Here is a 72,089-nt window from a genome sequence, read left to right as displayed (position 1 = left end):
TTTTTTTATATAAATTATTTATTTATTTATTTATTTTTAAATAATTATACTATATTTATATATTCACGACTGACTGTATTTTTTCTTTACAAATACGACTCTCTCTCTCTTTCCGTTGAAAAATCTACAATACTGTACGCAGAGTACAGACTTCAGAGGCCCCCAGATGTGTTGTAAAACCGACAAATGCAAATATGTCGGTGTTTTGGACTCGACGACGACAATCAGAGGGCGTACTGCAGAGAACCAGCAAATACGTACACTATCTTGTTTTTCTTTGCTAGTTTCACGAGTTCCAGTACAGCAACACATCGCTGAATTTCATTTTAACTAAATAGAAATAGATCTTTACGAAGGATGAAGTATTGAGATGATAAAAGTGTTTAAATTATTTTTTAAAAAAAATTAGATGATTTAAGCATGATATTAGAATTTTAAAAATAAAAGTGCTTTAAATTTTTTTTTATATAACATTTTTTTAAAAATTTTAAAGTCTTTTTTTTTTAAAATTCGGATATCTGCTTACAATCCGATTATCCAATTATAATTTAAGTATGATATCATGCTATAATCTAGATATTTGGTTATAATCTGATTATTCATTTGGATTATATTCGAATTAATCCGAATATATAACCGTCTCATTTTTAAGATCTGAATATGATTACACACTTCTATTTTCAAATATAAACACTATCTGACATGTTCATCTTTAAAATTTTGGCATATTTCAGAATTTCAACGAAATGAATATGACAAAATCATGGGTAGATTATGTTTCTTAATTTTAAGCATGTTTGTTATACTCATGTCATTATAAAATGAGCTTTGCTATACAATCTCCACCACACTCTACACTTTTTTTAAATTTTTTAAATTTTTAATATTTTTTTTAAATTTTTTTTTGAATTTATTCTTTTTAAATTATTTCAAATTTTTTATTCATTATTCATATAATAAATATTTAATAAAAGAAAAAAATAATAAAAATTAAAAATAATGTGGAGTGTGGAGATTGTGTGAATAATAAGAGGTTGAATAGATTTTTTTGTTTTAAAATACTTTATGAGAAATATTTTTTACTGTTTAAAGCACGTGATGTACTTTTAATGTATAAACATTTCACATCATGACTTGATATCTCAAAACAAAAAACATGGCTTCAAACGTCTATGATTGTAGCCAAGTCAAACCTTTTGCTAAACCCAATAACTTAATAAAAAAAGCTTGTGAAGTGACACTTTGACAAGTGATAAGAGTTCCAACAAAATAGGCAAACCCCATTACTAGTTTACTACTATATGCATGGCAGCAAGCAAGCAAGTAGGCAAATTAATTGTTAAAAGATTGCATGGCACATAGTACTCTCTATAGCAAATCACGTTACTATATAAAATATATATATAGTATTAGCAAGAGAACTAAGATGAAGTTCCCTACACGTTTCTTGCTTTTGGTGCCATAATTTTAAGTTTGTCCTCGAATCACTTTGCTATCAAATAATGTCTCCTAAATGTAATTTTAGTTTTTGATTGGGGGAGGCGGGTTTTAAATTCTAGACTTCCGTATTAAAAGCTGAAGATTATATCAATCAGACCACGTATCTTTGATGTCTCTTAAATGTAATTGATTGGCATGATATGCCACTTGCATGTGTATTCAGGTCTCTTTGTCACCTACTCAACTATCTAATATGATATCACATAATTCTCAACCTTTAAGGTGGCGAATAAATTTATTTGTAAGCGTCATCTTTATTGACATATATATCAAACAAATCATTGATTTAAAATCACATGAAGATATATGAAATAAGATGAGATAATTTATGAATAATAGTAGAATAGTTCATGAACAATAGTAAAATGGTTTGAGTGCTTGAGATGTTTTATGAAATTTTAAGAAATGAGAGAAAAAAATTGAATAAAAATATTATAAAATTAAAATATTGTTAAAATATTATTTGTGAAGATTATTTTTATTTTGAGATTTAAAAAAATTTAATTATTTTTTGTATTTTATTTAAAAATTTGATAAAATTATAATAATTAGGTAATCATTAGATGAACAAATCAAAGATTTGAAATTAAAAAATATTTGTGTTTGGAGTGATATTTGGAGGGTGGGATGAGATACAAAATTCTTATCTCATCTCATCATTACACTTTTTTCAAATCTCTATACAAAATATAATAAACAATTCAATTTTTTTAAATCTCAATTTAACTTTTTCAAATCTCAATATAATAATAATATCAAAATATAATATTTTAAACACTAAAATAAAATATAAAATTTTCATCTCACATTCCAAACTTATCTTGACAAGGGATCATTCTTACCATCCAAAACCATGTCTAAGCTCATGTGTTAATTGTTATGTTGTTTTGAGACTCGAAAATAGCACTTTCAAAAGTAGCATGCAGTACAGTCAGTATTATCTATCTATCGCAATGTTTGATCGGGACAAAGATGGTTTGCTAGCTAGGTATAGTAAAGATTCCATTATTGTAGCCTGTAGGAGAAATATGTATGGGTATTGGCGTGGAGAATGTGATCACGTTGAGGTTGACCACACGCGGCCACTATATTTACCATACATATCTTGCTTTCGATGAAAACCTTCTTTATAATTCTTTGAAGGTACTGAAATAGAAATAAAGAAGTTGATGGATGAGGTAGCTAGCTAGCAACGTACTACGTTTGTCAGTCTGGCTTCTAAAGCTCCAATAGATTAATGGCACTGCAATGAGGCTAATTGGAGCTAGCACAAGGCCTCTAGCTGGACCTTGTTCTTTAATAATAGTGCACATTATTGCTCATGCAATGGCGTGCGGCGACGCGATGAAGTTGCGTCTGCATGCAGCAACCCGGCCCCGGTTATTGACCAGCAAAAACTGCACCACGTTTAATCTGATTTTTCTGAACCTTATCCAAAAAATAAGTACACGTTGAGAACCTTATCCATGTAGAAAATAAAATATAATAAAAAAGGTGGGAGAAATATATATGTGAATGATGTAAACATATGTCTCTATTTATATATATGTGAATGATGTTAGAGAAATAATAAAAATATAATAAATTAGTAATACTGATTGATATTAATTAATTTATATAATACACTGATATGTTTGAATCTTTAATTTATCTCAATTCATCTCAACTTATTATTATAATTTTTTTAAATTTTAACATAAAATATAATAAGCAATTCAACTTTTTTTAAATTTCAGAATAATAATAATAATATTAAAAAATAATATTTTAATAATATTTTATTATTTCAACTCCATTCAATTCAATTTGACTAACTCAGTTCAATATCTAAATATAACCTAAATATGATAGATAATAAATCGTACTACCATACATAATTGAATATTATGAATATATTTTATAGTAAGTGATAATATTCCCATTCTTATGCTAATCTGGCCAATTAAAATGGATGCTTTTGTTGGGTTTAATTACAATTATAAATGGGGAAATAGGGTGACTAATGAGAAATCTCGAGTGCATATATAGTTGGCGAGGAAAGGATAGCAAGCGACTAAAGACGTAGTCACGATGAATCTATGTGAAGTACGACGACTAAAAGATAAAAGTTAGGGTTGGTTTGATAGTAAAATGAGATGAGATAGTTTTAGATAAGTTAAATAAAATATTATTAAAATATTATTTTTTAATATTATTATTATTTTGATATTTGAAAATGTTGAATTGTTTATTATATTTTGTAAGAAAATTTAAAAAAAATTATAATGATGAGATAAGATGATATAAGTTGAGAGTATTTCTGTATCTAAACATGATCTTAATAAAACCCAGTAAGGTGCCAAGGAGTCATGGACAGACCCCAGGAATCGTTCTCAACCCGACTGCAACACCTAATTCTTCTAAAATCGAGATTTGCAAGTTAACCTAGTATATTGCATGCATAGCTGGAAATTGCATTAACAATTTTTATAAGCAATTTTAAAAATTATTGACTTAATTAATGGGGTCTTTTTCAAGGTGTGAGTTGGGAAGAGATTGTCTAAGATAGTGTGTCATTATATAGACCTTGTTATTTGTAACAATATTGCATGGATCATCCTGCTTTGAATGTGTACAACTATGGTCTTGCTCGTCACTTGGCTGCACCCAGAGAAAAGTAAGGGGCATATTAGTCATGAGCATCTTTGATGGGCCCCCGAAAGCCTGGAAAAATGTGGGTAGCCCATTTTTGTCAACTGTTGGTAAGCCCGTTAGTTCGTACAGTGATGGGCTTTCGTCAATTCAGTCAGTATTAGGCCTAACTAGGGAAATACAAGAGTACTTGCAATATCAGCCGCTCACTCATATAGCGCACATATCAACCGCCCGATCCATCCTCACCCTCCCTCTATAAAATCAACCGCCCTAAGAGATGTCTACAGATCAGTTCGCCTCCACTTTCTCCTCTGGTTGATGGGCAATTAGGGTTTCTCCATTTCTTCCGGTTCTGTAAGATCTCTTTTACAATGCCATGCCTCTGCCTCTCTGCTTCTCTAATCTGTTTCCGGAAACAATTTTTTTACTTAGCTCTCTTTCGAAGTCCTTTCCTCTTTTTTGTTTTTTTGGAAACGCTTCATCATCTGGTCAGTGCGGATTAGATCAAATTCCCTCATGACTCGTTCCCTTGAAGCGATATTGATTGTGTTGCTGCGTTTTTTGAGAATCTCTCCCTCAGTTCTTTGCTTCTTTGGGAGAACAATGGAGCAACTAGATTTTTTTTATTATTTAAAATGAATTTTCATTTAATCTTCGTATTTTATGGGGAACTGTGTTTGTTTCAACGATGATGAGCCATACAGACCTGTAATGATTTGCGGTGATGATCGCAACTCTTTATAGAACATCTAAGGGACTGAGTTCCATAACAGATTCAGTACTCCCCGGTATATTTTGTCTTTCTTCTTCTTTTTCTTCTTCGTAATCTGATTTTTCATTTCAATTTCTTGCTTGTGGGCTTCGATTATTCATGCAATTTGCTTGATTATGGCTTACACTAGAAAGCTTTTTTCTGTTTGTGTTTTGGCTATGTGAAACTGAAGCCCAGAATTAAGTTCTCCTCGCTATCCAGTGCTCCATTCATGCTGCATTAGGACGTTGGAGAACTACATTCATCTTTACCTTCAAAAATGATTCAAAATCACTTTAATCCGCTGAAATGATTTGAATTGTAATCGAATGGTTTGCATATGGTTTAAATTATCGAAACTGTTCATTTGCGTTCCAAATAGATTGACAGATTTTTAGTAGCTCGGAATTATCTTCCTACGAAATCAAGGACCAATTTTTTGGAACAGAGTTATCGATATTGCGGATAAATGATTTGCTAATCTCCCCTGAAATAGAACCAGAATGAATATTTGAAACATAAATTAATGGTAACGCGATGTACTTGTTCTGATTTTCACGACTGTATTGCTTGTGATCATAGATCATCCCGGATGATTTGTCAATATGAACCGAAAAGAAATGCAAGAAAAAGAAGAGTAAAAGCATTAATAGTAGACTCAGTTTGACTAAAATTTAATAAGAGAATTCATTTTTTAACAAAACTAAATAACAACTCTATAAACCTATCATTATTTTATTAAAGTATTAATATTCACTTTTTTATTTATTTTAATTCTAATTATAATTTGCACATTTATTTATTATTAAAAGTGTACACATTAATTTTTTAATGTTGATATTAGATTTTAAAAGAAAAAATTGGTATCAGCTAATCATAATATTGTAGAATTAGAATTTAAAACACTATAACAAGATGATACTACGTAATTGAAAAGATAATTGATGGAGATTGGCCGTCTTGAGTTTGAGATTTGATGTGCTTTTGAGACAGGAATTTTCTAGAGATTTGAGCTCGTGCGAAATGAATAGCAACTTGGACTTAACATTTGGTTAGTGAAAATGATCAAAATTAAAAATATTGGAGTTTTGTTGAGTGCACTATAGGAAGTTTTTATGCAATCTAGTTAAACTTTGGTCAAAATATAATTTTGTTGAGTCCATTACTAGTGCTTTAAGGGCTGGATTGGATGTTGAGTAAGGTTGTATTTGGATGTTGAGGTAATTTTAGATGATTTGAGTTGATTTGTGAATAATATATTTTGTAAATTCAATCGAGATTTGTTAAAATGTAAATAGGTTGAGATTTGTATTTGAATGTGTAAAATTAAAAATTGAAAAATCAGTGGGTTTTATCAATTATAGGTTTGAGATGGGTTAAGATGATTTCATCTTTCAAGCACAGGCTAATCTCATTTCATCTCAAGATCTAAATGCTCAAACACAAATATTTTTTAAATTTAAATGTTTAACTTTTTTATCTAATCATTGTAATTTTCTTAAATTTTTAAACAAAACACAAAAAAAAATTAATTTTTTAAATTTTTAAAAAAATTATATTAAAAAAGTTATATTTTAATTTTAATTTAATTTTGTCTCTTATTTTTCAAAATTCTATAAAATATTTTAATTTAAATCATTTTATAACTATTCACATTTTTTTCATTTTATATCTGTTGTGCAAAGAGATACACATACCAATGATGACAAATTAAAGTAAAAGCAAGTACAATAAAGCACATGACACACAATATACGTGGTTTCGCAAATTGTCTAGACAAGGTGTGCTACTGTTCTGGACAAGGTCAGCTGAACAATCTCCATAACTTGTGATCTAACAAGATCCACTTAGCATCATCCATGCTCTCCGGTTTCTTTCCCAACAATAAAAGGTGGAGCCTCTTCCCATAGAGATAGTCTTTGATATGCATCTTTTAGTACCCAAAATTAGTGTTATCGAACTTGTCGATCCCGAGTACTTTCACTTTATCTCTAGTCATCGCTCTCCTTCAGATCCGACCTTTGCTCTTGATACTAGTTGTTGTGCAAAAAGACACACACACTTCAACGATAATAAACTAAAGTAAAAGTAAGCACGATAAAGCACATGACACACAATACTTGGTTCGATAAATTGCCTATCTCCATAGAGTTGTATAAATCTTATTAACAAAAAGAGATTACAATCACTTAATCTCAACTCATAATCTCTGAGACTTTTTGCTCTCTCACACAATATGCACTCACTTAACAATTATTTTCTTTCAAAATATGATGAAAGTCGTAAAAAACAAATCAAACATAACATATATATAGTAAACAGTGCCAGAAACCCTAATCTGGCAAAAAATACGTTCTTCGCTCGAGTGGCATGTCGAGTATGCCTCGCGCGAACATCCAATGAACATTAGCTCGAGCGGTGTGTCGAGGGTGACTTGAGCGAAAGCTAGGGTTTGTGTCTTGTTCGAGCCCACGATTGAGCGCACCTCGAGCGAACTCACTCTTCTTCAATTTTCTACTCACAGACCAGTTTCCACATGCAACTCAACAATGTCAACATTCAAAATTTCAAACAAGACCTAATTGAAATTGTGAGTCTTGAAATTTCTTCTTCTTCGTTGTTTTTTTTTCTCTATTTTAAACTATATAAATGATATTTGTAGTCATAAAGTGTGCAAATGTTGTACATTTTTTTAAAAGTGAGATTCACTTGAAAATTTTAATTTTTTAATAATGAACTCTACATTTTTTTTAAAAAGAGTACGCGATTGTATCTAACATAAACAAATAAGCATATAATAAAATAATAAAAGAACAAAAAGTCGCAAAATTGGATGCCCAAGCGATTAGCGAAGTCCCGAATCGAACCGAACCAGTTGGTTCGATCCTGTTCTGAACTGGTTCGGTCCAGGATCAGTTCCTCTATTTTAAAAATCGGTTCGATTCCGTTTTAGGATTTTCGGGACCGGACCGGTTCGTATATATATATTTTATTAATTTTTAATATTATATAAAATAATTTTTATATTATATATAATTATATATGAAATAATGTTATATTATAATTTATAATATAAAATTTAAATCTTAAACATGAACATTTGTTTGATCATATGTTTTAAATATAAAACATATTATTAATTATATTTTATGGCCTAATACTAATATTATTAGTAATCCACTTGAAGACTATATATAAATTACTATATAAATCATTATTAGTATTATGCTAATACTATATCACTATATGATATTGTAGTGTTATACTAATACTAATACTATTAGTATTAATACTATCAGTGATATAATTATACTAATAGTTATACTATTATATTGTTATGCTAAATTAAAATCACTATAACAAATATTAATATATAATTATACTAATAACTATAACTAATACTAATATTTATACTAATACTAATAGTCTAATATAGTTATATTAAATCACTAAAACTAATACTAATATATAGCTATAATACTAATACTATTATATAGTTATACTAATCACTATAACTAAATCATTATAACTATATATAGTATTAATGTCACTATAACTATGTATAGTATTAATATCACTATTAGGATAGTATATAGTATTAGTATCAATGAATTATTATATTCCATAATGTATAATATATAGTATTAGTATAATATATGTAGTAGTAACACTATAATAGTATAATATATAGTACTAGTATATATTAATATATTATGAGAGTTATATATTAAACCAGAAAATCGGCCTGAATTGGATCAGAATTGGTAAAATTGGAACTACCGGTTTAGGAGAGTAATCTGTGTGGTATCAGTTCTTGAATAAGCAGCTACCATGTCGAAGTTTTATAGAGAAAAAGATACAACCGATCTCACTCAATTAAAATATAACCCCCCAAACCCCCAACTTTAATAAACATGCTAAATGAATCGGAGATACTAACACGAAAAATAATATCGGTTTTGAGTAAGCAGTCTGGTGGTGACTACAATATTAGTTGCATTGGTAAAGACATTTAGAACTATTTGGGCAATCGAATGAGACAACTTCTTGGAAAGGGAGACACACAAAACTTGTACACTTACTTTTTGAAAAGTGAACAAAATAATCCATGCTTTGTGTATACGATCAGAATCATGAACATGGGTCGATGGGGGATTGTTTTTGGGCAGATGCTAGATCATGGGCTACATATCAATAATTTGGGACGTTGTGACTTTTGATGTGACGTACCTCACAAATCACTACAAGATTCATTTTGTTCCGTTAACTGGAGTTAGTCATTGTCATCAATCTATTAAGTTTGGATGTGCCTTACTCATTAATGAGACAGCCGAGTCTTGGTTATTGAAAATGTGGCTAAAACCGATGCTTGCTCGTGCTCTCCCAAGAAGTAATGACTAAGGCTATTACTGAGGAATTGCCCAATACAACTCATAAATTATGCTTATGGCATCTTTTACAGAAAGTGTCTGAAAATTTAGCATATGTCTATAAAAGATATCCACAACTTTAAGGTGATTTCACCATTGTATTCATGAAACATTCACAATTGAGGAGTTTGAGTTGGAATGGACTAAAATGATAGTAAAGTACAAATTGGAACAAAATAATTGGTTGCAAAATATTTATAATAGGAGGACAAAGTGGGTGCCGGTCTACTTGAGGAGCATATTTTGCGCTGAAATGTCCACAAGTCAACAAAGTGAGAGTGTGAAAAGGTTTTTTAAAGACTATGTCCGTTTAAGTACAATGGTTAGTGACTTGGTCCACCAATATGATAAAGCATTAGACATTGTTATCTTAGTGAGAAAGTGAAAGATGCGAAGACAAAACCTACTAATCCAATTATGAGAATATCCTACAAAATTGAAGAGGAAGGCGCCAAGGTCTACACAAGAAAATTATTTTTTATCTTTCAATAAGAGTTATTTAATAGCCAACGGTACAAGGCCTCTAAAACTCGTGAGAAAGATGGAAGAAAAATATATTTAATGACACTTGATAGGAAAGAAAGTCCGACATATAAAGTAACACTTGAGAGGGACATGCATAATGTTTATTGTACTTGCAATAAATTTGAATCTATTAGTTTTTAATACTAGCACAACCTACATATTTTAGCAAAGAATCTATAATGAACAACATATTGCAATCATATATTTTAGAGAGGTGGACATTCAATACAAAGAGTCGCATGGTATATGGGATATATGGCAATGAGGGGCCAATGGAGACAACCCAACTCTATTAGTCATGAAACATTATTTGATGAGGTAGTTTTATGAAATTGTTGAGATGGGGTCACAGTCTGTCTAGAAATAGCAACATGTTTCTAGGGGCATAGAGAATATCCAACAAGAGCTTCTCTTGATGACTGTTGATGAAATAAACATTGAGGGACCTACAGTGAATAGCCAAGTACTCTCAAACTTTTTGTTGAAAGATCCTCCACAGATTTTGTCTAAATGAAGGCCCAAGTTTCCAGGACAAAAAAATCCAAAGGAAAATGTATCAATCAAGAAGCAACGATGCAGTATTTGTAAGAAAGAGGGGCATGTTTGAAGCAATTATTCATCATGTAGAACTTCCTGATTATGTTTCTAATTAACCTAGGCTTTTTACATGTAACTTTCAACTTTATTTGAAGGAGATGATTTTTTTTGTAGGAATATGGGAGATACAAGCAGCTATATTTGACATATCTCCATACCCGGCCACTTTCTCAACTACATTTGACATGTAGTTCTTGAGTCTATTTTATTAAGACGTTTTTTATTCACTTCGTTCTTTTTAAATCATAACCTTTTTTTTTTTTGTTGGAAGGAATATGACAGGAAGTAACACAAATACATTTGACATATCTCAAGACTTAGATGCTTCATGGAATTTTCACATGTCACAGAATCATTAATTATGGGCTGGTGTTGATGAGTCATTCAATATGTTGTTCATTGTAAAAAACATTTGTATGTTAGTTGGTTTTGGAATTGGACTGGTGTAGTCACTACTGATTTTGGAATTGTATTTGAATAGCAGCAGTGCTTTTGAATTTTTTTCTCAAAGCTGATTGTTAGTAAAATACACAATAATATAATAAATATTACAATGAAATTAACATTCAAACGAAAACAGTTTGGACTGAGGTACAGAAATATCGCTATCTTTAAGGAGATTCAAGCCCTCTGTGGTGTACAAAGTCTCAAATTAACCGATGCAGCAGAACTCTTCTTGACTTGACTCCTCCAGGATACAACAGCCCAACTAATCATCGTATAGTCCGAACCAAATCTGCACAAGTGGTTGAGCTCAAAACTCTAACAAAAGAATACCTTTATTTTATCTAGAAATACTCTAAAAAATATATACTCACTAAGCTTATTTTTCTTATCTCACTTTTTCTCAAATATATACCACCCACATACTGAAACACCAAACAAATATATATAAACCGGACAAAGAAAGACTCTAGACGTAATGAACATAACGGGAAAAAGAATAAAAGAGCCAATGTCCAGGATGTAATGAGGCTTAACGGTCAAAAACAATAAAATAAACTAAAAGGTCTTAACAAACGGCTAAATGAAGACAAGCCCGTTAACCAACGACTACTAAAACCAACGGAAAGAAAAATATTATTAAAAATACTAACATTCTCCCTACTATTTTTAATAATAATAAAAAATATATAAAATAGATACTTCTAGACAAAGAAGGATTATTATCCATCGTGAAGGTATGCTTTACGTTGAACCCTCACTTAGTGAAATAAAAACCTTTACTCTAGAGTTAGTAGTAGTGTCAGACTTAAACTATGACTGCTCAAGAGAAATAAAGAATTATTACTCACACATAATAACTTAGGTGTTGACATGAGCTTTATTAGCCAGGACATTACGGCCTTGTGCTAATCCCAATTTCATGAGTGTATTTGAGAATAAACTCAAATCTCATAGAGAGCGGCCCCACTCTCACACTCACATAGGTGAAATCTGTCAATGGTGCTCCTATAATTCTTACACCCTACTCATAAGAGCTATAGAATTTCATTAAGAGTTTCTCTAAAAACTCATCCTCCACAACATTATAGGAAAAATGTACCCACATCATAGGAATGAGAAATAAAATAAATAGTACATTTCTTACGACCATCATATGATTCATTTTTTCCATTGAACTCGGTTCTCAGGATCTCTGGTCCCTAAGTTGGGAATCCTCATACATGGCTCATGAATTTATGAGTTTTAATCTCATTCCCCTCGATGTATTACAGACCCTTTCTCTTGTCAAAACCTTTGTAAGTGGATCTGCAAGATTATCACAAGACTTAACATAATTCACGTTAATAACACCATTAGTCAAATAAGATCTCACAGTACTGTGTTTTCTTCTTATGGATCTGGATATACCATTATAGCAACGATTTTGTACTCTACCAACAGTAGCAGTACTATCACAATGAATTAAAATCGGTGGAACTAGTTTTTCCCATAAGGGAATCTTATGTAATAAATCTCTTAACCAATTTACTTCCTCACTTGCTGAAGCTAAAGCTATAAACTCATCTTCTATAGTTGAGTTAGCAATAATCGTTTGTTTTTTAGACTTCCAACATACAACACCACCACCCAAGGTGAAAATATAACCAGTAGTTGAAAGAGAATCATCTAACAAGGTATTCCAATCAGCATCATTAAAACCTCGAAGTACAGCATGATACCTTTTATAAAACAAGCCATAATATTTCGTACCGGATAAATATTTCATTATCTGGATCCATTGCATACCAATGGTCTCTTCCAGGCTTGGTAGTAAATCTACTAAGTACTCCTACCGCATAACCAATGTCAGGTCTAATACAATCAGTTGCATAACATAAACTCCCAATCATGCTAGCATATTTCTCTTGATTAATCACATCATCATCATTTTCAATAGAAAATAAATGAACACTAGAATCAAAAGGAGTAATTGCATGCTTGCATCCAACATATTATATTTCTCAATAATTTTTTTACGTAATGCGATTGATCAAGAAAAATGTCATCACATGTTTTGGTAATTTTCATACCCAAAATAAAATTAGCCGCACCAAGATCTTTCATAGCAAGATGGTTACAAAACATGCTTTTTGTTTCATCTATAACATGCAAATTAGAACTAAATATCAATAAATCAACATATAGGCTAATAATAACATGTGAATTTTTTCAAGATTTATGAAACACATTTATCACTTTCATTTGACTTATAGCTATTTTCAATCATGCAAGAGTCAAATTTCTCATGCAATTGTTTAGGTGTTTGTCTTAAGTCATATAGAGATTTTGTCAACTTACACACTTTACTTTCTTGGTCAGGCTCTACAAAAGCTTCGGGTTGATCCATATAAATTTCTTCATCTAGGTCTCCATTTAAAAAAGTTGTTTTAACATTCATTTGATAAATCCTTAAATTATAAATTGCTGCAATGATAATCAATAATCTAATGGATGTTATTCTTGTAACTAGAGAAAAAATGTCGAAAAAATCAAGGTCGGCTTTTATTTTTAAACCTTTTGCAACTAGCCTTGCCTTGAATTTTTCAACTATTCCATCTGGTCTAAATTTTTTTCTAAAGATCCATTTACACCTTATGAATTTGCAACCCGGTGGTAATTTAACTAATTTTCAAGTTTATTAGAAATTAGTTAATCCATCTCATCATCCACGGTCTCTTTTCAAAATACAAACTCAGGTGATGTTAAAATTTTTTGTAAATTCTTTGGGTTTTCCTCAATATTGTAAATATAATAGTCGAAACCAAAATCTTTTTCAATTCTAACTCTCTTACTCCTTCTTAATTCAAAATTTCTTCACTTTCTAAAGGAGTAGAAGAATTAACTTCGGAAAAAATATTTTTTTTTAAATACTTGACCCCTAACTATTTTTTTATTTAAAAGGAAATTTTTCTTCATGAAAAATTGCATCGCCTGATTCAAAAATAACTTTATTTTCAATATCAAAAAATCTATAGGCTGTGCTATTTTTTGCATATCCAAGAAAGACACAAGTGGTAGTTTTAACACCTAATTTGGGCATTTTAGGATCAGTTAGCCTTACAAAGGCCAAACAACCCAAAACTTTAAAATATCCCAAATTTGACTTATACCATCTCCATAATTCCAAAGGTGTAGTTTTTAAATTTTTGTAAAGCACCCTATTTAAAACATGACAAACAGTCAAAACTGTTTCACCCCAAAAATTTGAAGGAGCGCCTAAATCAATAAGGATAACATTTGTCAACTCAATCAACGTTCTATTTTTTCTCTTAGCTACACCGTTAGATGCAGGTGAATATGGTGCAGTTGTTTCATGAATAATTCCCAAGGACTAAACAAAAGTATTAAACTCATTTGAATCATACTCTTGGCCTCTATCACTTCTAAATATTTTAATATTTCTACCAAATTGATTTTCAACTTCATGGAGGAATTTTTTGAATTTTTCAAAAGCATCACTTTGATTTTTTAATAAATAAACATACGTATATTTTGAAAAATCATCAATAAAAGTGATAAAATATATATTTCCTACATGAGTTAAAATTCCTTCAAATTCACAAAGATCGGTGTGAATTAAATCTAACAATTTGGTATTTTTTTCAACACTTCTACGAGGCCTTTTTGTAATCTTTGCTTGACTACAAACTTCACATTTTTTAAAATCCTTTGTCAGTTTGGAAATTAATCCTAAAGTACTCATGATAGCAACATATCTACTATTGATATGACATAAACGTGCATGTCAAAAATCTAAAGAAAAAAGCATGTAAATAGAAACATTATGATTTATGCTCAACATTCAATTTAAACATATCCCCACAAACATAGCCATTGCCCACAAAAACTCCATTTTTCGTTATAACAAAATTATCGGATTCAATAGTTTGTTTGAAACCCGTTTTGTTGAGTAAAAAACTTGACATCAAATTCTTCCTCATATACGGTGTATAAAGCACATCTTTAAGCGTCAAAATACACCTAAAGGTAAATTTCAGTTCAACCTCACCACTCCCAACAACCTTGGTTTTACTAGAATCACCAAGTGTAATATCTTTCTTTACTTTAAAAGGAGTCTAATTTTTAAACAAACCTTTATCAAAGCAGATATGCCTATTGGCACCAGCATCTGCCCACCACCCTTTAACAAATTGAAAGGGCTTATTGAGATGTCCACCGCTTTCCGTGCACTTTTCAATTGTAGGCTCCATATGAATTCTCCTTAAAATTGTTAGTAAAATATACAATAATATAATAAATATTACAATGAAATTAACATTCAAACGAAAACAGTTTGGACTGAGGCACGAAAATATCGCTCTCTTTAAAGAGATTCAAGCTCTCTGCGGTGTATACAGTCTCAAATTAACCGATGCAGTAGAATTCTTCTTGACTTGACTCATCCAAGATACTACAGCCCAACTGATCGTCGTATAACCCGAACTAACTTTGCATAAGTGGTTGAGCTCAAAGCTCCACCAAAAAAACACATTTATTTTATATGGAAATACTCTCACTAAACTTATTTTTATTATCTCATTTTTTCTAAAGTATATACCACCCACGTACCGAAAGACCAAACAATTATATATAAACCGGACAAAAAAGGACTCTAGACATAATGGACATAACGGAAAAAAGAATAAAGGAGCCAACGTCTAGGATATAATGAGGGCTTAACGGTAGAAAATAATAAAATAAACTAAAAGGCCATAACAAACGGCTAAATGAAGACAAGCCCGTTAACCAACAACTACTAAAACTAACGGAAAGAAAAATATTATTAAAAATACTAACACTGATGTCAAGAAGAAATACATTCAAAGCTGATTCCTTGTGAATTTGGTTCATTTTAATCCTCCGATATTTGCTTGCTTTGTTGCCTGGGGTTGTATTGTTTGTAGTTACTCTTGTCTATCGTAGCCCTTGTGAATATGATTATAGATCTTTGAGAATGAAATGCCAGTTGCTCAAATATTTGAGAATGAATTTAAGCTAAATGTAATTTTGATCTAATTTTCTCAATAAAATTGCATACGATTTCCCAAACCAAAAAATATAGATGCATATGCATATGGCAATGGCAGCAAATTTACCTATATTTCTATAAGCTGTTTAATATCACTTTATAGCCTTACCTAGTTGGTGGTACTTGTTGGGCTGTCTAGAAATAGAAAAACTATCTTAATCTTAAAAAATATAGAATTTAAAGCTAATGTTCAGAAGAAATAAATTCATATCATAGACTGATTAAGAAGTTACATAAATACATTCATATCATAGATTGATTCAGAAATTAAATACAACTTGTCTTGATAAACCAAATACATCTTAATGTAGCATTAGACGAGTTACATTATCATTGAATTGATAAAATTTCAGACTAATTAATAACCCAATAAATACAATCCAATACGCAATCAAGGCTCCTTAGTACTTCTTATTCATTGTTTAAAATTTTGCGTCTTGAATTCTTGCACATTCAAAATTTATTCTTTCATTTTTTCATTGTGCTAATTCTAATGTTCTCTTAGAACCTCCGTTTGTTCCATTTCAAGATCAACCCATTCGAAAAATTCACATTATTTGTTAATCTTATAATATGGACAATTGAAAAACCACCAACAAAAACTGTTTGGATTACCCGTCGTCCTAAGTTTGGAGGGAATGCCACAATATCATAATGTTTTTTATCCCGAGATCACTTCATCTTCTGCCCTTATAGACTGTGAACTAGATATGTTGTTTGCACCACTAGTTTCCATATTGTTGCAAACAAAAAGAAAATAATTTGTCAACAACCGATTTTAAAAACAAAGAAAGTTTCAATATTCGCCAATGATATCTATAAGGAACAGCGATACAATGGATATTTCATCTGAACATGCCAAACATTGATGGTATCTTTGCAATAATACAAGAAAAATGCTAGATGTAACCGCCAACTCATATTAATGATACGGTGTGTTTCATTGAAGAGAAAATCGACGTCCGGTTTCTCAAATGAGGGAGGTGGGAGTCTGGGACTTAGTGAAACGGTGAGTTTCACCAAGTTTGTCAAAACATACCGTTTTAGTGAGATGAATTCAAGGGGTTATAGCTTCTCCCTTCTCCCTTCTCTGTGTGCCCCCCTTCTCCCTAACCCTAATACCATCAACCTCCCTCTCTTCCTGAAACCAGTGACAGAGACCATCACGAAACGGAAGGAAGCTCACACACACGAAGCTAGCAACACAGAATCAAGGTCTTTAGGTAACATTATGTGATGGAGACATTTTGGTATGTGAGATTTGAGAAGATATCTTGATGGAGGTTTAAATAGTTATATTTTTCTCTTATTATTTTGGTCTGTGAATGGCAAGTTACCTGCATAAATAATAGTCGCAAAGTGAATAAGGAAAAAAAAAAATTATTCAGAAAGTATTGAATACTAGCAAACCAGAATTTAATGCAGTTAAAACTCTGCTTGAAGTTAATTTTCATAACAAGCATTAGAGAGTTGAGAAGCACTGTACTTAGGGAGTGGAACAGGAAGCTCCCAACCACTTAAAAAAGAGAAAAAGTTGACCTTGTGGGTGTTGTCATCTAGATAAAAAAAAAATGAGGGTAGAATGGTAGCAGGATGAACTTCACGGATCCAGAACAATAAAGAATGCTTAAAACTGGTCGAACAATGACAGACACAGAAACGATGCAATGAGGATACGGAGCTATGATTCATGAACGGGAGACCCAAAGACAATGACGACGCAGAGAGCAAATGAGATTGGTTTTCAGTTTTTTATTGCTGTATTGAAAATCTGAATTCTTCCCTCCCATTTCGTCTGCTTTTCTTCTTCTTCTTCTTCTTCTTCTTTAATAAATATATCGGCTGACGTCAGCCGGTTACCCAAGGATTATGCCAGACGGTTATATGTAACATTGTTGAGGGCCTGAATATCTTTCTAGCAGTTACCAATTTATCTGAAGTGAACCACCTCATGCAAAATATTACATTTAATAACACACAAACCTATATGGTCTAAAAAAAAAAATCCATGCATTATTTACATAATTTTCCTAGTTCCACTGCTGCATGACCAGGTTTGCACAACAACTAAATTAAAAGTAAGTGCCACAAAAAGTCTATGTTGACAAAAAGAGCACAAATACACAATATTAACCCCTAAATATATAAAATATACCAGCCCTTATGTAACAACCACGATTTTAAATTAAGGATTTTAAATTGTTTTTAATTTTATTTTATTAGTACCATTATTATTACTAATTTTAATTCTTAATTTATTTCCTTAAAAACCTTCAGATTTTCAGCTGTTGTTACCGTTTCAATTCCTCGGACAATCTCCTTGATTTTGATATGGTTACAATGTAAGAGCCGAATCCTTAAATCTATATTCCATATTCTCAGTGATTTCAACAGAGCGGCAAATACTCATCTTCTTGATTCCCTATTTTCGTTCCATAAAACCAAGCAAATTTTCTTACGGTAAGTTCTGCTACCCTTATATTTTTTAGTGATCTCCATAGCTTTTTCTCTCTTTTCTAAGTCCGTTAGTTTAAACAACACTAAACAATTTCTCACCCCTAATATCTCCTCCACCGTGCCACAAAAAGTCATATGCTTACTCTGTTGCCATTGTAGTCTATCCGGCCACTCAGATTTGTCCGTGCTCGACATTCTTTTTCTACGGCAGTAAGCCTCAGTGACTTACTCTCTCTCTCTCTCTCTCTCTCTCTCTCTCTCTCTCTCTCTCTCTCTATATATATATATATATATGTTCTTTTGATTCTCTATAGTGGGTCCTTTTCTCTCTATGTACTCTACTATAATCAGAGCCCATTTCAGCTGCACTGTCGTTGATCTTCACCGAATTTGTTGCATCTGCCTCCTCTCACAATGAGCTTGATTTCCTTACTATTGCTTGGTATTTTCTTCTCTATTGAAGTATTTTGTTTCTTAAGTTTATTCTTTTGTGCATTGTGAGTCAGACTTCATTTTATTTTTAGCTTGGTACAATAAAATCCCCCGCATGTTTTGCTTATCATAAAATTGCCCTTCAAACAATACAATTTAGGCCGCATTTGGAATTTAGACTGAACTAAGATCAATTAGGCCCCGTTTGGATTGAGAAACTATCTCAACTCATCTCATCATTACAACTTTCTTAAATTTTCATATAAAATATAATAAACAATTAAACTTTTTCAAATTTTTCAAATTTTAAAACAATAATAATATTAAAAAATAATATTATAGTAATATTTTATTCAACTTTTAACTTTTATCTAAAACCATATCATCTCATCTTACTATCCAAACGGGGGCTGAATCTAACATTCAAACACCCAACTCTCAAATTACTAAACTCATCTCAACTCAAACCCTCTTTACACGTGAGACCCACAACCTTTTTACACGTGGGACCCACAAATGTTTTCAACTTCCCTTAAATACATCTAAACTTATCTTAATATCCAAACTCATTTTAGGTGAATCCTACAAAACTCACTCCACCATATCAACTCACAACTATTCATAAAGAACTCAACTCACCTCAACATCTAAACGGGGCCTAACCTTCCGTAGAAAGCCTCTAGAAGCCTCATTGTTGTGTAATTTCAATTCTACCCTTAAACACATGTTGTTAAGTTTCACGTAAAAGTTTTTTTAGATGGGATGCGCTCTGATGTTGGGCCGATTTAGTTGTTCAAACACAACTATTTTTAAGTTGGGTTAATTTGTTTAAAGTCATAACAGAAACATTATTTTAAACAATTAGTCCAGAAATCTTATTTTTTTCAAAAAATACATAGGAGTTAAATTATGTCATTTAGTATTAATATTTTTATAAATAAGATTACAACAGTATTTTATGAGGTTTCAGATTTTATTTCTTAATCATTTTGAACGCAATTAAACCTACATTATAAAGTGAGACTTCTGTGACTTGTCTAAGAAATTTGGATTAAGTTTAAATTATGCTACTAAGTATACTTGGAAGATTAAATATGATATTAGTGTTTAAATAATTATATAATATTAGGAGTACATAACCAAATAATTTAAATTGTTTTCCTTATGGTTAATTTAGTGGAATGCGATGACACGTTTTTCTAGAAAATTAGTGATGACTAGTGCTTCGTATAGGTAACGAACTACAAATTGAGGTTATGAAAGCTGCCTAAAGAGGTAAGTAATTTGATCATAAATTAGGATCATCACAGTTTAACTTATATAAATTATTATTAGAACCAGTTTTTTGACAACCATTTTTATGTACCACTCATGCAAGCATGTCACCCAGCACAACACACAATCATGTCATTCAGCATCATGTTCAGATTCATAAATTTACAGTTATCTATATTATTATGTATATCATGTATTTCTCGTCGCATAAGACACGTAAGTTATCTTAAATTCAAGTGCAAGATAAAACCAGATTAATTAATCAGATGGCCTTTCAATTCAGCTTCAGGGTGGATGTGCAAGCCACAGACTCAAGCGTGGTCCACCGTAGTATGCCAGAATACTACTCAATAGCTCTCCTTGCTGCAACGAGATATGGGGTCGGTGCACAACTTTGCACACAGGTTAAGTTTGTGGGCCAGTTAGATCAGTCAATTAAATTAGATCAAACAATTAATTTAGTTAAATTAAAACAGTCATGCATAGCATGAGCATCAACATGATATGACGTGAATTTTATTCTTTCAGCATGAAAGTTTTATGAAAGCCTTTTATTTATTATATTTATATTGTGATGAATTCTTATTGAGTCTTCGACTCATTTTAGTTTTATTTCATTTTTTTTTACCACCCAAGTGAGGAGAATGAGAATTACGAGCAGGCAGGCCAAGTTTAGGAGTGGACTAATGAACCTTAGACTATATTTATGATTTCTTTTTCATTTAGTTGGTTTGGGAACTTGGATATGATTATGATTTAGACAATGATTTAAATTAAGTTTTCTTTTGGGATGAACAATGTTTTTATTAAATTATGCAAGTCTCTTGCTTCGCTTTGGTTACGCATGTACATGACATTCCTAACCCTAAGGAAGGGGATGTTGCACCCTAAAATACACTAGATTCAATAAATATGAAGTTTAGTTACAGAGAAATCAACCGACTGACAGAGAACGATCGAGAGAGAGCTTTGGGCTTGAGTGTTTTGTCCGCTCAAGGAGAGAGACTGAGGCGGCTTGAAGAGGGAGAGAGAGCATAGACCATTGTTGAAGGTTTGGCTTGAGAGAGAGAGGCCGGAATTTTTCTTTTGATGAGAGAGAGGGAAAGATAGGATAAAGAAAAATTGAGAGTTGGGATAAACAAAAGATCCTAGTACGCGGGGAGTTTAAGGGGAAGGGGATGTATTTTAATTGAGTGAGGCCGGTTATATATTTTTCTCCATGGAACTCTTATGTGGCAGCTACTTATTCAATGGTGCAAAGAGAGTCTTTACACCATCACCTGTTTGAAGTTAAAACTCTGTTGAAAAATAGAGTTTTTGGAGAGTAAGGGTGAAGAGTGAGTCGAAACTCCTCCCTCCACCCTAGTATTGCTCTCCAGCGGAAGGTAAAACAAACTTTGGAGATTTTTAGAGGGGAAGTATTGTCATCCATGTTGTCCATTATCCTTTACAATAATCATTGGCCTTGTAACAATGATTGTTACATCCGGTTAGTCACGACAACAAAGCTAAAATATTTTGTTTAGTCAAACGTGAGATATTTTTTGCTTTAAAATTTGGGTTAAGTATGAAATATGATAAAGATACAACTATTTTATGATTACTGTACAACTCTATTTGAAAGAGAGGCTGATTATGTAAAATTAATAACTTTTTTTTAAAAAGTAGCGCAATTATACTAGTTAGCTGTAAAATAGTTGTAAGATTATTGTAGGCATTTCATCACCCATATGTTGATGTCATGTGGTTTAAAGCATGGATAATGCTAATGATTGTTTTACACTTCCTTTACTACTGCTTTATTACCCAGTTTTTTTCTTTTTGCTCTCTGAATTTGGATTAAAAACTTCAGAACATGACCTTCTTGTATAATTTAAAAGAAAATAAATCATAATCATGTAAATTAATTAAAAATAAATTCAATTTTATAAAAATTGACATTTTTTTTACTCTTTGTGCCAATTTAAAACATCAAAATAAAATGCATGGTTCATTCATTTTTGCTGATAGAGGTTCTAACCATATGTCCGTATGTTCAAACCTAGCTGACTACTATTTTTTCTTGAAAAAAATTGTAAAATATGTGAACATAAAACTAGGGTTGTGCAAAATTCTGAAATTCTCGATTCCGTCCGACATTGCTCCGATTCCAACTCCGACGGAGTCAGAGTGGTCGAAATTCGGAGTCGGAGTTCGGAATAGTTCCGAATAGGGAGTTGGAGTCGGAGTTCGAAGCTTCTTGGAGCTCCAAACTCCGACTTCGAATTTTTTAAAAAAACTCAGATGTAAAACAACGTCGTTTTACATCAGGGTTTTCTTAAAAAAAATTTAAACGACGCCGTTCCACTTAATGTGGAACGACATCGTTTCATCACATGGGGGGTCTGAACCAGTGAAGCGTCTCACGTCTCTCTCGCGTCTCTATTGCCACTGTTCCTTTTTGCTCCTCCATAGTGAGCAACTTCAATCCAAGCTTCAGCGTCCGTTCAGCTTCAGCCTACGGTGAGAGTGAGAGGTTTCGAGCCCTAAAATTAAATCAAGCAATTTTATGTTATGTACACGTCTCTTCTGTTACTCATAGCATGCACATCTGAGTATTTTGTTGTGATTCTTATGAATTAGTTTTGTAAATTTGTAGTAAGGAAATATATTTGATGAAATGTATGATGTGTTTGTAAGTTGTGTTGTATGTATGCAATTTGTTTGATAAAATGTGTAAGAGATGTTACTCCTTCAAAAATCAATGTGTAAATTTGTAAATGGGCTATTTGAATTAAGAAATGAGCTCTATGCATGAATGGCCACTTTGCATCCTGCCTTTATGATAAAACTATGCATGGATTGACGTCGCATGCTACACAAAGCCGTATGGCACGCCACATCAATTGGTCTACTCTGGTAATTGATCAGCCAACAATCAATGCTTACGTAGTGTGCCACACAACACTGTCACGTTAGCACATTGTTATTTTTGTGTTAATGTGGACTGTTAATGTGGAGTGCCATATGTCACGCCATGTCAATATTGACGGTCCATGATCGACATTCAAATATGTCCAAATCAATTCATAAATTTGTGTCTGTGTCCTTAACAATACTTTTAAATAGTGGGCAATTCCATACAACTGAAAAAAAAAAAAAATTTAAACACCAAAAAAAAAAAAAAATCAACCTTTAAAATGTTATAGTCAACTTCCCTCGGACGATGGTAAATATGACCATAGACCATACCATTTTTCATTTCAACCAAAGTGTTATATTGCCCTCTTTTTTTTTTTTTTTACCTCTTCAACTATTAGAATAACAAAACCGCTTTGGAGTGGTCGAGCTGTTTTTTTGGCCTTAACAACCTTCAGTTAGAATTACAACATATCAGCAAGTCTATCAAGCCAACATGAAACTTATTGCACCAGATCGATTGAAGCCCCTTATCACACCCGATGGAATGAATACTTCAGCAACTTCTATCGTTCAAGCTGCCGCAGGAGTGCACTTCAACAGCCTTATCACCATCGTCCGTCACCGCCATCCCCTCAGCCACTTACATGGTAATTCCCAATTTGGGTTTTTTCCTATGGGTACTTCTTGGGTAGGAGAAGTGTTCATATATGCAAAAATCTCCCTCTCCGTCTCTTTCTCACCAGTTGCAATCTGTTATTTTCCTAGTATGAAACCAAACACAAGACCATTAGAATATTAGAGCTCACTGGAATCTGTTCTTTGCCTATCTCTTTCTTGCACTTGGTCGAGGTATTTAAAATTGCCGTCGTTTCAGTTTTCAATCCTTTTTTTTCCTACAAATATTTATTCAACCTTTCACAGCATTTCTTCAAGTTGAATATTTTCTTCAAGCAGTGAATTTGTTGATGCGAATTTTTCTGTTTGGATTCTCTTATGAAATGAATATATATTATTGAGGGTTGATGGTTTGCCGCTTTTGAGACTTTTCGAGTCTTATGCACAAAAAGCATTTGTTGAAAGTTATGTATATCTTAACATATAATTTATATATATATGTATGTATGTGTGTGTGTGTGTGTGAACATTTCAGAGAAGCGATGGTGGTGGAGCCACTGGAATCCATGGACGTAGTAGATGGTCATTTTGTTAGTAAATAGAACGTAGCTACGACAAGACAATCTCTATAATAAAAAAAAGAAAAAGAGAAGGCTCAGGGGTTGTTTTGTTGGAAGCAAGCATTCAAAAATGAAAAGCTGGAAGATTCTGCACGGCCCCTCATAATAATAGCAGGCACTGTGTTGTCGTAGTGTGTTGATGAGTTGTGAGTACTCACTGCTGCCTCATCAGTGATCGAATGAGTTGTGAGTACTCACTACACTGCTTGAAGAAAATATTCAGCTTGAAGAAATGCTGTGAAAGGTTGAAGAAATATTCGCAACGGTCCAATAGTTCAGAGAGATTACCCAACGGTCCAAAGCGAAATTGCAGAGCTCAAAAGTGGCCTTCAATGGTGTGATTCTTGTGTTGTCTTCAATGTGCCATCGATCTACACTGGCTTACGCTTCTGAGAGTTTTGCTAAGAGTTTTCTGAGAGGTGGGCGAGGGGCTGCGACTTATGCGAGGGGGAACTAAGGGGAGTTGGGACTGAGATCTGAAGTGTGAGAGGTGTTTTCTGTTGGGGTGCGGTCACAACGTAGCTAAAACGGAAAGCGTACATGGCACGTTTCTATTGGAAGGCCTTTTTTTTGGGGTGGACAGTCAACCATTTATAAGATTTTCTCTTAGAATAAATACTCCTTATATCTTTAAATTATTAAAAATTGGGTATAGCCCTCTTTAAAAAAATATCTTTAAATTATTAAGAGTTTTAAAATTTTCATTTTAAATTACGAAAAGTGACACATTATTCTCAAACAAAAATTTGCAATGTACAAATTTCATTAAAATCTGACCGTCATCAAGATTTTAATCATCGATTGTGACTTGTATCTTTAGACAATACACTTGTGCATCAGTTTTAAAAGTTAAGGATTCCAATGCCCTAACTCCAAGCGTAGTCCCAAAATTTGGGCTGGACTATTATATATTACCTAGTATTGGGTTGAGTTTTGGACTGCTAACCAACAACGTAAGGAGCCTAAATCATCAATCCCTAGGTTAATGGGTCCAATCTCATCCTCAACTAGCTTGGTCAGTCTCTCTCTCTCTATCTCTCACTTCAGGGGACCCTCTTCTATTCACATAGACTCACTCTCTAGATACATGCCTAACTTACTTCATGGGACCCTCTTCTATTCACATAGACTCACTCTCTAGATACATGTCTAACTTTGCTGCAATATGAGCAGCCTTATTGCCTGTTCTCTTGATCAAATTCAGCTTCCAATGAGCATGCCCATTTAATAAGTATTGTATATCATCAATCAATTGCCCTTGCCAAGAATAATTGTTATTATAACCATTAACACTCTCAACTACTGCCTTGGCATCACCCTTGAAGACCACCTGGTGTAAACACATCTCTTGGCACAATTTAATGCTTCTTAGAAGTGCATAGCATTCTACAGAAAATGCAGAACAAATATGACTTCTTATAGCAGAAACCACAATCAAAACCTCACCCCTACTGTTCCTTACCACAATGCCAATACCCATCAACCTCTTTTTAGAATCAAAAGCAGCATCAAAGTTTAACTTGTAGTAAGGATCTGATGGTGGACTCCATCCCACATCAGCAATCTGTCGAGGTAGTCTATATGCATCAGTAGTTAATCTTAGATATAAATCATAATAAACTTCTATGTCATTCAATGTTGATCTAACTAAAGCAAATGGGCTATTAAATTTGTTATTAAAAACAAAGTAATTCCTTCTAGCCCAGATCTTGTGTAGAATAGCAACCACCTAATCTAGCTGCACAGCATCCAACCAGCTAAGCAAGTCCAACCACAACAATATGAAGTCCTAATAATTAGAACGCCATTTATTGAGAGGGCTATCTCTCTCCCTCCAGACATCCAAAGAAGCAGGAAAAATTTAATGCTTCTTAGAAGTGCATAGCATTCTACAAAAAATGCAGAACAAATATGATTTCTCGGAGCAAAAACCACAATCAAAACCTCACCCTTACTGGTCCTTACCGCAATGCCAATACCCATCAACCTCTTTTCAGAATCAAAAGCAACATCAAAGTTTAACTTGTAGTAAGGATCTGATAGTGGACTCCATCCCATGTCAGCAATCTGTCGAGGTAGTTTATATGCATCAGTAGTTAATCTCATATGTAAATCATGATAAACTTCTATGTTGTTCAATGCTGATCTAACTAAAGCAAATGGGCTATTAAATTTATTATTAAAAACAAAGTAATTCCTTCTAGCCCAGATCTTGTGTAGAATAGCAACCACCTGATCTAGCTGCACAGCATCCAACCTACTAAGCAAGTCCAACCACAACAATCTGAAGTCCTAATAATTAGAATTCTATTTATTGAGAGGACCATCTCTCTCCCCCCATACATCCAAAGAAGCAGGACAACTCTAAAGGACATGGATGATAGTTTCCTCACTTCTTTGACAAACAAGATACAATACATCATCCACAATTTGTTTTTTTTCCTTAACAGTTATTTTGTAGGTAGGATATCAATAAGTGCCTTCCATAAAAATTGTTTAATCTTCCCTGGAACTTGTAACTGCCATAGTTTCCGCCATAATACCTCAACTGCCTCTCCACTCTAAGCTTCACCTATAGACTGTTTTGTCATGAAGCAATCTAGGAAATAAGCACTCTTTACAGAGAAGACACCTTTTGCATTTCTGACCCAAATCAATTTGTCAATGTCATTCCTCAAGCTTATAGGGATACTACAGATAAGTTGTGCCTCTTCAAAGCTAAATACTTCCTCTATTAAATCAGACTTCCACTTGAAATTATTAGCATCAATTAACTCAGCAACTGTTGAGTCTACAGACAACCTATTGATAGGAGTTTGAATTTTATAAGTAGTTGGCTGTGGAAGCTATCTGTCATGCCATACTCGAATGCTATGTCCATTCCCTATTCTCCAAACTGCACCTTCTTTGACCAGTTTAATAGAAGACCAAATGCTCCTCCAAATGTGAGAAGGAGAAGAACTAGGTTTAGAATCCAAAATATCACAATTTTGGAAATATTTCCCTCTAAAAACTTGTGCCACCAAAGAATTGGGTTCTTGAAGTAATCTCCACACTTGTTTAGCCAATAAAGCTCTATTGAAGCTATTTAAATTTCTGAACCCAAGGCCGCCTTTATTTTTAACTTCCCCTAATCTTTCCCTACTATTCCAATGAATACTCTTTTCTTTTTTCTTGTGACTCCACCAGAATCAAGAGAATAAAGCTTCTATTTATTTTAATAAAATAGAGAGCAATCTGAAAACATTCATAGTGGATGTAGGAATAGCTTGCAAAACACTCTTAATGAAAATCTCCTTTCCTACTGATGATAACATTTATGCTTTCCAACTATTAATTCTTCTCCAAACCTTCTCTTTCAAACATCTAAAGGTGTTGTACTTAGACCTACCTACCATAGTAGGTAAGCCCAAATACTTGTTATAATTGCCACATAGCACCCCATTTGTAGACTCAGTGATCAACTCTCTTGTTGCAGGGTCTGTGTTTGAACTAAAGAGTAGAAGTTTTTTGCTTATTCATAGTCTGACCTGAAGCACACTCGTACAACCATAGAATTTGTTCTACATAACCCCACTCTTCTTGTTTTGCTATACAAAAAATGACACAGTCGTTTGCAAATAGAAGATGATTAATGGCATACCACCCCTTGATGCAGCAACACCCTTAATCAGACCATTCCTCTCAACTTGTTGAAATAAGGAATTAAGTCATTCAGCACAAAGAAGAAATAAAGAAAGAGACAAGGGATCACCTTAGGCCTCTAGATGGGAAAATAGTATTGCCAAATACCCCATTTACCTTAACAGAATAAGTAACAGACTTAACACATGTCATAATCAAGCCTGTCTACTTGTCACCAAATCCCAGCTTCAACATCATATATAGCTTCGAAAAAATCTCACTCAACCCTATCATATACTTTGGACATATCAAATTTAATGGTCATACTTCTAGCCTTACTTTTTTGTTGAGATTGCATAGCATGAAAGAGTTCATAGGCCACCATAACATTATCAATGATGAGCCTACCTAGAATAAATGTACTTTGGTTCCATAAAATAACCTTAGACAACACCTTTGTCATTCTATTAGTCAAGACTTTTGAAATTAGCTTATACATTACATTGCATAAGCTAATTGGTAGAAATTCATGCATAGAGGAAGGAGTATTGACTGTGGGCACCAAAGCAATAAGAGTATGATTTAAACCTGTAGGCATTATTCCATTGCTTAAGAAATCCAAGACAGCTTTAGAAATATTTGTACCCACAATTTCCCAGTGATCTAAGAAGAAACCAACACTAAAGCCATCTGGCCCAGGGGGTTTGAATGGAGACATTTGTTTTAAAGCAAACAGTACATCCTCACTTGAGAAATCCTTCTCCAGGTTTAATCTCATGTCGTTAGAAATTCTAGTATCCACCCCAGCTAAACACTGCATAATGCAATCTCTAAAAGAATGACTAGAGAGGAATACCTGAGAAAAGTGCTGCCAAAAGCCATGCATAATATCTCCAGAGTCTGTCAGTAGCACCCCATCAACATTAACAACTTTTTTTTATTGTATTTTTCTTCATTCTTTGATTGACACAAGCATTATAAAACTTAGTATTTCGATCACCCTTCTCTAGCCAATGTCTCTTAGCCCTTTGCTTCCATTTGATATCCTCTTGATCTAGTAGAAACCCAATATCTTTCTGAAGTTGTTTCTGAACAGACATAGAACTCGAGTCTTCATTTTGTTGAAGTTGATCTAACACTTGATTTTTCCTTGTTGCTTTTGTTCTCTCACTGTCCAAATTCTAGCCCTATCTTTTAAGCCCTTTACTGCAATTCTCTAGCTTAGCTTGCACGGCTTCTAAGAGCATCCTCATTGGTTTGACCAAAGTTGAAGAATGGCTAAAATTTAGATAATCTGTGCCAAAAAGACTCCACATTGGGGCATCTCTAAAACAATTTGGATTTATGCTACAATGGTTGGCCAAAGATGGAGAACCATAATTGATTCACCAAACATTAAAATACAAATTTCTCACTCCAACCACTTGTAGGTGTTTATGTAGGTGCATATTTTTTATTGACATTGAAATGAGTATGTTGCTAGATATTTGGTTAGTGAATAAGAAATTTAGATAGAAATTTAGATAAGTTTAATCTCAATTTTTGGTTATTAGCATTAAATGACTTTTGAAAATATGATTTTTTTTAATATTGATTTAATTAGAATATAATTATTATTCATATTAAATTGGTAGAATTATAAAATGTGATACAAATAAATTAAATAAAAAAATATTAATTTAATAATATTTTATTATTATATAGAGAGTGAATGACTAATCCAATGTGGGGATTGAATTTAAATGGAATGGGCAAATGCAAAAAAGTGTGATATTGGCTAAATTTTGAAAATGCATTTGGCCAACCAATGAGGATGCTCTAACATGTTTACCCCAACAGTCCCTTTTTGCCATTCGAATGCTACTAGAGCACTGCAACCAGCTTCTCTACCCCAATTGAGCTCATATTTGAAATTGTTAGGACCACATATCTGTGCACCTCTACTCGAGCCCCATTCTAGTAATAAAGGACAATGATCAGAACAAATGGCAGCAAGAGTTTCAACTTTATAGTGACTGTTACTGTCTATCCAATTTTGATTAGCCAGAACTCTATCTAGTCTCTCCTTGGTATAGGTAATATCTTCATGTCGATTACTCCATGTAAACTTCTCTCATTTCCAGCCCAAATCATATAATTGTCCTTGCTCTAAGACTTGTCTAAACAACTCCATTTGACTCTCACTTCTCACATTGCCTCCCACCTTCTCATCATTGGACATCTCCAATGACACACCAGCCTGATAGAACAGGTTTAAAAGATTTTAATAAGTCCCAAGATCTTCTCCTTTGATTGACTTCTGGGAGACCATGAAAACATGTAAGCATCTATTTATTCTCCCCACAAGCATATGAAATAATGACATTGATATGCCTACTAGAGAAATTGAGCAACTCGATATTTAGATCCTGCTTCCACATAAGCATAAGGCCACCATTTCTGCCAACAGCATCCACCTCGAGACAATTCTCATATCTTGCTTTTGTTGCAATGAATCTTGCATGTTGAACAAATAACTTAGTTTCCATAACGAATACCACCTTGGGCACTTTAGCCTTTACTAAGGAGCAAAGTCTTTGAACTGTTTGGGGATTCCCAAGCTCCCGACAGTTTCAACTTAGTAGTTTCATAATGATTGGTGGGGTTGACACATAGTCTCCGCCAATTCATTTTGTGAAATCCCATCAATTCTACCTTTCTTCGAACTTATTAAGTCTGAAAACAGATCTTCATCCTCATCAATTAATCTTTTCCTACCAAACTGAGAAACAGGAAGTGAAGCAGACTTGCCTTGGAGACGGGCACTTCTCTTCCACTTGCCTCCCCTTGTCTGTCAGGTTTGGCTAATGAGAGTACCTCAAGTACTCTAAAACACTCTCACTACTATTTTTTATTTTATTATTACTTTTCACCTACTTTTTACTACTATTTAATATTCTATTATTACTTTTTCACTACTATTCACAAATATTATTAAACACTTTCACTGTTCCTTCTGCAACCTAGGATAAGTAGTTAACAGAGGAGCCGTTAAGTCCTTTGGGACTTTGGATGCAGGACAGCTGGGCCTTTCCCCTTTTTGTTCTAAGCTGCTAGGTCTCTTTACCAAGTCTGTTGAAACTGATGGTAAAGGCCTGAAAGCCCATCATGGCCCAACACTTTTGTCTTGACTCTCCCACTAACAGAAACTTGCGAATTGAAAGGAGTAGCATTCAAATTTTTACCACTATCACTCATCCACTGCTTATCTATTCTCTCACTTTCATGTTCCTGAATTGAAGTTGGCCCCTTCCCAAAGTTCATGCTTGGAAAATTGCTACTGCCAAAATAGTAGCCATTATCATTCATCACCTGCTTATCCTTTCCCCCACTTTCAAATTCCTGAACTAAAATTGGCCACTTCCTGAGTTTCATGCCTGAAATATTGCTATTGCCAAAACCACCTTCCACCTCAACCTGCAATGACTGCTCCTCCTCCACCCCCGTAGGTTGATGACCATGCTTCTCCTCCACCACACGACCAACTCCCTCATTATTTCCATCCTTTACTGTAGAACTGTTAACAGAAGACAGAGGAATTAATTTGCGGCGGGTACCACCATCAGCACGAAGCCATGCACCAAACTGCATAGATGTGTAATCATTTGTTTTGAACCTTGGTCCACTATTCGAGCAGCCATCATCATCATGAACCATCCACCCACACCTAAAACATATCTTTGGAAGTTCCTCGTATTGAGAAGGCACCCATACCTTCTTACCTGTAGAATGAATGAATCTCTCACAAGCAACATGTTTAAAAAGAGGCAGATCAATTTTCACTCAAAGAAATCTCCCCCACACTATGCCATCGTCTACTACATCCACCTCTAAAACCTTGCCAACAGAGACACATATCTGCTTACCACACTCCTTTGTCATCTTCCCCAAAGGAAGATTATGCAATTGTAACCAGAAAATCTCAGTTTCAAACTTAATTTGAGCAGGTTGTAGCCTACCATCATAAGGACGAAGTGGAAACAACATATTATCAAAGAGCCACGGCCGTCCTTCTAAAATCATGTCCTTATCTGCATGTGTTGCAAAAGTCACTACAAAGACATTCTTATCCACCTCTTGGAACACAGCTCTTTTGCTAATCCTCCAAATTTTGGCCATCGTATTTGATATAAGATCCTTCCCAACAACACGATCACTACATACTTTCCCAATAAGACTACGCCCACCCTTATGTTGCACTTCCTCGTCCTCCCTAGAAGGAAACTCAAGAACCACCTCCTCCTCTGCTGAGAGGCGTAGTTTTTTCTATCAGACTTCCAAATCTTCCATCATACTTACTGGAGAACTTGCACTCAACTCACTGGAAAACTTAGAACACCACCTCTAGAATCGCCCAAGGGTTATACTAGAAAGGAGACTTTTTTTATTTCAACCACAAACAACTTAATTCAAGGGAACCACCTCTATAGATTTATTTTTCTGATATATCTTTATAACTGTAATACTTCTTATAATTTTGTATATGCCAATGAGAAATGGATGTGCATGCCCTTCAAAAAATTAACTATATATATATATTTAATTTACTTTAGATATTATTTGCATATATCATTTTGGCACACAGGTTGTGATAGCGATTTATTATTTATGTGCTTTCACACTCTTCTGTATCTTCTCAGTGCAATTGGATTTGCTTGATTGGTCTTAAAGCTTTCCAATGAAGCAAAATATCTGATTTTGACTCATTAAGAATTTTTGAAAGAGCTGTTTAAAATAAAATTCTCATGTAATTGAAGTAGTGTCAGGTTAGTGATTTCATCGACTTGTTTGGGTAACGAGATATTCTTAGATATTTTTCTATATTCTTAAAACTTTTTATAATTTTCTTTTCAAACATCACTCAAATACAAAAACACTTCTCAATTTCAAAGTTTTAATTTTTTTCATCTAATCATTACCTAATCATTATCCAAATACAAAACCTAATATAAATATTATAAACTTCAAAACAAAATACAAAAAATAATGCAATTTTTTCAAATTAAAAAAATATATATTTAAGTAATTTTTTAATTTTATCATATTTTTATTCAATTTTGTCTCTCTTATTTCTCAAAATCCAATAAAATATCTTAACTCGAATCATTTAATTACTATTCATAAATTATTTTATTAATATTTTTACAAAATTATGAAATATTTCATAGTGTTGAAACTTGCCTTTAGAGGGTTCGATTCGTAAATATACTTTTTTTTTTCAAATACAAATACAAATTCATAGTTAATAGAGAATCTAGAATCTTATTTTTAATAGTTTAATAGCATATCTAAAAAAAAAAAAAAAAACACATTGTGTTGTGTTTCTTTGGCTTTAAAACTTAAATGTGTCCAATGTGTCTGAACTAGAACAATTAAAGAAAAAAATCCTAAGCGTCTCCTTCCTCATTTCTATCGTAAAAAATCAAGGGTTTCAGATTTAATTTTTATCGGAGGACTCATCCCTCCTCCCTCACTCTTATTCTCTCGTTTCTTCATTCACCCACCTTGTCTATCAAGGTTTTTTTTTCTTAATTTTATTTTGCTTTTGTCAAGGTCGAAAATGACAGATCTACATCTTTCTGGCAACTCCCGGGAAACACACGCGCACAAACAGATTCACAAGTCGAAAATTGTTCAAAGAAAAGTTGTGGTTTTGCAAAAATCACCGTGCGTGGTCCTCACACACCATCCCTTTAACAGCTCTTCTCGAAACAAGCACAAGATCACCAAACTCACCACCACTAGACCTTTCAGATATGATATTTGTGACTGAAAAGAGACAAGTGTGTTGAATTCGCAGGCTGTCAAAAATTTCGAAGTCTATCAAAATTGGTCCAAACTGTAATTGAGAAGTGTTGGGTTTGCTCCTTTCCTGAGTCTCACATCAATGGGGAGTGAGGGAAGAGCAAAGGCCCATGACCTATAAATAAGAAGGCTTAGCCTCTAGATAAAACACACCAAGTCATAAGTTTAATTAGTAACTTGTGACTCTAAGAAAATTTCTCTATTAGCCTTTTCTTGTAAAAGGGAAAGAGGTGAGAATTAAAGTTTTGCTAGTGGGGAAGCTTTGTGGGTGTCATTTGGGGTGAGGAAAAAAATTGTGTGATTGTAATAATTTTTCACAGTGTATTTTCTTCTCTGGGTCTGGTGGTTTTTTCTCCTATTTTTGGGAGTTTTCACGTAAATTCTTGTATTGTTATTATTTATCTGTTTTTCTTCATATTTTACTAGAAAGTGGATCCTAGGGGTGAATTTGAGAGGGTTCAAATTCCTCACAAGTGGTATCAGAGCCACTAGGTTCTTTTTTGGTGGGTGGAGCTTTGGTGTGGTAGTGTGGATACGTACAGTCTAAGGAGGTTCTGTCTAGGAGATTGGTATTTAAGTGGTCCAGTGTGACCCTCCAATCTTTCCTGGAAACTTACTTAGTGAATACTATTCATTTCTACGGTAAAATCCATCGAAACAATATCAGGAAGTAATGCTTCAAATCCTATCACATATGAGGTGGATAAATTTGACGGGAGAATCAATTTTGGCTTGTGGCAAGTTCAAGTCAAGGATATTTTGATTCAATCAGGATTACACAAGGCGTTGAAGGGCAGAACAACCCCTAATGTTAGCAGCGATACTAGCGTGACTGATGAAACAAATAGCAGATCTATAATGAGCGATGAAGATTGGGAGGATTTGGATTTGAGAGCAGCAAGTGCGATACGTCTGTGCTTGGCCAAGAATGTTCTTGCAAATGTACATGGAATATCTACGGCAAAGGAACTCTGGGAAAAGTTAGAAGAGTTGTATCAGACAAATGGCGTCTCAAATTGGGTATACCTAAAGGAGCAGTTTCATACACTGCAAATGAGTGAAGGTACGACTATTTCAGATCATTTAAGTGTTCTCAATGGCATTGTCTTTGAGCTAGAATCTATTGGAGTTAAAATTGATGATGATGATCAAGCCTTGAGGCTCATCTGGTCTCTTCCATCTTCCTATGAGCATATGAAGCCTATTTTGCTACATGGGAAGGAGAAAATAATTTTTTCAGAAGTTACCAGTAAACTCTTTTCTGTAGAGAGAAGATTAGGTAGTGGAAGAAATGGTCCACCTGAGAACTTAGCATTGGTAGTAGCTGGTAATGGGAAGAAGAAGAACTCTATGAAGATGAAAGTAGTCTGCTGAGGGTGTGGGCAATCTGGGCACGTCAAGAAAAATTGTCCAGGAGCAGGAGCAAGTTCGGCAAGTGGCTCCAAGTTAGTAAATGGAGATACTGGTAATGAAACTAACGTTGTGTCCCTCTCCATGGAAGACGATGTCTGTTAAAGGGACATGTACATCCTCATGGCATGCCACTAATTTCCAAAGTTGTCATGATAGAGGATGTGTTAATGTTAACAGATCCACAAGTTTGCACACATGCATTGGTTTGGCATTAATGCAGTGTGTGTGGTGGAAATTTATGTCGATGGCTGATGAACTTTCAGGAAAGCCAAACGTGGAAGTTGCACCATAATTTTTTAGCAATGTTATTTTCGACATTGGTCGAAATTGAAATGCTTGGAATTGGTTTATTCTGAGTGGGTATGCTTTTATGGTGGAGCATGATAGCAGAAGTTATGATAATCTTCATTGCGGTGAAGCGTGGCTGTGGGATCAGCCAAAGTCGCAAGGTGGAGATTGTTGGGTTTGCTCCTTTCTTGAGTCTCACATCGATAGGGAGTGAGGGAAGATTAAAGACCCATAACCTATAAATAAGAGGGCTTAGCCTCTAGATAAAACACACCAAGTCATAAGCTTAATTAGTAACTTGTGACTCTAAGAAAATTCTTCTATTAGCCTTTTCTTGTAAAAAGGAAAGATGTAAGAGTTAAAGTTTTGCTAGTGGGGAAGCTTTGTGGGTGTCATTTGGGGTGAGGAGAAAAATTGTGTGATTGTAATAATTTTTCACATAGTATATTTTCTTCTTTAGGTCTGGTAGTTTTTTTCCTATTTTTGAGAGTTTCTACGTAAATTCTTGTATTATTATTATTTCTCTATTTTTTTTCATATTTCACCAGAAAGTGAATCTTAGGGGTGAATTTGAGAGGATTTAAATTCTTAACAAGAAGTATCAGCAATAGTAAGATCAGACTAATCATAAAAAGAAATAGTGTATTAATTGAGATTAAAATTAAAAAATTAAATAAAATGTATGTGTTTAATTATGGTGTTCCATGTAGAAGAATAGTAGCGGCCCTTGACATTGACGATTGAACAATATTTGAATATTTGAATAAAAACCTTCAAAAATAAAAATAAAAATAAAAATGTACAACCTCTTCCTTCATTTCCCAAATTCTCTTCAAGAAATCACGCAGAAAAGCCACTTCCACCGCACGACCCTCCCTCTCCTTCTCCTCCTTCCTAGATCTGCATCTCTCTCTCTCTCTCTCTCTCTCTGTGAGGGTCATTCCCACCGATCTACGCCGCCATGGCTGCCCCCATGCCGGCCGGCAATGCCCCCATCACCATGAAAGAGACCTTAACGGTAAATCCCCTCCGTGCCATCAACTCTCTCTAGATCCTATTATGCTTCCGACTGTGTCTGTGAGTGTGGGATTCGACTGGACTTTTGATTTATTTTTTGTTTTCGTGGTTGTTGCAGTTACCGAGCATTGGGATTAACCCGCAGTTCATCACATTCACGCACGTGACCATGGAGTCGGACAAGTACATCTGCGTGAGGGAGACGGCGCCGCAGAACAGCGTGGTGATCGTCGACATGAACATGCCCATGCAGCCCTTGAGGCGACCCATCACCGCCGACTCCGCATTGATGAACCCCAATTCCCGAATTCTCGCTCTTAAAGGTGCGGAAATATGTACCCCCTGAATTGTGAATTGTGAATTCCGTTTTCTCATTTACAGTTTTCTTTTCTTTATTGTCATTTTAGTGTTCTGGCACTGAAGATTACGTTCCCGCGGTAGAATTTGTAGTATGGAGATAATGCAGAAATTGTAGAGCAAGACTTTGCGTAAAGTTTGCTTGTTTGTTATATGTCAACTTCTAAATTGCAGATCGGAATTGACTCTTGCATTCTTGTTTTTTAGTTGATCAGATCTGCCATTATTCGGCGGGGGATTAAAATCTTATTAATTATTTTAAATTAATGGTTCTAAAGTTGTTCTTTAAATGCAATGGAAAAAATGATGGATCGTTCGATGGTACTTGCTAATAATGGAGAATTTTAACCATAATGTCGTGATGACAAAACTGAACGACTTTAATTTACGAAAAGACTGTTTGAACTTTAAGAACCCCAACGTGGAGTTATCCTAGAAAATCTAGAGGAGCTTATCCTTGTAAAGTTAGAAATATAACATATAGTTTTACCATTCTACTGGAGTTTATTAGACTTTTTGACATTCTGAGTTGTATTAAAATACGATGATGAAAATGAGTGTCCATATAAAAAATTTAAGGCTCATCGAAATGAATAGATTTTATACAAACAACCTATACATAATGAGGCCCTCGAGATTGATGAATCGTAATATTTTTTATTTTACCATTAAAACACTGGTTTTGTTAAACGGAAGGTAACCTGAGTTTTGTCATTAAAGATATGATTTATCTTCATAGGGATGTGCATTGTGCATTGAAATAACAATCATTTTGCTAATCAGCTGTTGACACAATTGGATTTTATTTTGCCAAGTGCAAACTTGAGATTATGGTACGGATTGATGTTATTGCTGTGGTTTAGTGTTCTTTGTTTGGAAAGGGGTAGCAATATGTGTACTCTGTATGGTTCATATTTTTCTGTTTAAAACTTGTCCCATAAATCAGTGCTGGATCCAGTTCTACGAAGTGGTAATAACAATGTTAGGCTAATGAATAACAATATTTGATTGCAGCTCAAGTTGCGGGAACTACTCAGGATCATTTACAAATATTCAACATTGAACTAAAAGCAAAGGTCAAGTCGCATCAGATGCCTGAGCAGGTGACGATTTTGTTCTGTTCAAGCATTTTCCAAGTGTTTGACATCACTTTTTAACCTGCTCTGTGCTATGACTATGAATTTGCTAAACAGTATTAAGTCATGTGGTTTCCTCTTTGAATGAATAGATAGTCTTTTGGAAATGGATCACCCCCAAGATGCTAGGTCTCGTGACACAGACCTCAGTATATCATTGGTCGATTGAAGGCAAGACATTTAACTCCTCTCGATCACGTTGTTTACCCTTTTTTTGGCTTTATTTTAATGATTGCCCTTCCACGCTGTGCTCTCTTGCTGCGGCTATTGTTTCATATATCATTCTTGATGCATCTGGTATTTTAGGTGATTCTGAGCCCTTGAAGATGTTTGAGCGAACTGCTAATTTGGCAAACAATCAAATAATCAACTATCGGTGTGATCCTACGGAAAAGTGGTTGATTTTGATTGGAATTGCTCCTGGTTCACAGGAGGTAAGCTGTCCTATCCTTATTTGTAGTCTATGGTGTGTATTGTCAATGTTTTCTTGTTTATATGTGTGTTCTTATCTTTGTATTCTGTGCTCTTCACTTAAAAGAGTTATGCCATGTACCTGTTTATATTATATATCTTTAAAATGTGGAGTCACACATACTGTGCTTATCTCAAGTTGTTGCTTGAATGGTCAAGCATGGTCATAATTTTGCATTTTATTCTCTTATGATAGATAAAAATTTTGTTCCTACTATTGCAGTTTTCCCTTTAGTGTATTGTTTTATGCCAAGTGGTAGTGTTGTGTGTTTTATTTTTCACGTACCTGTGAGAAAACTACCAGTTCAGGCAATATCATCAGCATTGATATATTTCCTATTTTCAAAATTTTGTTCATAGAGGCCACAACTGGTCAAAGGAAGTATGCAGCTTTTCTCTGTGGATCAGCAACGTAGTCAAGCTCTAGAAGCACATGCTGCATCGTTTGCCACATTTAAAGTATGATTCTCCTTTGTTTTCATATGGGCTTTATTATTAATATTCGTTTATGGTGTTATGGTGCTGATTGGTACTGCAAAATCTTCATTTTCATGTTATATACAGGTTGCAGGGAATGAAAATCCTTCAATTCTAATTTGTTTTGCCTCGAAGACCTTGAATGCTGGACAGGTTACATCAAAGCTGCATATTATTGAACTCGGTGCCCAGTCAGGTCCGTGAACATTAGCATGTACCTAAACATAGAAGTTCATGCTAGCTTTTTTGTTACTACTACGAGTGGTTTATCAGATGCATGCTTTGCATGCCATACAAAACTACAAGCACTCGATTTTCAAAAAGCCAACGTTGTTGTTTCTGTTACACCCTGTGCTGTCTATCATGCCTTCCTGTACTGATTATGGATTTGTGTTCTCAGGCAAACCATCATTTACCAAGAAACAAGCAGATCTATTCTTTCCTCCAGACTTTGCGGATGACTTTCCTGTGTCAATGCAGGTCAGTAGTGTCTCTTACTAAATTTCTTAGTCCTGTGTAGGCATATCAGAAATTAAGCTGCTATCTTTTGTGTGGCAGATATCACAAAAATATGGTTTAATATACGTGATCACGAAGCTTGGACTTCTTTTTGTGTATGACCTAGAGACGGCTGCTGCAGTGTATAGAAATCGAATTAGTCCAGATCCTATATTTTTGACAACAGAAGCTTCATCTGTTGGGGGTTTTTATGCCATCAATAGACGAGGACAGGTGTTGCTTGCCACTGTAAATGAACAAACCATTGTAGAATTTGTCAGTGAATCGGTACGCTTATAAATTTTCCCTCTTTGGGCTTCCAGAACAAAATAATATTGTATTTTGAACTATTTTTTTTGAGGTTTGCAGTTGAAAAATTTGGAACTTGCTGTTAATCTTGCGAAAAGAGGAAACCTTCCGGGTGCAGACAAGATGGTAAATTTAACATTTATTTTGATTTCATTTATCATAATTGTTTGCTGTTGAGCTGTCATGGGGCAAATGTAGTGTGCTTGGAGCAAAAGCTGGTAAATTAACGGTGGTTGTGATTTAATTTTTGGATACTGGTTTTGCTTTTGAGCTTTCATTGGTGATACTACCGAGGTCTGAGCCCTGCATTACTTGACTTTTGTTTGGTTCATTATGCTTAGGTTATCCAGCGGTTTCAGGAGTTGTTCACTCAGACTAAGTATAAGGAGGCTGCAGAGCTTGCTGCAGAATCTCCTCAGGGAATACTCCGTACCCCTGATACTGTTGCTAAATTTCAGGTGTGTATTTCAGTTTGGCATGTTTGGTCAGATTTTGCATAATTCTCACTCCTGATAAGTTCCTGAGAGCAAGATGCTTCTTCTGTAAGATTTTCATGTGACTTTGTGGCATGGTTTTAATGTGCTTGTGTTCATTTGTTGTAGAGTGTTCCTGTGCAAGCAGGGCAAACACCGCCATTGTTGCAGTACTTTGGAACCCTGTTAACGAGAGGAAAACTCAATGCTTTTGAATCGTTGGAATTGTCACGCCTTGTTGTAAATCAGAATAAGAAGAATCTTTTAGAGAATTGGTTGGCAGAGGACAAGCTGGAATGTAGTGAGGAACTTGGAGATCTTGTGAAGGTTTGTATGAAACTTTTTTTCTGACTCTTTTCTGTAACACCCTATGCGTTGCGACTTGTTTACAAGTTTTCAAGAATTATTCAAGCTGGCAAAGCTTGTATGCTCACTCATTGGCTAGGGTAGGTTAGGACCATGGTTTTTATAGGAACATATTAACTTTTGAAAATCACATTAGTATTTTCACTTATAAGTGGAAGTTGTCTCCTTGGATCTTTTGCAGTTTGCCTGTTTAGTTGGGTCTTTTTAGTCATCTATTTTATATTTTTGATAGTTGTAATATCTTCAAATGGTTCATTTTGCAGACTGTGGATAACGATCTTGCGCTGAAGATATATATAAAAGCTAGGGCAACTCCAAAAGTTGTTGCTGCATTTGCCGAGAGGCGGGAGTTTGACAAGATTTTAATATATTCAAAGCAGGTGATTTCGAAATCAGAATCTTCAAATATTATTTCAGGAATAGTTATTATTTGTAAACTGATACCTATATGGTATGACTTTTACCATATCATTGTAGTACAATTTATAAATCAGTACATGTTGATGGTCATCATACTGATGGTTTTCCTTACCAATGCAGGTTGGGTACACACCTGATTATTTGTTCCTTCTACAAACAATTTTGCGATCGGACCCCCAGGTGTGTGGATTATTTTGCAAAGAAAATACGAGGCTTTTTTTTTGTTTACCTAATGGATATTATTTTTAAGTTGGGTGCAACATTTTTGTGTAAGTGTTCCACCCAACATTTTTAAGTTGGGTGTGACATATTTTTGTAAGTGTTCCATCCAACTTAAAAATAACATCCTAATTAGGAAAACAAAAAAATTTGAAGTCAACAGTATCTTTCGCTTCTCGTAGAAATATATCTCATTCCCTTATGACTCAAAGCACAGTTTTGTTCTTGTCACAACTCCTAGCAAATAGCAAGTCTTGTTTAAAAAATGTTGAACATGTAGTTGTGGGACATTGCACATACCTGCCTGATCTTTTCTTTGTTTTTTTATATTAGATGATTTGCAACTTTCTTGATTGCAGGGGGCTGTTAATTTTGCATTGATGATGTCTCAAATGGAGGGAGGCTGCCCAATTGACTTTAACACGATAACTGATCTGTTTCTTCAGGTTCAATTAGGGTTTTCCTCATTTTTCATTTTAATAGTTTATGATTCTATGTTTATCTTTCCAAGATAAAAATATATATTGAATATGAATGGAGAGATAGCAGGCCATTTTCCTATTCTTCATTTTTTTAACCTCAGTTTGGCATGATCAGATTTTCTACCACGAGAAAATTATTGTATTATCATTGTTGATTTAAACTAGGAATTATCAACCTTAGTGATGTAGAATAGAAGTGAGAACAAGAGATAGAAGCAGAGTAATAGAGAGAAGGAAAGGAACCAGAAGAGAAGAGAGGAAGAAGAAGAAAGCAAAGAGGGGTTGGAAGGAGGCGGCTGTGGCGCTCACTTTTAATTCAAAAACCTACATTCCAATGTTCCTTACAAGTCTTTAAGTAGTAGGGCAATACAAACCCTAAATGAAATAAATAACACATTAATAAAATAACAAAAATAGAAGATGTCTTTAAATAGTAGGGTAATACAAACCCTAAATAAAATAGACAAGACATTAATAAAATAAATAAAGCATTAATAAGAGATGTCCTCATCACTTAGACTTTTAATTACTAAGGATTCTGTTGTTCAGAGGAACTTAATCCGTGAGGCAACAGCTTTCTTGTTGGACGTGCTGAAGCCCAATCTACCTGAACATGGACACCTTCAAACAAAGGTTCAGTTTTCCTTATTGTAATTGATTTCTTAATAGCTTATTGTGTTATTTTATAATTTCTTTCATGTCTTTGCTCATATCAGTTTTATCTTCTATTCTTTTCAGGTTCTGGAAATTAATCTTGTGACATTTCCAAATGTTGCAGATGCTATATTAGCAAATGGCATGTTCAGTCATTATGACCGCCCACGTATTGCGCAGCTTTGTGAAAAAGCTGGTTTATATTTGCGAGCTCTACAGGTACGACCCCCTCTTGAACTTTGATAACCAAATTCTTCAATGATAATGAATTCTCTCCTGTTCTGACATTCTTTTTTCATTGTGCAGCACTATACTGAGTTGCCTGATATTAAACGTGTCATTGTGAACACACATGCAATTGAACCACAGGTTTGGTCTCAAGTGCTCATACTTGGTCAAAAGTGAATATTTGAAATTTTCTAATCACTTCGTGCTTTACAGTCTCTTGTTGATTTCTTTGGAACTCTTTCCAAAGAATGGGCTCTTGAGTGCATGAAAGATCTTCTGGTGGTCAATCTTAGAGGCAATCTCCAGATAATTGTGCAGGTGAACTAGTGTTTCTTTCAGCAAGTATTGCTGTAACTGACGTTTCTAAGAATGAGGCTTACCGGAATACTTTCTATGCAGACGGCCAAAGAATATGCTGATCAGTTGGGTGTTGAGGCATGCATAAAACTTTTTGATCAATTCAAGTCTTATGAAGGATTGTATTTTTTCTTAGGGTCATATTTGAGCTCCAGGTAATAACCTCTTTATTTTTTTTTATAGGTAGGTAATAACCTCTTTATGCTGAAAGAAAAGAGAAATATTTGCCTTAGGTGCCTATATATGTGGGGTGGCAATTTTTTCGTTACTTTTAATTTCTTTTGCTATAGTGAGGATCCTGATATCCACTTCAAGTACATTGAAGCTGCTGCGAAAACTGGCCAAATTAAGGAGGTAGAGCGTGTGACTCGGGAATCAAACTTTTATGACGCTGAAAAGACGAAGAACTTTCTGATGGAAGCCAAGCTTCCAGATGCACGTCCTCTTATTAATGTCTGTGATCGCTTTGGTTTTGTTCCGGATCTCACCCATTACCTGTACACAAATAACATGCTTCGATATATTGAAGGTTATGTTCAAAAGGTAAATATTTGACAAGTTCATGTTACACACACATGGACACGTGTACGAATATTTTCTGTGACTTCTATTTTTGTTATTTCTTTTAAAGCTGAGTCAATATCAAGGAGAGAATTATAGTCCTTGGTCTGCTTGATAGGTCAATCCAGGCAATGCTCCTCTAGTTGTAGGGCAGCTGTTAGATGACGAGTGCCCTGAAGATTTCATCAAAGGTCTAATTCTTTCTGTTCGTTCTCTTCTTCCTGTTGAACCCCTAGTGGAGGAATGCGAGAAGAGGTGCGCTGTTTCCTCATTCATGCCCTGTTTTCATAATCATTTTGATTTTGTTTAACCGTTGATTTTCCTTTTTGGTAGGAACCGTCTCCGCTTGCTGACTCAGTTCTTAGAGCATCTTGTGAGTGAGGGAAGCCAAGATGTACATGTTCACAATGCTCTGGGTAAAATCATCATAGACAGCAACAATAACCCAGAGCATTTTCTTACTACCAACCCATACTATGATTCTCGTGTTGTGGGAAAATATTGTGAGAAACGGGATCCAACTCTTGCGGTTGTTGCATACCGCAGAGGGCAATGTGATGATGAACTTATAAACGTCACAAATAAAAATTCCTTGTTTAAACTGCAGGCCAGGTTTGTACATTGTTACTTCTTTCTAGATATAACCTACATCCTAGAACTTCTATTCAGCATGCTTGTTACATTTATCTATTGTTTTTTCCATTAGATATGTGGTGGAAAGGATGGATGGTGAGCTCTGGGAGAAAGTTCTTGATCCTGAAAATGAGTACAGAAGACAGATAATTGACCAAGTTGTGTCTACCGCTTTGCCTGAAAGCAATAGTCCTGAGCAAGTGTCAGCAGCTGTAAAGGCTTTTATGACAGCAGATCTTCCACATGAACTAATTGAGCTTCTTGAGAAGATTGTGCTCCAAAATTCTGCATTTAGTGGCAATTTTAATCTTCAGAATCTGCTGATCCTCACTGCCATAAAAGCTGACCCAACAAGAGTTATGGATTATATTAATAGGTTGGACAATTTCGATGGACCCGCTGTTGGGGAGGTGGCTGTGGAAGCTCAATTGTATGAAGAAGCATTTGCCATCTTTAAAAAGTTCAATTTGAATGTTCAGGCTGTGAATGTTCTCTTGGATAATATTCGTAGCATTGAAAGAGCTGTAGAGTTTGCATTCCGGGTAGAAGAAGATGCTGTTTGGAGCCAAGTGGCCAAGGCTCAACTACGAGAGGGGTTAGTGAGTGATGCTATCGAGTCATTTATCCGTGCAGATGATGCCACTGAATTTTTAGATGTCATAAGGGCTGCTGAGGATGTAAGCGTGTACCCTGACTTGGTAAGGTACCTTCTAATGGTTAGACAAAAGACCAAAGAGCCCAAGGTGGACAGTGAACTCATTTATGCTTATGCTAAGATTGATCGGCTCAGTGACATTGAAGAGTTCATTCTCATGCCAAATGTTGCCAATCTCCAGAATGTTGGAGACCGCTTATATGATGAAGCCCTCTATGAGGCAGCAAAGATCATATATGCATTTATTTCTAACTGGGCTAAGCTGGCAGTTACTCTGGTGAAGCTAAAACAGTTTCAAAGTGCTGTGGATGCAGCTCGGAAAGCCAACAGCTCTAAAACATGGAAAGAAGTTTGCTTTGCCTGTGTTGATGCTGAGGAATTCCGCTTGGCTCAGATATGTGGTCTGAACATCATCATACAGGTGCCATTCATGTTTGGAGTGCATATAATGTTTGTGTCTTCTTGTTTATAATAGTCATTATATGGTTTTGTATGTGTGTTGTTTAGCCACACTGGTGCAAATCTTTGAACAACTCAGGTACAAGATGTTTACAAAATTGAGGGAAATCTGTAGTGAATTTCACTGTAGTTATATTCTACTACATGATGCAAATTCAAGACCCCCCTTCTCTCTCTTCTGTGATTGAATACAGCTTTGGTCCTTGTGGACCCCCAAGATGTGCACATTCCTGGGCTGGCACCTCTACTTTTGGTCCACTGTTGTAGAATATAACTATTTGGTTGCTCATTTTAGAATTCCGTTTTTTGTTTTACTGCTTAATTATGTGTTTTGTTATTTAAGGTGGATGATTTGGAGGAGGTAAGCGAGTATTACCAGAACCGGGGATGCTTTAATGAGCTCATTTCTCTCATGGAGAGTGGACTTGGGTTGGAACGTGCACATATGGGTATCTTTACTGAATTGGGAGTTCTATATGCAAGATATCGTCACGAAAAGCTTATGGAGCACATCAAATTGTTCTCAACCCGTCTGAACATTCCAAAGCTCATACGAGCTTGTGATGAACAGCAGCATTGGAAGGAGTTAACTTATTTGTACATCCAGTATGATGAGTTTGACAATGCTGCAACTACCATAATGAACCACTCCCCAGAAGCATGGGACCACATGCAATTCAAGGATGTGACAGTCAAAGTTGCAAGTGTTGAGCTCTACTATAGGGCTGTGCATTTCTACTTGCAAGAACATCCTGATCTTATCAATGACCTTCTCAATGTGCTTGCGCTTCGTGTGGACCACACCCGTGTAGTGGATATAATGCGGAAGGTATGAATATTGCTTATGATGTCATTACTAACACTAACCTCTCGTAGGGAGGTGATTTTTAGTTGGGAAATGTTGTCTGTAATATCTTCTTCTGTTCGGTATCCTCTTGGGTGTCAGGCTGGTCACCTTCGTCTTGTGAAGCCATACATGGTTGCAGTTCAGAGCAACAATGTTGCTGCTGTAAATGAAGCTTTGAATGAGATTTATATGGAGGAGGAGGACTATGACAGATTACGTGAATCAATCGATCTGCATGATAATTTTGATCAGATAGGCCTCGCACAGAAGGTGAGGTTAAAATCTTTTAATTACTGGAACTTTTTTATGGTGGAATTAACACTAACCCATTTTGAATGAGAAAATTGTGCAGACTGAGAAACATGAGCTTCTTGAGATGAGGCGTGTTGCATCTTATATTTATAAGAAAGCAGGAAGATGGAAGCAGTCTATTGCATTGTCAAAGAAAGATAATCTTTACAAGGATGCCATGGAAACATGTTCGCAGTCTGGTGACCGTGAACTTTCAGAGGAGTTGCTTGTATATTTCATTGAGCAGGTTTGTTCTAAAACTTTATTGGTTTATGATGGTACATGGTTCTAAAACAAAGCAAGGAGTCAATTACATGCCCACATACTATTGACACATATTCTTTTGTAATATGCGTCCTTATGTGTGTATGCAGGGAAAGAAAGAGTGTTTCGCATCGTGCCTCTTTGTTTGCTATGATTTAATTCGGCCAGATGTTGCTCTTGAGCTTGCATGGATGAACAATATGATTGATTTTGCCTTTCCATACCTCTTGCAGGTATCCTTTTTATGTCTGACACCAATTTTTTTTTTTTGTTGTTCTTCTTCTTTTGTTAAGTGTTTGCTTTTACTAACATCCAATTTTTATAATATTTTTGTTAAAGTTTATTCGAGAGTACACAAGCAAGGTAGATGATCTTGTCAAGTACAAACTTGAAGCTTTAAATGAGGTGAAGGCTAAAGAGGAGGAGGAGAAGGACTTGGTTGCTCAGCAGGTATGGCTATTCACCATCCTTTTGTGTCATTAAGGAGCACTGTTCTGTGCCTGGAAATTGTGGTTGGGTAGGGGTGCTCATCAGGTTTGCCCAAACTGACTGACCCAAACAGACTTGGTTGGAAGGCTTTTCCTCTCTCCTAGTCGGTGGTTAAGGGAACCCAACATTATTGGCTCAAGTGTCGGGTTTAGGGGGTTGGTAACTTGGTATACCTGAAATATCCCACGAGACGGACCAGCATAATTGGAGGATGCCATCAAAGAATTCTTTCATGTGTTTCGTATTTTAGGAATTCTGAAGGTGGTGGTGGTGATGTATTATTGGTTCTGTTTCCTTTTTTTTTTTTTTTCCCCGTACAAGAGGGAAGAAAAGACATGGCTTTTTGGGTTTTTGTTGTTGTTATTGTGTATTGTGTTTTTCTCTCGGCGGCTTGGCTGTTCAGTATCCTGACTGTCAACCTACCAAATGGGGTTTGCTTTGATAGCCGACCCCTAAGTCAGTAGAAAAAACTGTCTACCGACCTGAGGGGTCGGTGCTCAGCTCTACTTGGGCACCTTTTGTTCTGTCAATATCTTGGCCTAGAAATCATCCTGATCAAAAAAAAAAAAAAAAAAATACTTACATGTACCTTGATGGTTTTTATAAGTTTGATATCTCTTGGTAAAAGCACCACCTGGCGGTTGGTCGGCTTTGGCTGCCTTGATCTGATTGTAGGACCACTTTTTAGGCCTTGTCACTAAGAAATTGACGAGGAATTAGTTAAATACTCGGAATTTAAGTTGTCCTGAATTATTCTGCTATTTGACAAATAATATAAATGCTACCATTGCTTAGATGTAGTACTTTAGTCGTACCTGAGTCGAATAATGATAATAGCAATGAAAAGACTGATTTTCTGTTTTCATTATCTGCAGAACATGTATGCCCAGTTGCTGCCTCTTGCTTTGCCGGCACCACCAATGCCAGGAATGGGTGGAGGTTTTGCTCCACCACCACCAATGGGCGGGATGGGGATGCCTCCGATGCCAGCTTTCGGTATGCCACCAATGGGCCCCACATACTGATATCTGTGTTGCTGAAGATAAATGTGAGTACCACTTGTAGTAGCCAGTTCGGGATTTCCTGTTTACTATTTCCGGTTCTAAAGAACGGTAGAAACTTAAAGCCGTCGTGCCAGTCGGATACTCTCTCGCTCTTGCCAGTACATCTTTTATGTGGTTTTCGTTCTTTTGAAGATTCTTTGGGTTGCATAAACAAAAGCTCCATTCCTGTATGGGTTAGGGTGTGACCAAGCCAATGCTTTGGTGTGCCAAGCCTACCTCGTGTATAGGTTTCTTTCCTCTCTTCAACGCTATCTTTGTTTTGTTTTGTTTTAAAGACATGCATTTCGGGTTCCCAATTAGAGCTTAGAAAATTTTGTAGGCACTACTTCCTTGTAGTAAAGCTTAATTTTTTTAATTGAATTTCATTATTGATTTCCCGTTCATTTTTTTTAATTCTAGGCGTCTATTTTCTTTCTCAAATCATCAATTTTCTCAAAATTTTAAATAAATATATGAATAATGTGAGAAGAGGAAAGAAAGAAAATGGATGCCTGGTGGCAGAGAAAACCTGCCTTTCTCCACTAATGTCATGTTGGGCAGAACCTAAGTCAAATTTCCAATTAAAATCACAGAAACTTCAAACTCTGACGCAACCCTAATCGCTCATTATCTCAATAAAGGAATCTAGTTAGGGAAAAAATAAGATCTGACTGGAAAATTAAAAAATAATATATGAGAAGAAAAACATCATTTCTTCGTTCAATTATGAGAAAAGTAGAAGAAAATAGGTATCCCTAATTCTTCTACATTTGAATTTGCCCGAATTTCCAACAGTAATTTTCAAAAGTGTAAATAAATAAGATTATTTGACAAATTGTTTGAAATTATAAATCTAGATTCGGTTTAATTTTTTTATTCATTAATATAAAATCATAATTAATTATGAAAAAATAAAATTTGTACTATACTCAATTAAATAATTTTATTTAAATATTTCTAAACCAAACAAATTTAAAAAAAAAATTAAATTATTGTAAATTAAATTATGTCATTTGTTGAATTAAAAGCGTCGAAATAGTGCACAATTAATTACTCTTTTTATAATACGTAAACCTGACGCTTTTATACGCTGTTGGTGCGCTCATTCTGGTGGTATAAAACCTCTCTAATTCCCTTGCCAGCGGCCGAATTCCCAGCCCCTCTCTCTCTCTCTCATTTTCTAGAAGAAAGAAAGAAAGATGGCGAGCACCGAACCCGAGCACGAGCACAGAGAGGACGAGGAAGCTCCCGCCAACGAGGATGAGGACACCGGCGCTCAGGTAGCCCCGATCGTCAAGCTCGAGGAGGTCGCAGTCTCTACGGGAGAGGAGAACGAAGAGCCCATCCTGGATCTGTACGATTTTCATTTTATATATCCTCCCTTGTTCTTCCAACTCTAGGTTTTTTTTTCTATACTTTGATTCGGTTCTTGATTTGATTTCGGTGATGTGTAGGAAATCGAAGCTCTACCGTTTCGATAAAGATGGTAACCAGTGGAAGGAGAGAGGCGCTGGTACCGTCAAGCTCCTCAAGCATAAGGAGACCGCAAAGGTTCGCCTCGTTATGAGACAGTCCAAGACCCTCAAGATCTGCGCCAACCATCTCGGTCTGTTACCTTTGTAATTATTTTCTTTATTTTTTGAGCTAGGGTTAGATTTTTTCTCTTCCAGTCTGACGCGGGCTTCTGTACTTTTTCTTCCAGTTCTTCCGACAATGTCGGTGCAGGAACACGCTGGAAACGAGAAGTCGTGTGTCTGGCACGCCACTGATTTTGCCGATGGTGAATTGAAGGACGAGCTTTTCTGCATTAGATTTGCTTCTATTGAGAGTGAGTCTTGATCTCCTTAACTGAGCGACAGACTACAGTATATTTTACTTTTGTGAGTGTTGAAGATTTTTGGTCAGTATATGTTAGTTCTAATAAGTTGAATGAACTCACGTGGTTTTCTTATTGCCGTATGATTTATGTAGGCGTCAGGAAACGATTTTGAGCACTGTAACCTTTCACGTTTGTGTTGCACAAGTGATCGAAAACTTTATGAAGTTAGAAATATTGATTGCCCCAAGAAATGACTTGGAATGAAAATATGATTTCAAGTGTCTGAGTTGTAATTTGTCACTATCACACCCTGTTTTCCTCTGATTTAGCCAATATGATCTCAAATTGCTTGAGGGTTATGTTATTGAAATAGAAGCCTCATTTCTAAGATTATATTCAAGATGGGTTTCAAATTAAGGGTTAAGTTTCATATTGGTTTGTATTCATAAAAAAAGAAGTTACATATTGCTTTAAGTCTCTGATTGTATTTTACACTTAGCATGGTTTGATTTTCTGAAAATTTTGTGGTTAAGTAATGCGGATGAAGTGACAAAAAATAGTTTGGGGAGCAATGTTTTCAATATTACTTGTTGGCTAAACAAGGCTAAGAACTGCCTGCTGTAAATTCATGCATGAAGATAAAAATCTGAAGGTCAATCATCCTCAAACTTATTTATTTTTTAATTTTCCCAAATTTATTATTCTTATTCTTATTTGTTGCATAAGAATGACATCTCTTTGTATTTGACAACCATATGTGTGAGAAAATGGTTCATTTCCCGCAGATTCCTAGTTGTACTAGATTCAAGAAAGTATTATTACATATTTACAGATGATCAATTCTGAATTGTCAGTAGAGTACTGCTTTAGCCAACTAGTATGTTCTGCAGTCAACTCCTTGTATTTATGATAATTTCCTGCAACAATCTCATGCTAAAGTAGATTTTTGTGCAAAAAAATTCCCTGCCTTCCATTTACCGTTGGCTTGGTGCCCTGATCACTGTAGCGTAGAAAAAAAAGTATATAGTCTGTTGTGCCTCTTTATATTGTTGTTATTAAGTTCTCTTTAGTCTTGATGACTAAATCTGATTTGAGGAAAATTTTCTCTTAACTTATATTATTAATGTTTTCTTTGTATTAGATTGCAAATCCTTCATGGAGAAGTTTCAAGAAGTTGCTGAATCCCAAAAGAAAACGGAGGAAAACAAAGATGCATCTGCAGCTGCTGGGCTTCTTGAGAAGTTGAGCGTTGAAGAAAAGAAAACAGAGGACAAAGCTGAGGAAGAGGTGCCCGTTGCAGCCAAAAAAGAAACTAAAAGTGATTTAGAAAAAACTGAGAAGAAAGATGAGGAGCCTGCTTCCTCCACTTGAAGAGGATGTGGTTGTGATGACATTAATACCTGGCAATATGATGAGGTTGGTTGGCTGACCTTTTTCCCATCCATGTATTAAACGATGCAATTTATTGGATTGTGATTTATGGGCATGATTTGGTTCGTCCTGTGCGTTCTTCAGTTGGAGTCCCTTTCAACATTTGGTCGAACTTTGTTTCTTGATTGCTTATTTGAGGGGTTGTGTTTTTGCGATTTGGGTGTTTTCCGAGTTTATCGTAGGGTTTTTTTTCTACACTTTTATTTACGTTGTATGCTGCTCCGGGGTCATTAAGCTCAGGAGCTGCTGTAGGAAAGAGCTATTATAAACATTGAGAGTTTTGTTGGGGTATAATCTCTTGTTTTCTGCAGAGTCTGGAGTTGTCATCTTTCCAATTTATGAACTAAAGGTTGTCTTGTTGTCAATCAATTTTCTTGAAGTTTTAGTTCATTTACTTGTGACCAAAGCTACAAACCCATTTCTACCAGAAATTGTGGAAAGTCTATTATAATTTGGACAAACGATCTAAAAGAAAATGCTTGTAACCCAAAAGAAAATGCAGGTTTGTTCGACAGTGGGCTCATTCTGAAAGCTCAACATGCTTGGTTGCAGATTTAAAAGAATGGATGGTAGATTGAAAAAAGCTTAGATGTAGATAGAGATCATGAGATGCATGAGAGGGAGGAGAAAAGCAAACTGGATGGTAGATTGAAAAGCTTTAGTTAAGACCTGGGAATAGAGATGAGATGCATGCATGAGAGGGAGGAGAAGAGCAAGAGGTTGGGAGTTTAATAAATAAATCAAATAGAATAGAAAATCAAGGGTCTTTTGTCAATAAGAGTAAAAAGTAATGACTTGCTTGCAATTAAAAAAAAATGCTTTTAAGACTATTTAAAAAATAAGTTTAATTAGAAGAATGGTTAGATAGATGGCTTAATAAAAAATAAAGAATATATTTTAAAATTATATAAGTAATTGATATTAGAGTTAATGAGAAGTTTTATTTGTAAGTGGGCTTGAAATCAAGCTAGCTGTTTATTGAATGCTTGTTACTAGTCGTGACAAAATTATTAATTATTAATTTTGTTTATCACTTTATTGTAGAGTTTTCTAAATTTGGTTTTTCTTTTATTATTAACTCTAAAAAAATAGATATAAAGGAAAGATGACTAAACATACAGTCATGGAGTTGAGATGCATGCATGAGAGGGAGGAGAAGAGCAAGAGGTTGGGAGTTTAATAAATAAATCAAATAGAATAGAAAATCAAGGGTCTTTTGTCAATAAGAGTAAAAAGTAATGACTTGCTTGCAATTAAAAAAAAAAATGCTTTTAAGACTATTTAAAAAATAAGTTTAATTAGAAGAATGGTTAGATAGATGGCTTAATAAAAAATAAAGAATATATTTTAAAATTATATAAGTAATTGATATTAGAGTTAATGAGAAGTTTTATTTGTAAGTGGGCTTGAAATCAAGCTAGCTGTTTATTGAATGCTTGTTACTAGTCGTGACAAAATTATTAATTATTAATTTTGTTTATCACTTTATTGTAGAGTTTTCTAAATTTGGTTTTTCTTTTATTATTAACTCTAAAAAAATAGATATAAAGGAAAGATGACTAAACATACAGTCATGGAGTGCGCAAGTGTCGTGTATTACTCCATTTGAAAAAGAGAGAGAATAATTATTAAAAAATTAATTAATTTTTTCATGTAGGTCTTGTATTTATTTATTTTTTTAAATAATTGCGTAGCACTGTACACTCACGATAACAAGTATCATTTTTCATTATATATATATATATATATATAAACTAGTAGTAGGTAACGTCCAAGGGATGTTTGCCTAATTTAGTTAATTAAGAATATTATCATATTTAAATTATGTTAAAACTCTAATTATTTATATAGTTTTACTTTTTTTAAAATATTTAACAAAATTTCATCATTTATTTAATGATGAAATATTAGTATTTTATAAATTAAATTTGATAATTTATTTATGATATGATATTTATATGTTGATTATCTATTTTAAATTAATTTAAATCAGTATTTAAATTTTCACCATTTGATCAAATTTGGAGACTTATGATGAAGGGTTGGATTTAAATCCTAAAAACACCACCACCGAATTCTCCTCACGCTGGGGACCACTTCCACGGAACCACGGAACTCACCACCCGTAGCTCCTCTCTAACCCCACCACGTAGCACCTCTACACGCACGGATTTCTCTCCGTAGTGCCACTGTTAGCCAAGCCCATGCCACCGCACCACCACGACGGCCTAGATCCGCCTCCTACAGCCCACAAGGCCACCACCAGTCTTCCACGGCATCTCCCCTGCTCCTCCATACCCAACCCTCTACCTCTCCCATTTTGTGATTTTGTAAATTTGTAAATTTTGTGATTTTATAGAATTAGGATGATTTATGGTGAGTTTGTAATCATCCTACGGTAATTTTGAGATGATTTTGGTGAGTTTGGTCTGTGCTTGTTGTTATTTTGTGATGATTTTGTGTGGTGATTTTGTAATGATTTTTATAGTGATTGTATGATTTGTTGTAGTAATTTTGTGATCTGTTGTGATGATTTTGTGGTATTTTGTGAAGAATATTGGTTTGAGGATATAGAGAGGGACGAAGAAGAAAAATATAAAATAAGAATACTGTTCATCATTACTGTTTATTGACGATAGATGCTTTTAAGTATAAATATATAAATATAAATATAAATATAAATATAAGATGACAAAGTGTTCCAAACTTCTACGATTAGTTTGAACTCTTAAAAACTCTTTTAAACTTAATTTGTTGATTAACAATTATTGAATGCATGATCAGATGACGTGACTTAATAGAAGCGAAGCTCTTAAAAAATTATATATATAAGATATATATATATATATATATATATATATATATAGACTTCGTTTTATCTATATTCGATTACAACCCGAGCTTGATCATATTATTGACATACACTTTTATATTTGTGGCGATGAAGTGCGTAAGTATCGCCAGTAGCAGAACCAGAAATTTGTTATAGGAGGGCTGAGCAAAGTTAAAATTATAATAAAATATTTTTTATTCTATTTTTTAGTCAAAATAATTTATAAGATCAAAATAATTTTGTAGAGGAGGTTAAAATAACGTTTTAGAGAGAAAACCAATACCATATGAGATAATATAATCCTATTAAATCATAAAAAGACTAATACAATTTTTTTTTTTAGAACTGCTACAGGCAGGCACAACATTGTGCCCGCCTACGGACGACACTTACGTGGCATTTTGCCACGTAAGTAATTAATTAAAAAAAAAAAAAAGAAATTGAAATGTAAAACAATAGAAACGGAAAGGAAAAGCAGAATAGAAGCTTTCTTCGAGCGGGAGATTTTATTTCGTGAATCTGCCGTGGGTGAAGTGAATCAGATGTGAGTGAAAATCTACTGTGAGCGAGAGAAATAGAAGCCGTCAATGCCAGTTCGTGCGGAAGGGGAAACGCCGTCTGCCGTGAGTGACCATTTGCAGTCTTCGGAAGGGGAAAACGCACGCCCAGTTGCTGCAACCCATTTCCATTTGAAATTGGTAATGTCCATATCCAGTTGCTGCAACTATTAAGTGTGATTTATTGTTTGAAAAAAATGTAGTTTATTTTGTTTAGATGTTTATTTTTTTTAGTCTATTTTTTCTTGTTGATAAGGGAAAACGCACGCCCAGTGGCTTGATTGCATCTGAAAGGGAAAAATTTATTTGGGATGAACATTTGCATTCCGTTTGAAATTGATTGTAATTTTTTTGTGTAAAGAAATACTGAATGACAAATATAGTAAAAAGTTGTATATATATATAAAAGTGTCCAACTAAATTATTTTTCTTATTCAAGTATTTATGTAAAGATTTTTCAATTTACTTATATATTTGTAAAGATTGACTTCTAGTATAGAATAAAATTTTAATTTCAAAAGTGTAGACTAAATTATGATGCTAAGCTAAGTCTTAAAGGCTAAGTCCTGAAGGGATATCTTGACTTCTTGTTACTATGTGTAATAGGAAAAAAAATGTTTTTGTCATATTGAAAGTCATTTTAATATAATATTGTAGGTGCGTGCATCTTAATTTTATTATTGAGATAGATGGATAATGAGAAAGAGAAAGAAGATGTATCCCGCATAACAGTTCCTATCACCAATCCATCAATCCAGGTATTGTAAACCTCTTTCAACAGTTGGCGTGTGTTTATTTTATGTGTAGTTATTATCGAACTGGGTTGATTAACATTATGTTGCTATATGTTAGGACAACATATCAAAACCACTTTATCCAACTTTTTCAAATTACATGCCAAGTTACTATGGTCCAGTGCCTCATGCGTGGTTACCACCTTTTGTGCCTCCTTCAAACGCCTACCCATATCCATTGAGCAACCAGGTGATCATTTCTTGGAATATTTATTGTAGTTAGTGTGCTTTAATTTTCTAAACTTGAATATTTTGTCTAATTATTTATGTTTAAATTTTTCTGGAAAACTACAGCAACACCCATGGAACTCTACTTCCGCTGCCGCGTCAAGTATTGCTACCTTGAGTAGCCTGGGTGTTGCGTCAAGTAGTGCTGCCTTGAATAGTTCCGGTGCCGCGTCAAGTACTGCTGCCTTGTATAGTTCCGCTATACAAATGATGGGACCTCCTCCAACTGCCTACCCATATCCATGGAGCAGCCAGGTGATCATTTTGTAGAGTATGCCTTTGTAGTTAATGTTGTACTTGAATATTTGGTCTAACTGCTTATGTTTACGACATACCTTTTGGAAAACTGCAGCAACACCCATGGATCTCTACTTCCGTTCCCACGTCTAGTTCCTCAAGTAGTGTCAGCTCTAGTGTAGCTGCCAGTTCTAGTGTACAAACCAGCGCTAGTGTTGCTGCTAGCTCTTGTTCGGCTTTACCAGCATTCGTTCCTCCAACTTCTACCAACCCATATCCATGTGCCAGTGAGGTGATGTCTTGGATTCTCCACATGCAGTGTCTTTTACATTATTATTCAAAACATATTTTTTCATGTCATACTTTTTTCTACTAATTTACAGGAAAATATAGTGCAGCAAAGTAACTCTGTTGAAGAAATTAGTGAGGCCACATCAGACTCAATAGAAGTTGAAGCGCAATCTACTGCCTCTGTGGGTAATACGGTTGATACGAACGAGACTGGCACTGATGGGGTTGATATCAAAGTTTTAAATTTTGTACCGTATCGGCCGGTACGGCCGAAATTTTTCGTTTCGGCCATCCAGCCGGTACAGGTACTATATGTGTTCCGTACCGGCCAAAATACCGGCCGTACCGGACTGTACCGGACGTTTCGGCCTAAATTTCGGCTTGTACCGGCCTATATTTCGGCAGGTACCGGCCGATATTTCGGCCTGTGTATTTTTTTTTTTTTCATTTTTTCAAATTACAAATTTATTTTTTAACCCCTAATTTAAACTAAACTATTTATAATTTATATATATATGTATTTATATATAAATATTATTTTGAAATATAATTTTTATATATATTTATATATATAATTTATTTATATATCGACTATCCCGAAACGGTACCAATACCGAAATATTTCGTTCCAGTGCCTTGACTGGTACGTCGTCCGGTACGGTATTCAAAACATTGGTTGATATTACTGAGGAGCCAATGCCAGGGTTGTGTTTTGAGTCGGAGACTGAGTTGATGAATTATTATAAACATTACGGAAAGCAATGTGGTTTCCCGGTAATGACACAAAGGAGTAAAAGAGAGAAAGATGGGACTGTGAAATATGTCACTGTGGGATGTGCTCGGGTGGTAAGGCACGGAATAGGTCGTCAAACGTCTCGAAGCCTCGGCCAACAAGCAAGACAGACTACAAGGTAAGGATGAATGTCATGTTAAAGGATGGGAAGCTGTGTGTGACATCCGTCTTTAACACACACAATCATGGGCTCAGTCCAAGAAAATCCAGGTTTTTCAGATGCAACAGAGAAGTTAACGAGTCCGTTAAGAGGGTGTTGGATACTAATGATGAGGCTGGCATATGGATGAATAAGAGTTTCCATGCTCTTGTGATTGAAGCGGGTGGGTATGAGAACGTACCATTTGGAGAAAAAGATTGTCGTAACTATATTGACAAGGCACGACACCTGCTTCTTGGTAAAGGTGGTGCTCAAGCGCTGTTTGAGTATTTTAGAAGGATGCAAAACAAGAATGATGGTTTTTTCAGCCTCATGGAATTAGAAGATGATGATAGACTGAAAAGTGTGTTTTGGGCGGACCCCCGTAGTAGAGGGGCATACAACTACTTTGGAGATGTGGTAACATTCGATACCACATACTTGACAAATAGGTATAGAATGCCATTTGCACCTTTTGTGGGTGTAAACCATCATGGACAGTCAATCCTTTTGGGTACAGGCCTTATTTCAAGTGAGGATACAGAATCGTTTATTTGGTTATTTAAAACTTGGCTTGATTGCATGGATGGAAAAGCGCCGAATGCTATTATTACAGATCAAGATCGCGCAATGAAAAATGCGATCGCCATTGTCTTCCCGAACACGCGGCATAGATATTGCTTGTGGCACATATTGCGAAAGGTCCCTGAGAAACTTGGTTCACATGGTCAATACAAATGTGGCTTGAAAAGTAAGTTGCTATCTTGTGTATATGACTCCCTTACAATTGAGGAGTTTGAGAATTCTTGGAAAAGCCTCAATGATACTTTCAACTTGCATGAAAATCCATGGTTGCAAAGCTTATATGCAGAAAAAGAGTTTTGGGTGCCGATATATTTAAAGAACTCGTTCTGGGCTAGAATGAGTACAACTCAACGCAGTGAGAGCATGAATGCTTTCTTCGATGGCTACGTGCATGCCAGAACAAACCTTAAAGAGTTTGTTGATCAGTTCGACAATGCTCTCAAGAAAAAAGTTGAGAACGAAAACCAAGCTGATTTCAATTCATTTAACTTCACTATCCCTTGCATATCACACTTGGCTCTTGAGAAGAAGTTTCAAGATGTATACACAAATGCAAAATTTAAGGAGGTTCAACAAGAGATAATGGGAATGATATATTGTCATTGTCGTTTCGAGAAAATGGATGGAGTAATCGCAACTTACTCGGTCGATGATCAAGTTAAGGCTGAAGATTTCATCAAGGAGGTTACGTATACTCTTTACTTTAATGAGGCCGAGTGTGAGGCGAAGTGTGTTTGTGGGTTGTTTGAGATGCGAGGGATAATATGTAGACATATTCTTGCCATCTTTTCAGCTAAGAAAGTCCGTGAGTTGCCAGAAAAGTACATAATAGACCGGTGGAGGAAAGACATAAAACGGGCTTATACTATTATTTCGACCAGTTATGACGCTGTTGATCAGAGACCCGAAACTGTTAGGTATAAACGTATTTTGAGAACTTTCAATGAGGTAATAACAAATGCAGTTTCGTGCGATGGACATACTCAGGAAATGATTTCGAACTTGTATGCGATGAATGAGGTATGGTGCACATCGAAGCCCTCCAACATAGATCTCAATGTTGGAGGAAGTACCGTGAATGCAGTCACGGAAGGAAGTTCCAAAAAGGTGCTAAGTCCCCATGTTGTCAGAGGCAAGGGAAGACCCCCGTGTAAGAGGAGGATGTCGAGGATGGAGGAACGAGTGAAGAAAATTAAAACTAAGGCTGCGAATAAGAAACAAGATAAGGGAAAAAGTAGACTGGTGAGAGCATATTTATTGTCATTATTACCTAATGTTCATATTCGAGTATTTGATAATATACTATTACTTTCACTTACTTGTGAACTCATTCGTATTTTCTATGTTGTCAGAGGCGTAGATTGGACACCGAACTATTGGAAAGCAGTGAAAACCAACTCGGCCTATCGGGAATGAGGATGCAAGAAAATGTACAAACTCCCATAATGGTCAATGAAGAAAGTGGACAACATCCAGTGATGGGGACACAAGAAAGTGGACAACATCCAGTGATAGGGACACAAGAAAGTGTACAATTACCACTTGAAATCATTTTATTATATAGTTCGTTGTTTTTTATGTGGGTCTTACTTTATCTTATATTATGTTCACAGATGCAACTAGGAATGGATGGAACACAACCGAAGATGGCAGATGGAACGCAGCCAAGCATCGTCTTGTAGCAAAATTTTAGAGATCCATTATGTTTACTTATGTTGTGTGTTGAATTTGGGTTGGATGTAGTTTGTTGGCATGTGTGTTAGGGGTGAAACGTAGGAATTTGTGTGTTAGTGTTAGAGTTTTGGAGTAGACTATGTATTAGTGGTAAAAGTGTTCGTTTTGTAAATGCGGCTTGGTATTTAAGCCCACGTTTTGCACATTTTGTATCCAAGTACGCTATATATGTAAGTTGGAGTTTGTATCCAAGTACTCAGTTTATGTGATTTTGATTGAATGTGACTGTCATCAGTTGTTGGTTTGTAAATTATACTGTGTTTGATATTGCCTCTTATGTCAACGTGGAAAAAAGTAAATCAATAAACCTGTAATTTATTCCTGTCAAATGTTCTGACAAAATGATCAGGCTGGTAAGTCATTTTCACGCATATACATACTTTTTAATAAGTAGTGGCACGTTCAGACAAAATAAAGTCTCAGGATTGAAGATCAAATACAAATCAGAATATTGTCTGAAATATATAATTTTAAAGTCTTGACTTACAAACGCTAAGTTCTTATAAAATACAAATACAAACTCGTCAACGCAGTGAGAGTATCAAATACAAGTAAATAAATATGGCTATTAGCCAAAGTACAAGAAATAGTTTGCGTGCATACAGCATGTCGTCTTCTTGACGGCGAAACTGGGCTTGATCGTTATGGAGTGCCAACTCCCTCTTCCCGAACTCTGCTTCTCTTTTTTGAAGTTCTTCATCTTTCCTTAATACTTATACTTCTCTCTTTTTAAGTTCTTCATCTTTCCTTAATACTTCTACTTCTCTCTTTTTAAGTTCTTCCTCTTTCCTTAATTCTGTTTTTCTCTTTTTAAGTTCTTCCTCTTTCCTTAATACTTCTGCTTCTCTCTTTACAAGGGCTTGCTCTTTATATTCACTACTATTTGACCACTTGAAAAACTTGCACTGCGGTAACCCCTGATTATAAATAAATAATCAAATTTTTGAATAAAACATTAATATGAAAACAGAAACACACAAGTACTATTAATTGCGTTTACCTACCTCTTTGTTGTACAGTACCCAAAGTATGCTCGGCCCGGATTTCTTCGAGTATTTGATATTCTAAGTACAGCTTGATTCCCACAGCTGCACATTGGGACGTTACTCGATGTATGATTAAGCAACGACGTTGAAGCAACTGATGACGACATTCTAAATCTGTCACGACACCTGCACAGCACCTCCAACAATGAAACAGCCCAAACAATCAGTAGTCCAAACCATAAACCATCAACCATCAACGTTGACTGCATCTCAAAATCAAGATTAAAATTTTCAGCTCATCCATAATATACCAAATTAGTATTGAGGAAACATAGATTTAATTACTCATTAATCCAATATACAGTTAATGAAGGCCATGGAATTACATTAAGAGTTTGCATGTTTGGGAAGTACTACAGGAGGCTAGGAATGCCAATAAATACACAGTACTATTCATAAGGTCCCTATATATACGCCTATCTACATGTATACATATTTGCCCACTAAGACACATAGCAACAAATTATGATTTCAAGCTGCTGAGAAAAGGTCGAATCGCACTCATGCAGGAACTCACCACTTGCACTCTTCATCCAAACTGACTCTTAAGGGTTGAAGTACCTGGAAAAATACCAGTCAAAGCATATTAGGCATTAATTAGGATTTCCTTCTGTACTAGGACACTAAAACAAGTAGTATCATAAGATTCAGTTCACTTAGTAAATCTAGAATGTTCTCATGGCTTTATAAATCTGCCTCAACAAATACATGGTGATTTCATACACCTTAGTCAACCTATTCATAACATCCTCTGCAGCCCCCTCCCCCCAAAACAAACAATCTATAACAGCCCACTATAACATACAAATTCACTATCTGCCTCACCATTATAAAATCAAGTGAGGTTTTATGGAAATGGTAGACTTGATAGGGATTAATGCTAAGTCTGCCTTTATACATGTCTTCCCAACATATTCATATATGCACCAGGTGTTTTTAATCCAAACATATTCATTCGACACCCTAGCATATCAAGCTATTTACACATGATGACCAAACTATTGATGCTCTAAGAACACTTCCATATCAAAACATATCAAATCTGAAAAATATTAGGCATTATTGCTTCTTCAGAGTTGTAAAATGTTGGTATCTTACCCTTGTACAAATATACTTTTGTAATGGTTGATGGTTGTGAATACTTCAAAAAGTACTTTCTCTTCACCACTGCCTTCCACGAAATCCCATCTAGACCATCTGCACAGGTACATACCCTCTAGACCATTTTCCACTGATTTCATACCCTTTTTGTAGTTATTTTTTCCAATATACAAACCTATCCACTACACGTGTTCCATTTCATCTCCTTTTTTTCCCTTTTGGTTCTTATTCATCCTCGTTCTTTTTATCAATTAAGATATAAACTTTGCATGTAGGTAACTTAAAAAAATTATATTTATGGGGAATCCATTAAGCATACAGCCCTATATTTATGGGGAATCCACCAATGAACTTCTCTCTACTGGACATGATATTTTAGCTCAAGAATCCAATTTATTCCTATTGAGCTCAAGAATCCAGTTTATTCTTATTGATTGACATGGAATGATTTTAATATCCAACCACAAATAAATCAGCTTCTCTTCCATATTCTACAAAAAATCCTTCAAAAACTAATCAACTACCCTGAAAATTTTAATGATCACAAGTCATTATCTAGTGAATAATAATGCATGAAAAATTGGATTTATTTAATTCTCTAGTGAATTTGGGTTTTCGAGCAAGTCATTCTCTAGTGAATAATAACAGAAACACACAAGTCAGTGAATAATAACCCAGATTTTTCTAGTGAATAATAACAGAAACACACAAGTCATTATCTAGTGAATTTTAACAGCTCATACCTGGGAGGAGAGAAATCACATACCTGGGAGGAGAGAAATCTGGGTTGGGAACCACAGATCGATTCGCACCACGAGAGAAATCTGGGTTTTCGAGCAAGAAGAAATCGCTTCGCACAGAGAAACCATTTCGAGCAAGAAGAAACCGCGTCGAGCAAGACGACCCCTCTTCGCACAGAGAAACCGAACAAGAAGAAGAAGAAGGACGAAGTCGAGCAAGGGTTTTCGAAATGTTAGGGTTCGGGTTCGTTATCAGAACACATACCTGGGAGAACCAGAATACATTTAATTATCTCAAATACGCACTGTTTTGAATTAAATAAAACGGTGTGCATGATCTCCACGTAGGATGTCGTCCGCGTACAGGCATGAGGTATGCCTGCCTTTAGACTTTTCCTTTTTTTTTTTTTCAAACTTTGTGGGGGCCATGGCCCCCCTGCCCCAGTGTAGGTCCGCCACTGAGTATCGCATAATTTCTTTGAAATAAATAAATACGAGATTTACATAAAAAAATTAATTTTTTAATACTAGATCTTACTTTTTTTTAAAATGATTGTGCGGTACTTATGCACTTCACGATTGTACGTAACATTACTCCATTTTTATTAATGTTACAATAAGTTTTTCTGCTAATTTATTATTTTCATAAATAACAAACTCAGTAATTTATAGCTTTATTTTTGCAGTTATATAGTTCTTAATTAAGAACTTAAAAAACCTATATTGACAAATTTCGTATTTATAATGAACCGTATAAATGATTTTTTCTGAACAAAAACCATATGAAGTATTATAACAAAATGTACTTTTAATCTATACAAATATATATATATATATATATGTATGTATGTGTGTATGTATGTACATTGCAGATAAAATTTTGTAGATTGCCACAATTTAGAAAATGGTTCCGATTTGTTTATGGAGGGAAAGGAACGAGTGAAGTTTCAAGGATCATGAATGGTTATTAGATGAACTTAAAACTTTCTTTTTTAATACCATATTGTTCCAATGGTCGATTGTAATTGATTTTAATGGTACGACCATTCATTAATTTCTTGTATGATCATTAGAACATCATTCATAGGTGTTGGTGTATTTGGACTTTTGTGTATTCTTACTATCAATAAATTTTTATTTACCAATAAAAAAAAATATGTTCTCAGTAAGTAGTGTTTAAGATGTTCATACAGTTTTGGTTCATCTAAATTATTTTCTATAACAGTATTTAAAAATGTTGAGTGGGTGGCCGGCTATCAAAACCTGGCGTAAACCTAGCTACCGGAATAATCCGACCACCATGAAAACAACATGTAAACTAGCTCCGGTCTTTGCATGCTCTGATCTTCTCAGATAAACCAAATTATCTTTGATTCACTCTATCGGATGCAGTGTGGACGTCTTCACCAATTCCCTAAATGAGTGGGTGTGATATTTGCCAGAGTTGTTATGGATCTCTTGGTTGTATCCATATATAATTTAATAAATATGATGTTTTAAGTTTTTATCAAATTCAAATTGTTCGTTTCATAACATGAATTTTGTTATTCCATCAAACAGTTTTTATCTAATGATTATCTAATTATTATAAGTATTTTCTCAACCTTCCAAACAAAATACAAAAAAAAAATTCAACCTTTTTAAATCTCAAAATAAAAATAATATTAAAAAATTATACTATAATAATATTTTAATTTTATAACATTTTTATTCAATTTTTCCCCCTCCTCTCTCAAAACCTCATAAACATCTTAATTCAAAAGGTGGTGCTACAGTCACTAAAAATTTGTCCTGAAAGATGTCCCGAATGGTGCATTTTATTTTTTCATTTTTCTTTTCATTTTTTTCATGTATTTTTTAATCATCATAAACATTTAAAAAAAATAAAAAATTCTCAACGTCATTAAAAAATACTTCCTTAATCATTAAGTAAAAATAAAAAGAAAATCGGTAGAAATCGTCAGGATCCATTTTCGAGATCCCAAACATTTTTTTAATTCAAACTATTTTACTATTATTCACAAAATCTTTTAATACTATTCACAGATTATCTCACTAACCAAATCATACCACTTCTCTTGGATTTCTGGTAATTGTGTTTGCACCATTGAGAAGTACTAAAACCTTCATTTTGTTAGGTTATTGTGCAAACCAATTAACGTGGTTATATATATATAAATATATGAAAAATTTTATTTATCATTTGCACACACCACACAACACACTTTTTTTAATTTTTTTAGTTTTTCTCTTACCAAATGTGTAATGTATGAATAATAAATAGAAAAATTCAATTAATTTAAAAAGAATAAAATAAAAATAAATAAAAATAAGTGTTTTGTGTGATACTGGAATGATCAGTAGCAAATCACCCTCTCTATAAATAGAGGTATAGTTATGACCCACAATCTCTCAAAACTCACATCTCTTGTACATTCGTATAGCCTAGGCCATGTTTAGATATAGAAACTATTTTATCTCATCTCCTCATTACAACTTTTTAAATTTCGACAAAAAATATAATAAACAATTCAACTTTTTCAAATCTTAAAATAATAATAATATTAAAAAATATTATTTTAATAATATTTTATTCAACTTTCATATAAGACTATCTCATCTCATCTCACTATTCAAAAAGTGTGCTAATTAGTCTCTGACATCCTTAATCCATTCATCAGGTTTATTGCGAAGAGGAGCTTATTGAAGCAATGAAACAGCTTCAGGGAAGAGAGACTGCTTCTGCTTCATAGAAGTGATTGTGCACAAAGATGATACCAGCAAAGAGTTGCTGGAATGGGGGTCCAGGGTCAGTGCAGCCAATAGCCGCCCACCAAATCCTCGATGACAAATTAAACAATCTAAATAAAAACCAGCTGATCCAAGCTAGCTATGCTGATATGTTCCAATATAATCGATGTGGGATCTTTGTTTATATTTTGTGTGTGGAAAACTGATCATTTTTTTGGATGAAATAGTGTGTTACAATAGAGACTGTGGGATGTGACCATCGATACTAAGTTCTAACTGATGATTGTAATGTGCTGAGAATAACTCGGGTTCTGCTATCCAGCTTAAGGGCTAAGTTCTCAGGGGCATGTTTGGACTAGTACTTTCTTCAAGCCTAATGAAGCCTGACTTTTCACCAGCCCTGTTAGGTCTATCCCATGATTTAGACCTGTCTTCTAAAACTTTTAAACATGTTTTTCTAGGTCCTAGAGTTCCCGAACATGAATAGAGAGAGAGAGAGAGAGAGATGCCAATATGCATGTTAAATTTAATCATTTTCAATCATGTTTATTTGATATCACTTGGAAGTTGGAACGTGCCATATCAACCGGTGAAAGGGGGCTTCAGGTCAAGATTGGGGTGATGAACTCTCCTAACTCAATAGGGCAGCAAGAACCCAATGATTCTATCTTCCAATTGAACAGTCTTGCCACAGAAAGTTACTTACTAGCACAATGCTTGGTGGGGGGAGTTCGAATGATTCTACTCAAAGGATTCAATGAAGCATCTGTCATGGATATTTCTCACAATTTAATCAAGATAGGTGTAAATAAAAGAAAAGATGAGCTAAGAGTTACAAAAATTAAAAGATAGATATAATATATCTGGATTCAATTTCGTATTCAAAGCTTTTGAACTTCATGAAACTAAGCCACTCATTGTATACTTCTACAAAAATATCACACAATCCAGACTTGCAGGGATTGCTCTGATTGTCTATGCAAACTACATGAGAGTATGCCTTTGATTCTGATATTCTAGATTTTTTTTCTGCATTTCTAACCAGAAATCTACACTAGGGTTTCCAGATCGGCCAGCAGTTCATATTGGAAAATAACTCCACCTCTACCAAAACCAACAATCATAACAAACTGCAGGCGATGAATGCTCATGTGAAGAGAATCTTAAGCTTCAAGGAGTTTGATATGCATATCGAGTACACCAAGTACAACAGACTCCAAAAAATGAATGGCACCCTTCAATATCTATCTTACTAACCATCAGAATCTTCAGTTTGCAGGTGGTTTTGATGCAGAGGCTATACAAGCATTTGAAAAATTAAAGAAAGCCTGATTGGATAGTGAAAAAGCATGCGTTGCTAAACACCCCGTACAAGTTAGAATATTGAAACTTTTTAGTAGTATATTATAAATCCACTGGCAAGTGAAGTATCCTTAGTTTATTCATGTTAGTTTTCAATGATTACATATATGGGTATATATTTTAGACAAGGGTAAGTTCCATTGGTTACTAACTTGAGTACCAACATAAGTTCCATTGATTGCCAACCTGGGCACCAAACTCTACGATAATACACGATCAATGCCGTGGCAAACATTGGTAACCTTAAAGCTGATGAAGCGAATCCTTCCTATCTTTTTGGTACACATTACATCTGCAAAAATATTACCATTCATTTTACATGGGATCTATTACTAACGACTCAAAATTGTTAAGAGATCCATTCCTTCCTTGGCTGCCTAGGGAGTCTTTAACCCCAAAAAATAGGTGAATAAATAAAATGTGTGGAAATCATATTTTCCTTGCAAATGACATTCTATTTTCCTTGCTTAGATTTACACGGAAAGAATGCACAGAAACGCCTTCAGGAGAGAGCCATTCGGAATGTTTGTAGGCTCAACATGAAAATTTATGCCAGCCCATCAAACCTCACATTGATCCTAAACCTAACATACAAGCTAGTACCATCTATCAGTTGAAATGGTGCCTCAAACGTGTCTCTCTCTCTGACTCTAGGGATCAAATCTGGCAAAACAAACTTGCGCAGGTATTTTAACTTTTACGCCATCACAGTTAACTAGTGAGTCAAAATACTAATAAATCAAACCAATCGCATTCACAGAAACAATACCCACCAAACCTAAGCATAATACATTAGCAACGTCAATATCACATAACCGTCTCATAAATGCAAAATCAAAAGCTCAACAGAGTCAATCACTACGTCAGGACATATAACTTGAGAAAAAAAGAACGTTACGAGATGTTTCCTCAAGCAGACGTAAATGACAGCTATGAAATCAGAAAAGACAGACATTAAGATCCTAAAGCTGGAAAAGAACTCGAGTGAGAAATGACCCCACTGTTGATCTGCTTCTACTTGGATCTCTGCCTCATCTTTCGGCGCTTCCTCTTCAATCTCCTCATACGCTTCTTCTTCCACTGAAGGGAAAAAAAAAAAAAAATACACGGCCACCGTTGTAATTTAGCGCAGTGGAAATTATTTTGACAATGAAAATTATTTCGACATAGTTCGATTATTACCTTGGCTCTCATGGTGACACAGTGAGATAGAAACCCTGTCCTCCGCCTGCCAAAACCCTAGATAACTCTGCGCAGTCGGGGAAAACGAAGGCCGCTTTACAAGTGGGATTGCGGTGGCTTAGCGTTATTTATACGCAAGCCCTACAATTTTAACTGGGCCGGGTTTAAAAACGTGCGTGGTCACTGGGCCCATCACAGTGTGGATCAGCATATTTGATACGAATAATATTATATATAGTTTTAGATATATAAATCTTATGAATTTTTTTAAAAAATAGTAATGATATACCTAAAATTATTTTACAATTTATTTTTAAAAGATCAATGAAATTATGTCACTCTATTAAAAATAAATTTTAATATTTCGAAACTACTCTCCATTTTCGCTAAGCTTGTAAACAGTTGTAAAATAGTTATGAATTTATCATTTTCTTTACAAAAATAGATAAATATGAAACCTACATAATAATTTTTTGAAGTACTCAGTTTTGAAAACAAGGTAATACTGTGTATAATTAAAAGGTTTGGCATAGGGATAATAGGGCAGGTTTGGAGGGTGAGATGAGAATTTTATGTTTTGTTTTGAAGTTTAAAATATTATGTTTTAATATTATTATTGTTTTTGGATTTGAAAAATGTGTATTGAGATTTTAAAAAGTTGAATTATTTATTATATTTTGTATGGAGATTTGAAAAATGTGTAATGATAAGATGAGATGAGATGAGAATTTTATGTTTTATTTTGGTTATCAAACCTACCCTAAGAGTAGTTGAAAATGAAACTTGTTTAATAACGAGAATACTACCAAGAGTAGTAAACATATTAGCAATATCAAGGGATGGCCTATTGGAGCATACCATGCAATCCTCACCATCATCTCTGTTATTAAACAAAGGGAAGGCGCCAAGTAATGCAGTTAGTTAGTTTGTTATTCTTTATTTTGTTTTATGCTGAGTTATACACAAGGGCAACATTGTATTTTCATTTTATATAGGTTGTTAGAATATTCTTTTATGTACTTATATACACGGGTTGATGTACAGCAAAGATACAACAACAGAAAATTATTCCTTTCCTTTTCCTCTTCAATTTCTGGGTTCCCTGCTCTGTTTTTCCTTTCGTTACATGGTACCAGAGCTTCCTTCGATCCCAAAATCCACGCCATGTCCAGCAACTCTGATACAGAAATTCCTAACCCTTCCTTTTCACCCAAAACTCCGAATGAAAGGCATCTCAACTTTTCAGATCCTTTCAACCCCTTTCGCATAGACAATGGTGATAACCCAGCCGCTGCTTTGGTCTCGGACCTCTTAACCACCGATAACTATGTTAGTTGGTCTCGCGCCGTCAGCCGTGCCCTTCGCGCCAAGAACAAGCTTGGTTTCATCAATGGTAATCTCCCAAAACCAACTGATGTTGCAGATCCTCTCCTTGAAGCTTGGGAACGCTGCAACGATCTTGTAGTCTATTGGCTTCAAAATTCGGTAAGCTCATCTGTTAAATCCAGTCTTGCTCTAGTCGATGATTCCAGAATTCTTTGGCTTGAACTTCAAGACCGTTTTACTCAGCAAAATGGTCCTCGTATTTTCCAATTGAAACGCGATCTTGCTTGTCTATCTCAAGGTCAGGATTCTATTAGCATTTATTTTGGTCGTTTGAAAGTTCTTTGGGATGAATTAGCTGTTTATGACCCTTTACCTGATTGTGAATGTGGCAAGCTGAAAATTCTTCATGCTCGCTACGACCGAGACTGTGTTATACAATTTTTCATGGGCCTCAACGATCCTTATTCCTCTTCACGAGATCAGATTATGCTTATTGAGCCCCTACCCCCTCTTAATCGGGTTTTCTCCATGATTCAACAACAAGAACGTCAACACCTCATGCTTCACCAATCCCCCACCCCTAACCTTATGGCTATGTTGGCTAAAAATACTTTTTCATCCTTCAAATCAAACCAGAAATCAGTCCGCCCCTACTGCCCTCATTGTAAAATTCAGGGTCACTCCTTTGAGAATTGTTTTAAGGCAGGAAATGCTACTCCACCTCTGTGTTCCCACTGCAATATGATTGGTCATTCCATTGACAAGTGTTATAAACTACACGGGTACCCACCTGGTCATAAACTCCATGGAAAGACTAAGAGTTCTACTGCTGCTGTCGCTTCATCTATGCCTTGTTCCAATGAAGATCTTGATAAGGAACCTACTGAGCCCATGGCCCTCACCAAGAGCCAATACAATCAACTCCTTGCGTTGCTGCATTCTAAGGACTCCAGTTCAGCTATGGCCTCCATCTCGGTTGCTTCACCCTCAACATCTTCTAATCCTATTCACAACTCCAAAGTTTCTGGTATGGTCACTTGTTTATCTACTCACACACACACACACACCTGTTTCATCACAAACTACCCCTTGGATTATTGATACTGGAGCAACAGATCACATGATCTGTTGCCCCTCTCTTTATACATCCATCACTGCCAATATTTCTTCTTTGGTTAAATTACCTAATGGTGCAGCTGTCCCTGCTACTCACACTGGTGTTGTGCGTCTCTCACCAACTCTAGTCCTTCAAAATGTGCTTTGTGTTCCCTCCTTTCAATTCAATTTAATTTCTACCAAAAAGCTTGCTCTTAACTCGGCTTGCTGTCTTCTTTTCTTTTCTCATTCATGTTTCATACAGGACTTAGCTTCATGGACAACGATTGGGATGGGTGAAGTGAGAGGAGGCTTATATCATCTGCTGCGATTTGATGTGTCACCCTCAGCTTTGGTTGATATTTTTCCAGCTTTTTCTCATCAAGACCAGCCTCTTAGTGCTTCTGTTACTTGCACGGATTCCAATCCTGATTTGTGGCATTATAGGCTTGGTCACATTTCATTTTCTAGACTCCTTTTAATCACTGATCCCCTTGTACGGCAGACCATGAATATTATTAATCAATCACCTTGTTGTGTTTGCCCTTTGGCCAAGCAACATCGTCTTCCCTTTCCAACTTCCAACACTAAATCTCTTCATGCTTTTGATATTGTTCACTGTGACATATGGGGCCCTCACCCCACTGTTGCAATTGATGGTTCTCGTTTTTTCCTAACTCTTGTTGATGATTTCTCAAGAACCACATGGGTCTACATGCTCAAAACAAAGTCTGAAGTAAGACAATGTATTGAGAGTTTTTTCTCCTTAATTGAAACACAATTTGACAAAAGAATCAAAGTGCTTCGAAGTGATAATGGCAAGGAATTCTCTATGACAGATTTCTTCAAATCCAAGGGCATTATTCACCACACAAGTTGTGTTGAAACACCCCAACAAAATGGGATAGTTGAGCGTAAACATCAACATATCATGAATGTAGCTCGTGCACTAAAATTTCAATCTAATGTTCCTATCAAATACTGGAATGATTGTATCCTAACTGCAGTATACATCATAAACAGGACCCCCACACCATTACTTCACAATAAAACCCCCTTTGAAACCATTTTCAACAAACCCCCCACTTATCATCACATGAGAGTCTTTGGTTGCCTTAGTTTTGCTTGCACTTTATCTCATGGCCGAAAGAAATTTGATCCAAGAGGTAGGAGATGTGTGTTCCTCGGTTATCCATTTGGAGTGAAAGGATACAAGCTGTTAGACATACAAACCAACCAGTTTTTCTATTCTCGGGATGTTGTGTTTCATGAAGGAGTTTTTCCATTCACTACCATGTCTTCCGAGCATGACACCTCTCCTCCATCCACCATCCCTCTCACCACACCTACTCCTTTCAATTTTCTTTCCCAAAACCTCACTTCAAACACTCCAACCCCCCATCCCACCAATGCTGATCAGTTTTTCATTTCTGACACACAACATTCTGATAGTTCCCCACCAGTTTCTTCTCCATCTATCCTACCAACTTCTCCCTCTATCTCCCTTTCATCTCCTCCTCCCCTTCCTTCACTCCCACCCCTTCCTCGTAGATCAACCCGACATAGGAGTGCACCCAAATTTCTGCAGGATTTTCATTGTCAACAGGCTACTCTCATTCCTTCCAATCAATTGTTGACCACGAAGCTTGGACCTCCATCAGGTAAGTCTTTTCCTCTTGAAAATACTTTATCTTATCATGCTTTTTCACCCTCTTATCAAGCTTTTTCCACTTCTATCTCTACACATTTTGAGCCACAAACCTATAGACAAGCCCTTAGTCACCCGGGATGGTGTCAGGCCATGGACACTGAATTGGCTGCCTTAGAAGCCAATAACACTTGGATTCTTACAGATTTTCCTCCCGGCAAAGTCTCAATTGATTGTAAATACGTTTATAAAATTAAATATCACTCCGAT

At 35.0% G+C, this 72,089-nt stretch overlaps 3 protein-coding genes, 1 long non-coding RNA gene and 2 other non-coding genes across 6 annotated transcripts; 5 read left to right on the top strand and 1 right to left on the bottom strand.

Moving 5' to 3' along the window:
• Positions 1–4,815: 4,815 nt before the first annotated feature.
• LOC118348559 lies at positions 4,816–4,901 on the top strand. Its single transcript, XR_004801637.1, has one exon. It is a non-coding gene; the product is annotated as a small nucleolar RNA SNORD25 (small nucleolar RNA).
• Positions 4,902–4,989: 88 nt separating this feature from the next.
• On the top strand, positions 4,990–5,149 carry LOC118348564. Its single transcript, XR_004801641.1, has one exon. It is a non-coding gene; the product is annotated as a small nucleolar RNA snoR136 (small nucleolar RNA).
• A 31,079-nt stretch (positions 5,150–36,228) lies between these two features.
• LOC108989873 (clathrin heavy chain 1-like) lies at positions 36,229–48,525 on the top strand. The gene is made up of 30 exons (XM_018963636.2): positions 36,229–36,439; positions 36,557–36,761; positions 37,810–37,898; positions 38,024–38,102; positions 38,238–38,365; positions 38,763–38,861; positions 38,967–39,075; positions 39,280–39,359; positions 39,438–39,665; positions 39,747–39,812; positions 40,028–40,144; positions 40,289–40,486; positions 40,789–40,905; positions 41,066–41,125; positions 41,524–41,610; positions 42,196–42,279; positions 42,385–42,519; positions 42,607–42,669; positions 42,742–42,846; positions 42,928–43,040; positions 43,176–43,428; positions 43,565–43,701; positions 43,780–44,058; positions 44,153–45,155; positions 45,537–46,022; positions 46,140–46,310; positions 46,393–46,578; positions 46,706–46,828; positions 46,935–47,045; positions 47,960–48,525. The coding sequence occupies exons 1-30, from the start codon at positions 36,383–36,385 to the stop codon at positions 48,107–48,109; spliced, it is 5,118 nt and encodes a 1,705-aa protein (XP_018819181.1). The 5' UTR covers positions 36,229–36,382; the 3' UTR covers positions 48,110–48,525.
• Positions 48,526–49,214: 689 nt separating this feature from the next.
• Positions 49,215–51,742, top strand: LOC108989874 (ran-binding protein 1 homolog a-like). Its single transcript, XM_018963637.2, has 4 exons — positions 49,215–49,481; positions 49,582–49,733; positions 49,830–49,955; positions 51,088–51,742. Exons 1-4 carry the CDS (start codon positions 49,327–49,329, stop codon positions 51,315–51,317), a joined length of 663 nt encoding a protein of 220 aa, XP_018819182.1. The 5' UTR covers positions 49,215–49,326; the 3' UTR covers positions 51,318–51,742.
• A 6,605-nt stretch (positions 51,743–58,347) lies between these two features.
• LOC108989863 (protein FAR-RED IMPAIRED RESPONSE 1-like) lies at positions 58,348–59,720 on the top strand. The gene is made up of 3 exons (XM_035690418.1): positions 58,348–59,076; positions 59,187–59,363; positions 59,448–59,720. Exons 1-3 carry the CDS (start codon positions 58,417–58,419, stop codon positions 59,514–59,516), a joined length of 906 nt encoding a protein of 301 aa, XP_035546311.1. The 5' UTR covers positions 58,348–58,416; the 3' UTR covers positions 59,517–59,720.
• Positions 59,721–67,300: 7,580 nt separating this feature from the next.
• On the bottom strand, positions 67,301–67,887 carry LOC118348405. Its single transcript, XR_004801513.1, has 2 exons — positions 67,751–67,887; positions 67,301–67,648 (listed from the first exon to the last, which is right to left on the bottom strand). It is a non-coding gene; the product is annotated as an uncharacterized LOC118348405 (long non-coding RNA).
• Positions 67,888–72,089: the final 4,202 nt, after the last annotated feature.

Source organism: Juglans regia, chromosome 5 (genome assembly GCF_001411555.2).
Source record: "Juglans regia cultivar Chandler chromosome 5, Walnut 2.0, whole genome shotgun sequence".
In the NCBI taxonomy this organism is placed as follows: domain Eukaryota; kingdom Viridiplantae; phylum Streptophyta; class Magnoliopsida; order Fagales; family Juglandaceae; genus Juglans; species Juglans regia.
The sequence above is the reverse complement of the archived record's forward strand: the minus strand, read 5'-3'. Positions and strand labels throughout refer to the sequence as shown.

Excerpts from the sequence above, each read along its gene's own strand:
- LOC108989873 (XM_018963636.2), top strand. The coding sequence starts at position 36,383 with ATGGCTGCCCCCATGCCGGCCGGCAATGCCCCCATCACCATGAAAGAG. Across the intron at positions 40,487-40,788 it reads AACTTGGAGATCTTGTGAAG|ACTGTGGATAACGATCTTGC; the intron begins GTTTGTATGAAA and ends TTCATTTTGCAG. Across the intron at positions 46,829-46,934 it reads CCTTTCCATACCTCTTGCAG|TTTATTCGAGAGTACACAAG; the intron begins GTATCCTTTTTA and ends TTTTTGTTAAAG.
- LOC108989874 (XM_018963637.2), top strand. The coding sequence starts at position 49,327 with ATGGCGAGCACCGAACCCGAGCACGAGCACAGAGAGGACGAGGAAGCT. Across the intron at positions 49,482-49,581 it reads GAAGAGCCCATCCTGGATCT|GAAATCGAAGCTCTACCGTT; the intron begins GTACGATTTTCA and ends GGTGATGTGTAG. Across the intron at positions 49,734-49,829 it reads GATCTGCGCCAACCATCTCG|TTCTTCCGACAATGTCGGTG; the intron begins GTCTGTTACCTT and ends TTTTTCTTCCAG.
- LOC108989863 (XM_035690418.1), top strand. The coding sequence starts at position 58,417 with ATGGGAATGATATATTGTCATTGTCGTTTCGAGAAAATGGATGGAGTA. Across the intron at positions 59,077-59,186 it reads ATAAGGGAAAAAGTAGACTG|AGGCGTAGATTGGACACCGA; the intron begins GTGAGAGCATAT and ends CTATGTTGTCAG. Across the intron at positions 59,364-59,447 it reads TGATAGGGACACAAGAAAGT|ATGCAACTAGGAATGGATGG; the intron begins GTACAATTACCA and ends TTATGTTCACAG.